General features: G+C 43.0%; 1 protein-coding gene across 1 annotated transcript; it reads left to right on the top strand.

Annotated features, from left to right (window-relative positions):
- The first annotated feature begins 26788 nt into the window (after positions 1 to 26788).
- Positions 26789 to 48177, top strand: clrn1 (clarin 1). Its single transcript, XM_048542450.2, has 3 exons — positions 26789 to 27348; positions 43382 to 43561; positions 45739 to 48177. The coding sequence occupies exons 1-3, from the start codon at positions 27096 to 27098 to the stop codon at positions 46002 to 46004; spliced, it is 699 nt and encodes a 232-aa protein (XP_048398407.1). The 5' UTR covers positions 26789 to 27095; the 3' UTR covers positions 46005 to 48177.
- Positions 48178 to 55800: the final 7623 nt, after the last annotated feature.

Here is a 55800-nt window from a genome sequence, read left to right on the forward strand (position 1 = left end):
TATTTGTGAATTTTTATTGCAATGCAGTTACAAATATTCAGAGGGTGGGGGGGATCTTTGGTGCTTGTGCGGAATACGCAATGTATGAAAAGACATAGGTTCATTTTCACATAAGTTGCATTTTGGAGCAAATTTTCTCATGACTGCCTCTTTTCATGCTGTGTGTATTCTTACAAAACAAGTGGGTCGAATCAGGCCAGTTAACTGTTCCATTTAAACTGGAAATTAAATGTCAGCAGATACACAGGATGACTTAAATTCATCAATAGAGTTCAGGGCTGTTCCTTCTATAAATTACGTGGAATTACTTTCAATTTGGGTCAACTTGACCGATTCTAGAAGCTATCTCTTCAAGGTTTGTTGTACAAAATAGGTTGTGCACAAAGTGTAGCTGAGATAGAAGCTACATTGCTTGTTCCTAGTTCTCATATCAATACTGTTCCAAGCTGGTCAGCAGTTATTTGACTGATAATGACTCATTGTCTGTTTGCTACTCTATTGTTACGTAGAGGCTTCTGGTCTTTGTATGTGACCTCTATTTATAACAACATATCCGCGATTGGGCTTTTACAAAGTGATGGATGAGAGCCAAAAAAGTAGTGTCCTGCACTCCATAATACTAACTTTTGGTTGTGAATGCTTACTTCAGAGATTTGAGCTTATGATCAAGACTGGCATTTTAGTGCAGTAATGAGGGAGTGCCACACTGCCAGAGGTACCTTTCTTCAAACAATATGTTAAGCTGAGACCCTACTGTGCTATATTAAATGGATATAATTTATTCAGTCACAGGGATGAGGGCATGGCTGGCCAAGCAGGATTTATTGCCCATCCCTAATTGCCCAGAGAGCAGTTAACAGTTGACCACATTGCTGTGGGCCTGGAGTCAAATGTAGGCCAGACCAGGTAAGGATGGCAGCTTCCTTCCCCAATGGACATTAGTGAACCAGCTAGGCTTCCCCCCAACAATCAGCAATGGATTTATGGTCATCATTACACTCTTACTTCCAGATATTTATTGAATTCAGATTCCACCATCTGCTGTGGCTGGGATTGGAACCCAGGTCCCCAGAACATTATATGGGTCACTAGATTAACAGTCCAGTGATAATACCAGTTGGCTATTGCCTCCACATCAAGAGTAACCCCCATGGTGATATTTCAAGACTAGGAGGGGAGAGTTCTGTCCAAGGGCCCAGCCAACGATTATCCCTCAGCCAATATCATAAACCAGAATGAAGCTTTGTCGCACTTCCATTTGTGAGAACTTGCTGTACAGAAAAGTAAGTGCAGCAAGTGGTAAAAAAGACAAATGATATGTTGGCCTTCATTGTGAAAGGATTTGAGTACAGAGCAGGAATGTCTTGCTGCATTTGTACAGGGCCTGAGTGAGATACGCCTGGAGTATTTTGGTCTCCTTATCTAAGCAAGGATGCTCTGGCTATGGACAGAGTGCAACTAAGGTTTATCAGACTGACACCGGGGATGACAGGACTGATAAATGAAGAGAGACTGGATCAGTTAGAACTACAGAAAGACAGGGTAGCTCATAGAAATCTATAAAATTCTAACAGGCCAAGATAGGGTAAATGCAGGAAAGATGTTTTAAATGAGGTGGGAGTCCAGTCATTCTAAGTCATGATGTAGGCTTTTAGGACTGAGATGAGGAGAAATTTCTTCGCCTAGAGAGCGATGAGCCCATAGAATTCTCTACCACAGAAATCAATTGAGGCCAAAACATTGAATGTTTTCGAGAAGAAGGTAGACATAGTTCTTTGATCTAAAGGGATCAAAGGGTATGAGGAAAGAACAGCAACAGGGGACTGAGTTGGAAGGTTAGCCACGGTCATATTAAATGAGGCTCGAAGGCTTATGGGACCAATTTCCCTACCCCTGTTGCTATTTTCTACTTCTATAGCTGCTATGTTTCTTATATTACGAATGTGACAATGTCTTAAAAGCATTTCTCTGGGTGTGAAAAGTTGTTGGATGGTGCGAGGTCATGAAAGATGCATAGATGCAATATTTTGTATTGATTGGCACTATGGCAGTGACAAACTTTCAACTTATTTTAGTAAGCAGGCTTACATCAGTACAAAAAGAAAACTCTACACAGCGTTATTTATCTGATGAAAATCATTCAGTCTCCGCCGTAGTTTGGTGGGGGTGGTGGTGTCAAGACACTAGAGACTTTAGCTGAAATTGTACGTGAATGGAAATATTGTCAAGACGAATGGAAAGTTATCTCATACCTTTGGGCATTTGGGCAGCGTTAAAATAAAAACAAGTGTTAGAGCTTCCTGATTGTCACCAGGCAAATACTCTATTTACTGAGCCACACAAATCTAGAAGATAGACAGACTGTCTCTGGAGGCCCAATGAGGTCCTCCAGACTCATTTATGTGGTTAGAGGTAATGAGAACTGCAGATGCTGGAGAATCCAAGATAACAAAGTGTGAAGCTGGATGAACACAGCAGGCCAAGCAGCATCTGATGAAGGGTCTAGGCCCGAAACGTCAGCTTTTGTGCTCCTGAGATGCTGCTTGGCCTGCTGTGTTCATCCAGCTTCACACTTTGTTATTTATGTGGTTAACCGTTTGTGTCAGGAACTATGCAAATAACACTTCTAGTGGTAACAAAGTGTGGAGCTGGATGAACACAGCAGGCCAAGCAGAATCTTAGGAGCACAAAAGCTGATGTTTCAGGCCTAGACCCTTCATCAGAAATTTTCTGAAGAAGAGTCTAGGCCTAAAATGTTAGCTTTCCTGGACCTCTGAACTGCTTGGCCTGTTGTGTTCATTGAGCTCTACACCTTGTTATCTCAGATTCTCCAGCATCTGCAGTTCCTACTATCTCTAAAATAGGTTTATAGATTTGTTCCTTTTGGCCTGCAAGCATCGTCTTTTCTTCAACCTCCATCCTTGACATCCCGCCCCTGTTTTGCAAGAGGCACAGTGCAATTGCTACATTAACTATAAAGCATCTTCGATACTGCTTAAAGACAATGGCTGACAGAAATTGACAAAAACAAATAATTGGCTTTCCTGAAGTTTTAGGAGAATGAATAGCTGCTAACGGGGACAATTAGTGACTAACAATGAGTTGTGTGGCACAGCAGGCCATGTGCTAACAAGGCCTGGTGTGTGGGAGTTGGCTTAAGAACATACGAGAAGGTGCCTCAGGCCTAAAAATTGTTGAACTCAACTTGGAGTCCAGAAGACTGTAGAGTTCCCAAGCAAAAAATAGGATGCTGATCTTCAGCTTTCAGTTTTTATGATGTTCTAGGGGCATTAGTTTGATTCCTACTGGAGAAGATATTGAAATTTGGATGGAAATGTGTAAAGAATTTGGAATGGCGTTTGCCAATTGTTGTTTAAAAAAAAGCGCATCTGATTCATTGATAATAGGAACTGCAGATGCTGGAGAATCTGAGATAACAAGGTGTAGAGCTGGATGAACACAGTAGGCCAAGCAGCAGAAGAGGAGCAGGAAAGCTCATGTTTCAGGCCTAGACCCTTCTTCAGATTTCCTTGTTATCATCTGATTCATTAATGTTTTTTCATAAGTTAACCCTTTAGGGAAGGAAATCGGTCATCCTTGTCTGGTCTGGACTATATGTGACTCCAGAAGCAACGTTGGGTTTGACATTCTCTACAGGAGAAGTAAATGCTGGCTCAGCCAGTGACATTCATATCCCATGAATAAATTCATTTTTTCTAAAAAAATAGTAAACACCGTTGCACCATTTTCACCGCACCCAGTTGACATTGGGAGTTGGGGAGGTGTTGCCAGGAGGTTTACAAAATATGAACCATCTATGATGAGACTTTCAGACACAAGACCTGTTAGTTGTAGGAGTCACGGCATTGCATCTGTGAAGCTGTATACAAGCTGAGTTCATTCAGAGAGGGGAAGAAATCTTCAATGTATAAAAAGCAGCAGCAGCAGTAGTTTGCTTTCTGCTATTCAATCTAGGACAGTTGAAATCCTCAACACATAGAAATATCTAATTGGGACTTTTGATAACATTATATTTTCAAAGGGACTTTGCAGAAAATCCAGAACACTTGTGAAGCCTCAGAAAAGATGTAACCATTGCATAGTTTTCTGACTCCATTTACTAAGCTGTATGGTGATTGTAATACCTTCTCATAATTCAATAAATATTTGTGAGATCCAAAGTAAATTATTTAAAATGGTAAACTGTATGAGGGCTGAAGAAGAAGAAATGACAAACTACCAAACAGAAGCTACTTTTTTTTAGGGAAATGTAACCAAACATAATGTTATTTATTCATTCATCTGCGGTTATTTTCAGTTTAAGAATATAGTACCAAAGGCAAGTTTAAAAGTCCCCTGTGTATCTGTGAATGGAAAGGTTCTAGTAAGCTGTGTTTCAGTTATAAACAGAAATTTGTGTCTAACTGAATCATTAATTGATTGTCAACTTTCATTCAGATGCGGGGAGAGTTGGTTCGACAATGAGTCAGGTTTACATTGTCCTCCAATTAACTCACATATCCCAGTTTCTTTGGAAGTCAGCGCGACCCTTTCAGATGCAAATACGAGGGATAAATAATCTATAAAAATTCAGCCATCTGGCTCATTCATTCAAAGACAAGAATTAAACACAGAACAGTGGATGCCAAAAATCTGGAAAACAGAAATTGCTCGAGAAACTCAGCAAGTCTGGCAGCATCGACAGAGAGAAAACAATATTAATGACTGTGACTTTGGACCTGAAGCATTAACTCTGTTTTCTCTCCAGATCCGTGGAATTTTTCCAGCAATTTCTGTTTTTGTGAAAAAGCATGAAGCCTGGGCTTGTAAACTCTTTGAATAGCTAAATACTGCCTCACCACCAGTCATCTCATCTCACTATCAGTTGTCTCTCTAATGAGAGAGCAGTGCTAAATGCTGGTTTATTAGCTTAGTTGGATGTATCACTGGTTTGTGACGCAGTGATGCCAACAGTGTGAGTTTAGTTCCTACACCTGCTCAGGTTACTGTGAAGGTCTTACTTTCTCAACCTCACCAGATACCGCTCCCAAGTCAGATTGAAGCCATTGCTTTTAATTCCCTGCTGTTAACTCTGTCCCCCTAGTCATTGAGTCTGTCCTTCTCCATACAATCTGACGTGCGATAGGATTAACCTATCTATCCATTGACTTACGTTAGCTCTCCGACCACAAATATCAAACTCCCCTCTCTACGTCTTTGTCACGCCATTTCTCTGTAGTCTTCTCCATCCCTACACTTCTTTGAAACCTCTGTGCTCCTCCAATTGAGGTTTCTTGCTCACCACCAATCTTCTTTGTTCTGTCAATGGAATGTTCCTTTAGCTGCCCGAGCTCTAAGCTCTTGAAATCATTCCCTAAACCTCACTACATTTTGGTTATCACTCAGAGGGTTGTGATTCTTTGGAGTTTTCTTCCTCAAAAGGTGAAAGACACAGAATCTTCAAACATTTTTAAGACAGGAGTAAATAGATTCTTGACAAACAACAGGATGAAAGATTATTGGGGATATACACGAATGTAGAGATGAGTTAAAAGCAGGTTAACCATGACCTTATTGAATGGAGTAGACTCAGAGGGTCAAAAGGCCTAATTTTGTTCCTTGTTCATGCGTTGGTATGTGCCTCCTCTGCACTCTCCTTTAAACCCAACTGCTTGATCAATCTTTTGATCACTTGTTCTAATGTTTCCTCACTGATCAATTTAGCATGGCCAATCTACCTAACCTGCACAGCTTTGGACTGTGGAAGGAAACTGGAGACTGAAATATCACTGGAGCATATTTTACAACATCAAAGAGGCTATGCAAATGCAGGCTGTTGTTGCTGTGGATATCAAATATCCACTGGATTTAATTTTGTAATATGTTGACGTCACAGTTCAAATGGAATCCATCTCCACCGCATTCAAACAAATGAAGATCCTTGTCAACAAATAAAGTGCGAGATTCTGGGTGTGTGGGCAGGAGGGATACAGAGTGAGAGAGGAGGAGGGAGAGTGGGAAGATGAGAACGTTCTTTCTGCAGATGGTAGCACACAGGGAGGACAAGTGCTTCTGGCATAATTTCACACATCTGCTTGTCAGGTCAGCTGGAACTAACTAATGACAACCCCTGGGAGTGATTTAAGCTAGCTGAAGCAAGAAAGCCAACGGTTTTTGATGGTGTAAGTACTGAGATGCTCGTAAAGCAACCCCTACCCCCCACCCAGGCCACTCTCAAACATTATGGTTGTACTTGACCAGAATAGCACAGCACAGCTCTCCTACTTCACTTTCTGGGCTTTCCCACAACCTTTCCCCCTCTTGCCTTTCGCCTCCTCAAGCGCATACCTGAAACAAATAAACTTAATCTGTTTTAAACAAAAAAAAAATTCTTTCTTATGCCATCTGTTAGCACTCACTGCAACAGGAGCTATGGGACAAAGTATGGAGGTTAAACTGAAACTATACAGTTTCCATGCATCTGATCTCCTTCTGTTGCTGAATCAAAGTTATGGAGGAATGGGTGATGCTGGGTAAGTGAAGGAGGGGAAAGGGTATTTCACATGTGCTTCTCAGATCGTTGAGTCATGAGTTAGTAAAGTTCTGAACTTTCTAGTCACACCAGAGCACAGAGAATGACTTCCAGGATGGAAAGGGATACAAAACTGCTCTCACTCTCTAAAAGTGGGTTTCTGATAGACCACCCACACACAGATCACTTGAATACCACTGATATAACAAGGTGTAGAGCTGGATGAACACAGCAGGCCAAGCAGCATCATAGGAGCAGGAAAGCTGACATTTCGAGTCAGATTCTGATAAAGGGTCCTGACTCAAAGTTTTGACTCTTCTGCTCCTCTGATGCACCTGCTGTGTTCCTCCAGCTCCACACTGTATTGACTCTGACTCCAGAATCTGCAGTTCTTGCCCTCTCCTCCAATCCTTGTTATGTGATTAAGGCTTGATTCTTTCAATGATCCAACCTCAGCTGAACTCTGTGGAAGATATTCCCAAACCCAAACATCCCTCTGTAAGATGAAATTTCATAGAATCCCTACAGTGTGGAAATAGGCCATTCAGTCCATCAAGTCCACACCAACCCTCTGAAGAGCATCCCATGCAGACTTACCTCCCTCAACTCTATCCCTGTAAGCTTGCATTTCCCCATGCCTAATCTACCTAACCCACACATCCCTGGATAAAATGGGCAATTTAACATGGTTGACCCACCTAACCTGCATATCTTTGGACTGTGGGAGGAAACACATGCAGACTCAGGAGAACATGCAAACTCCACAGAGACGGTAGCCTAACACTGGAATTGAACCCAGGCCCCTGGCGCTGTGAGACAGCAGTGTTAACCACTAAACCATCATGATGGTGCCCCTCTAGCTTATCGCCACATTTCCCATGGCCAATACACCTAGCCTGCACATCCCTGGACACTTTGCGACAATTTAGCATAGCCAATCCACCTAACGCACTCATTTTTGGAGTGTGGAAGGAAACTGGAGCACCGGTGGAAACCCGCACAGACGTAGGGAGTACACACAAATTCCACACAGGTTGTGACCTGAGGTTGGAATCGAGCCCTGGTCCCTGGCATTGTGAGGCACTAGTGCTAACCATGGAATCACCATGCTGCTCCAGCTTTGTCTTCATTTTAGCTCCTCTCGTGAGAGGATGCCTGAGGTTGAATTTTACATTATGTGGCAAAGTGGGAGAGACAGACAGAGCAGTTAGTTGTCTTCTGTCACTGTCTGAGCCCATTCAGCACCGGATGGCCGACCAGTGGTCATCTGGGGAGAAAGAAGGCAATTATAGAAGCAAAGGAGGATTTTTTTTCCCTCCGTTCCTGTGCCTTTCCCTTTAAAGCTGTCATAAAAGAGCCCCGCGCATTTCTCCTCTGCCACCAGACAAATACAATAGTTGCCAAAACACTGTGGAAAATAGTGATGTTAACAAATTTATCAATTTGTGATTTTAAAATGACTGTCAATTTTGCCTTCCCCATTTGGGAGCTTGGTGTGATAATGTCACATTGCTGACACATTATATCATGTTCAACCAAATGTTTCATTACCACAGGGGGGCAGTGTGCCCTTTTTGGACACACAAAAAATCCAACCTATCCTTTCAGCCAATTTCCCGACTGAGCCCCATCAGAACCTTAAATGTTTCGGTAAGAACACCTCTTATTCCAATGATTATAGACCCAACCGAGCAAACTTTCATCATAAGTCTCATCATCTCAGGAATCATGAGAGTCACCTTCTCCTTCAGACAATACATGGCACTCCCGCGTCATAGAGTTATAGAGATGTACAACATAGAAACAGACCCTTATCCAACTTGTCCACGCCGACCAGATATTCAAAATAAATGTTGTCCCTTTTGCCAGGATTTTGCCCATATCCCTTTAAACCCTTCCTATTCATGTATACATCCAGCTGCCTTTTAAATTTTGTAATTGTACCAGTTTCCACCATTTCTTCTGGCAGCTCATTGCATACATCTACCGTCCCTTAGGTCCCTTACATTCTTTTTAAATCTTTCCCCTCTCACCTTAAATCTATGCCCTCTAGTTCTGGACTTAGGTAATGGCCTTATAATTGCACCAAGACTTCAATATTGTTAGACTCTATTGCACTTGCAATGAAGGCCTAGATTCCACAGTCTGGGGATAAGCTCACCTCAATGAACTTTTCATTGATAATGGGAACTGCAGATGCTGGAGAATCCAAGATAACAAAGTGTGGAGCTGGATGAACACAGCAGGCCCAGCAGCATCTCAGGAGCACAAAAGCTGATGTTTCGGGCCTAGAACCTTCATCAGAGAGGGGGATGGGGTGAGGGTTCTGGAATAAATAGGGAGAGAGGGGGAGGCGGACCGAAGATGGAGAGAAAAGAAGATAGGTGGAGCTTCAGGACATGGCCGAGCAGTTTCAAGGCTGAAGGGATTACAAGAGAGTTGCAGTGGGAGAAAGATTCCCTGAGGTTGGTCTTGAGGGAGGAAGGTAACTTCTTCAGGTTAGGCATCCCTGGAAGAGGCTTCGCAGTGAGGTTAAAATTGTATCAGTGATAATGGGAACTGCAGATGCTGGAGAATCCAAGATAATAAAATGTGAGGCTGGATGAACACAGCAGGCCCAGCAGCATCTCAGGAGCACACTGTCACTTATTAAGAAATCTCACAGACAATCAAATACTGAAACAAAGATTTAAACTTTAGTGCATGTAGCAACCAAAATAAGACCACTCAAATAAGCAAGTTAAGCTTCACGACCTAATTTGACTGTTACCCAATGAACAATGGAATATAGCCAGGATTCAAATGAAATGTGTCCGTCATTGGAAGTGACTAGGGCTCAATCCTTGCACAGTGCTGTTCTTTGAAGTTCCGGTAAGGGTGGAATTCTAGTGTTTGATTATTATGCAGATTTTCATCGTTCAGGTTGTTATCGATGATTCTTTAAGTCCCTGCATCAAAATTACTGCAAGTCTGCAGGTTGCCTTCTTATCAGAAGTAGCTTCTTTGTTCCTGGTTATATTTGGCAGTAACTGTTTGTTTGGAGATACAGCTTCCCTGCGATTAACTCCTTCAGTTCTTCGGTAGAGCAATCCTCCTCCTTGTGGCGATAGAGCATCCAGTTTCTCAAGCAGTTTATTCATGTAACCCTCACTCCTCCTTTTCTTTCGGACGTCGACCAATTGCTTTCAATTCCTAAGTGAGTTTGTCCTTGCCCTTTAATAGTTTATTCCAGACAGAGTTATTGCTGCTTCTTTCGAATATAACAGTTTTATATTTGCTGATTCATTCAATCCATAAAGAAGGGCAATATCCGAAATGTTGACTTCTTTCCTCCATATACTGCCTGGCATGCTGTGTTCTTCCAAACTCCTGTTTGTCTCCCTTGGACTCCGGCATCTGCAGTTTTTTTTCTGTCTTTAGCCATTATTAAAGTTCTGAAGTCTGCAACATCACACACTTAACTTCCTAATTAGTTGGTGTATCCACAGATTAAGTTTTGTAATTTTTAAAGAGTATCAGTCTAAGGGATTTGAGCATCATTGGCTAGGGCAGCATTTATTAAAGCTGTCATGGGATTGGGATGGCCCAGGCAGAACCTAAACTGGGTGTCTGTGGGCTGTTTATTCCTTTCCTAATGCCACCTGTTGCTGAGAACATCTTCTGGCACGTTATTGATGGTCAAGGGTAGATTCATGGGGCAGTAATGGGCTATGTTGGATTTGTCCAGCTTTTTATGTACAGGACAAACCTGGGCGTTCTCCCACATTATTGGCTAGATGCCTTTGCTGTAGTTGTACCTCAACTAGTTGACTAGGGGAGAGATGAGTTCTGAAGAACAAGTCTTCAGCACCATCGCCAGGATATTGGCAGGCTGTGCAGCCTTTGCAGTATCCAGTGCTACCAGCTGTTTCCTGATGTCACGTGGAGGGAATTAAATTGGCTGAAGGCTGGTATCTGTGATGCTGGGGGTCCTCTGGAGGAAGTTGAGATGGATCATCCACTCGGCACTTCTGGCTGAAGGTTTTGCACATGCTTCCATCTTATTATTTGCACTGATGTACTGTGTTCCCCCATCATTGAGGATGGGGATAATTGTGCAGCCTCCTGCTCCAGTGAGTTGTTTAATTATCCACCATATTTCATGATGGGCATGTGGCAGGACTACAGAGCTTAGGTATGATCTGGTGGTCGTGAGATCACTTAACTCTGTCTCTTGCTTGTTGCTTGAGGGTGTTAGGCATACAGTTAGTCCTGTTTGGCAGCTTCACCAGGTTGGCACCTCATTTTCATGTATGCCTGGTGCTGCTTCTGGCATGCCTCTTCCAGCCTTCATTGGACTAGGGTTGGTGGCAATGGTAGAGTGGGAATATGGTATTGAGAATCAGCTATGTTCACAGCAGAGCAGGATTAAGTGGCCTACTCCTGCACTGAATTCCAATGTTTCTATATTTTTGCTGTGGTTTTTATCTTCAATCCCATCATCTGACTCAGACCTCACTTTTGTGCAAAACTCTCTGCTTGTTTCTTTAGTCTAATGTTTTCATTTACCTCTTTAGATAATCTTGGAGTAGCGTGTCCTCCCCGGAAATGTTCTTTATAGCAGGAATGTACTTACTTTGAAACATCCCTTCAAATGTTTGCTTCTCTACTGATCTGACTCCTAGCCTTATGTTCTAGCTCCCTTCCGCTAACTCTACTCTCATGTCCAGAGAATTGCCCTTGCTTAAGTTTAGTTCAGATCTTGAGAGCCACTCACTTTCCTTTCGATGTGGCTATTATCTTAATAGAAACATAGAAGACAGGAGCAGAAGGAGACCATTCAGTATTTCGAGCCTGCTCCACCATTCATCACAATCTTAGCTGATCATCCAACTCAATAGCCTAATCCTAATCACCCCATAACCTATGATTCCATTTGCCCCACTTGCTATATCTGGTTCCCTCTTGAATACATTGAACATTTTGGCAACAACTACTTCCCATGGTAATGAATTCCACAGGCTCACCACTCTTTGGGTGTAGAACTGTCTCCTCATCTCAGTCCTAAATGGTCCACTCCAAATACGCAGACTATGACCCCTGGTTCTGGACACATCCACCATCAGGAACATCCTCCCTGCATCGACACTGTCCAGTCCTGTTAGAATTTTATAAGTCTCTATGAGATCATTCGGCTGAACTCCAGCAAAACAATCCCAACCTAGTAAAACTCTCCTCATACATCAGACCCGCCATCCCTGGAATGAGCCTGGTAAACCTTCATTGCACGCCCTCGAGAGCAAGAGCATCCTTCCTCAGAAAAGGAGAGCAAAACTGCACACAGTATTCTAGGTGTGACCTCACCAAGGCCCTATGCAACAATAACAGCACATCCCTGCTCCTGTACTCAAAACCTCTCGCAATGAAGGCCAACATACCAATTGCCTTCTTTACTGCCTGCTGCACTTCAATTACGTTCTTATCATTACGACTTAGAGGTATCTTTATTCCAAGTTCATAATTAATCCTGGCTTATTGCACAATACAAAGTCTAGTAAAACCTGCTATCCGGTTGGTTCCAGACTCTGTTACTCTGAGAAAGTCTCTCAAAATCATTCTGTGAACTCCTCATCAAGGCAAGTATTGCCAATTTAAGTTTTCCAGTTTATGCAGATAAAAACTATCCAAGATAATAAAGTGTGAAGCTGGATGAATACAGCAGGCCAAGCAGCATCTCAGGAGCACAAAAGCTGACGTTTCGGACCTAGACCCTTCATCAGAGAGGGGAATGGGGAGAGGGAACTGGAATAAATAGGGAGAGAGGGGGAGGCGGACCGAAAATGGAGAGAAAACAAGATAGGTAGAGAGGAGAGTATAGGTGGGGAGGTAGGCAGGGGATAGGTCAGTCCAGGGAAGATGGACAGGTCAAGGAGGCAGGATGAGGTGGCAGGTAGGAAATGGAGGTGCGGCTTAGGGTGGGAGGAAGGGATGGGTGAGAGGGAGAGCAGGTTAGGGAGGCAGAGACAGGCTGGGCTGGTTTTGGGATGCAGTGGGGGGAGGGGAGGAGTTGGGCTGGTTTTGTGATGCAGTGGGGGGAGGGGACGAGCTGGGCTGGTTTTGGGATGCAGTGGGGGAAGGGGAGATTTTGAAGCTTGTGAAGTCCACGTTGATACCATTGGGCTGTAGGGTTCCCAAGCGGAATATGAGTTGCTGTTCCTGCAACCTTCAGGTGGCATCATTGTGGCACTGCAGGAGGCCCATGGTGGACATGTTGTCTGAGGAATGGGAGGGGGAGTTGAAATGGTTCGCGACTGGGAGGTGCAGTTGTGTGTTGCCTACCGAGCGGAGGTGTTCTGCAAAGCGGTCCCCAAGCCTCCGCTTGGTTTCCCCAATGTAGACGAAGCCACACCGGGTGCAGTGGATACAATATACCACATTGGCAGATGTGCAGGTGAACATTTGTTTGATATGGAAGGTCATCCTGGGGCCTGGGATAGGGGTGAGGGAGGAGGTGTGGGGGCAAGTGTAGCACTTCCTGAGATTGCAGGGGAAGGTGCCGGGTGTGGTGGGGTTGGAGGGGAGTGTGGAGCGGACAAGGGAGTCACGGAGAGAATGGTCTCTCCGGAAGGCAGACAAGGGTGGAGATGGAAAAATGGCTTGGGTGATGGGGTCGGATTGTAGATGGCGGAAGTGTTGGAGGATGATACGTTGTATCTGGAGTTTGGTGGGGTGATATGTGAGGACGAGGGGGATCCTCTTTGGGCGGTTGTGGCGGGGGCGGGTTGTGAGGGATGTGTTGCGGGAAATGCGGGAGACGCAGTCAAGGGCGTTCTCGACCACTGCGGGGGGATGTTGCAGCCCTGGAAGAACGTGGACATCTGGCATGTGTGGGAGTGGAATGCCTCATCCTGGGACCAGATGCGGCGGAGGTGGAAGAATTGGGAATAGGGGATGGAATTTTTGCAGGAGGGTGGGTGGGAGGAGGTGTATTCTAGGTAGCTATGGGAGTCAGTGGGCTTGAAATGGACATCAGTTTGTAGGTGGTTACCTGAGATGGAGACTGAGAGGTCCAGGAAAGTGAGGGATGTGTTGGAGATGGCCCAGGTGAACTTGAGGTTGGGGTGGAAGGTGTTGGTAAAGTGGATGAACTGTTCGAGCTCCTCTGGGGAGCAAGAGGCGGCGCCGATACAGTCATCAATGTAACGGAGGAAGAGGTGGGGTTTGGGGACTGTGTAGGTGCGGAAGAGGGACTGTTCCACATAACCTACAAAGAGGCAGGCATAGCTGGGGCCCATGCGGGTGCCCAAGGCCACCCCCTTGGTCTGTAGGAAGTGGGAGGAATCGAAAGAGAAGTTGTTGAGGGTGAGGACGAGTTGGGCTAGGCGGATGAGGGTGTTGGTGGAGGGGGATTGGTCGGGCCTGCGGGACAGGAAGAAGCGGAGGGCCTTGAGGCCATCTGCATGAGGAATACAGGTGTATAGGGACTGGACGTCCATGGTGAAAATGAGGTGTTGGGGGCTGGGGAATTGGAAGTCCTGGAGGAGGTGGAGAGCGTGGGTGGTGTCACAGATGTAGGTGGGGAGTTCCTGGACCAAAGGGGAGAAAATGGAGTCCAGATAGGTAGAGATGAGTTTTGCGGGGCAGGAACAGGCTGAGACAATGGGTCGACCAGAGCAGGCAGGTTTGTGGATTTTGGGAAGGTGATCCTTTGTCACAAACTCCCAAAATTTTGTCTTGTATACTTTGCCCTACATTGCAGCTAATGATCAGGAGCCTGAATGACAATCTTAGACATGACTTATCTCCCCTACTACTCATCATTTCCACCCTAACTGATTCCTGAACTCCTGAGTCAGGTTCATTTCTAACTATTGCACCATTGCCATCTTTGATTAATGGTGTTCCTGCCCCAAACTTGCCTAGTTTCTTGAATTTCATATTCCCCTCAATATTCAAAACTTGTTCCTCTCCTCCTGCGACCAAGTCTTCCTAATGACTATCAGGTCATATTTATTCAATTCAGCATGCAACATCAATTTGTTTATTTCACTATGAGCGTTGTCTGAATCCAGATACAGAGCCTTTAGTTTTCCTTATTTGTTTCTTTGTAACATCGAGTCTCGATTGCTGATTTATTTGTAGGTCTTTTTTTGTCCCTTCCTGTCATTCTCCAACCTTCATTGTCCACATTAGTGTTGCTCTTCTGCTTCAACTCCATCTCTTGACTTGCTACAATGGCTTTATCCAAGTTTGATCCCCCACCTTGTTTGGTTAATGTCTTCTTTGCTTCCCTGGTTGCACAGCTCATGAGAACACAAGTCTCAGCATGGTTCAGGCATATATCGCCCCAATTTTACAGATTCCACTCTCCCTAGTAGTGATGCCAGTGTCCAACAAACAGGAATCCACTTCTCCCATTGACGTTTTTGAAGATACACATTCACTTCTCTAATCTTCCTCATTCTGTGCTATTTTTTATTTGGCTCAAATAGTAAACCAGAGTTTACAGCCTTTGAGATTCTGTTTATCATCAAATTTCTCATACTCCCTCAGGAGAAACACCTTCCTAGACCTACTTATATTTCTGGGCCAAACACGCATCCTCGCTCTCCCACTCACATTCTTCTCCAGCCAGAGCTGATATCCCAAACCCTGGCATCAGGCAGATAACACAGCTGCCTGGACTCATGCTCTGCTACCGAGAACAGTGTTAAATCCCTTTCATTATGCCATTTCCTGCAACGATTACATTCCATCTTACCCCTTTCCTTGAATTGTTTCCCATACCATTGTGCTGTGTTCATGCGAATACAGCCCTCACCCCCATCAGAACAAGATGAAAAATACCTCAAACCTGCCAGACAGTTGCAAAATCTTCTTTGCTCCTGCCCTCTGGGTCCCTTCAACTGCCTCACAGACAATTACACCCTCCTGCAGTTGTCAACTGACCAAATCAGAAGATCCTATCCTAAGGGGTATGACTGTCTCCTGCAATAAAATGTTCAGCTAAATTTCCCTCTTCCTGATGGTTTCTGCAACTCAGCTTAATAACTCTTACAGTCTCAAGCAGCATCCAGGGGCTCCCATTTTCTGCAATTGTGGCACATCACCTGCCCCATCATTTCTAATATGCATTAAAAATTAATAGATGCCAATTAATTAATGTGTCATCCACAACTCCCATAAGTGGCACAGTCCATTAACTTTACAATACTGATGAAACTTACAGTTTCTGACAATATCAGTTATGGATTTACTTGCACCTTGTGCTGCAGGATATTGGAAATAAAGTGCTGTAGGCCAAAAACAGAGTAGCAGAAAGAAGGACCTCCTCTGCACCTTTTATCAAACTTCACATTCAGCACAATTTACCTCTCGCAATAAACCTTACTGAAAGCATCTCTTTTCCAAATGGACTGAACTTCTACTTTGAAGAACTCAACCTCTGTCTCATTCAGAAGTAGCCTGCACATTAACTGTGTTCTTTAAAACCCTTTTCTTATATCCATAAAGCTGTGATGAGTCATTCTCCAGCTTAGCCTTGTGCTCCAGTAATCAACATCTATTCAGGCACCTATTCAGATAATCACTGGACAAATGCCGCTATCAGGCAGCTATCAATTTAACTGTCATTTTAACTCAAAGTTATGCTTAGCTACTTATAGGTTAGAATCTGACGCTTTTCAATTTGAAAAAGAATTACCACTTGAACTCTCACCTCGAAACTAAATCCCAGAGATATTCACTCAAGTACAGTCTTCTTCACACTGACCATACACTCTCACTGACAAAATTCAATGACACTGCTATGGGTGTGTAGTCATGTATAGACCAATGCGAGTCAGGATGGTGGATCTCCTTACCTCTAGAGAGCCAGACGGAGAGTGGGCTCCTAATAATTGATAAATGCTTACCATTAGGCCACCTTTTCATTCTAGTTTCTACTGAATCCAAATTTCACTTTCTGTCATGGTGGGATTTGAACATTAGTCCCTTAAATATTTGGATTACTATGTTAGTAATATTACCAGTATGCCAAAACCTCCCCATTTATAAGGAAACCAGATCCCTCTGCAGTATGACATTGGACAGTTTATTGTCTTTTAAACAATATTCTACCTTTCTATTCTTCCTATTAAAGTGGACAGTCTTGCATTTTCACACATTATATTCTATCGGCCAAATTTTACCCACTCACTTAACCTGTCTTTTTCGTCCTCAGAACTGATGTTCATGCCTCTCTTTGTACTGCTAGCAACTGGCTACAATACAATAAATCTCTTCATCCAAGTTATTAACATGGATCATAATTTCTTGATGTCCTAACACTGATCCCTGTGGCACTCCACTAGGTACAGATCGTTATTAGGAACTGGAATCCTGATAATGTCACTGGGCTAAGAGATAACAAGGTGTAAACCTGGATGAACACAGCAGGCCAAGCAGCATCATAGCAGCAGAAAAGCTGATGTTTCGGGCCTAGACCCTTCATCAGAAAATTTTCTGAAGAAGGGTCTAGGCCCGAAACATCAGCTTTCTTGCTCCTATGATGCTGCTTGGCCTGCTGTGTTCATCCAGCTCTACACCTTGTTATCTCGGATTCTCCAGCATCTGCAGTTCTTACTATCACTGAAACAATGCCACTGGGCTATCTAGAATAGCAGCCCAAATCTCTGGCAACATGTGTTTGAATCTCACCATGGCAGCTGGTGAGGTTAGACTTCAATAAAATCTGGAATATAAAACTAGTTTAACGGTGGCCATGTAACCATTGTCTTGTTTACTGATATTCTTTAGGGAAGGAAATTTTCTGAGTTATGTGTGATTCCAGGCCCACTGCAATGGGATTGATTCCTAGCAATGAGCAGTAAATGTTGGCCTTGCCACGTTCCATAAGCAAATTTTTTAAAAGTTGAAAGTCACACATTTATTCTGACTCTCTATTTCCTGTTACCCAATTTTATTTCTGCACTTGACCCACTGAACATTTTAGCTGTAACTTTTTTTTGGTGACACCTTATCGAATACCTTTTGGAAATCCAAAGACTTGGAAATCCAAAGAACCTTTGTCCAAAAATAAAAACGATCTAATAATTCCCTTTTATCCACCCTGCTTGCTATATTTTCAGGAAGAAAGCTAATGGCATGCTGGCCTTCATAACAACTGGACATGAGTGCAGGAGCAAGGAGGTCCTTCTGCAGCTATACAGGGCCCTGGTGAGACCGCACCTGGAGTATTGTGTGCAGTTTTGGTCTCCCAATTTGAGGAAGGACATTCTGGCTATTGAGGGAGTGCAGCGTAGGTTCACAAGGTCAATTCCCGGAATGGCGGGACTATCATAAGTTGAAAGACTGGAGCGACTGGGCTTGTATACACTTAAGTTTAGAAGGATGAGAGGGGATCTGATTGAGGCGTATAAGATTATTAAGGGATTGGACACTCTGGAGGCAGGAAACATGTTTCCATTGATGGGCGAGTCCAGAACCAGAGGACACAGTTTAAAAATAAGGGGTAGGCCATTTAGAACAGAGTTGAGGAGAAACTTCTTCACCCAGAGAGTGGTGGATATATGGAATGCTCTGCCCCAGAAGGCAGTGGAGGCCAAGTCTCTGGATACTTTCAAGAAAGAGATAGATAGAGCTCTTAAAGATAGTGGAATTAAGGGTTATGGGGATAAGGCAGGAACAGGATACTGATTGTGGATGATCAGCCATGATCATAATGAATGGTGGTGCTGGTTCGAAGGGCCGAATGGCCTACTCCTGCACCTATTGTCTATTGTCTGTTAATACGTTTAGCAAACACAAAATACTGTTCTTCAAACTATGTTGACTCTGCCTGAGAGTTTTATAATTTTCTAAATATCCTGCTACTACATCCTTGATAACAGATTCAGAATTTTCCCCATTAAGCATCGTTAGCATATTAGACTAAATGGGCTCGAGTTTTGCTTTCTGTGTCCCTTCTTTCTGAAATATTATTGTTTTAGTTGTGGCTTACCAACCCATTTTGATCTTCCCAGAATCTGGGGAAATTTGGAAGGTTACAACCAATGCTTACAGGTGACTAGATGTTGAAGGAGATGGCTTGCAGAGATAACGTGTGCATGAGGCAATATCTTTCAAAGTTCTGTTGATTCTGGAAAGGTTCCTGCAGACAGGAATGTAGCAAATGTACCCCCAATATTTAAGAAGTAGGAGAGTGAGAAAATATTAGTTTGATGTCAGTGGTGAGGAAAGTGTTGGAATTTATGACAACCAGACACTTAGAAAATAATTAAATGATTTGACAGTGTCAACATAGATTCATAAAAGTGAAATTATGTTTGACAAACCTGGTAGAGTTTTTTTTAAAAAAGCATGTTACTCGTGACACAAATAAAGGAGAAACAGTGGACATGATGCATTTGATTTTCCGAAGGGGTTTGATAGGCTCCTTCACAGGAGGTTAATAGACATAATTCAAGCTCATGGGATCGGGGATAAATATTACGAATTTGTTAACAGGCAGAAAACAGTGAGTCAGAATAAATTAGAAGGCAGGCTGTTGGTGGTAGGGTATCATAAGAATTACTGCTGAAAATACAACTGTTCACATTATACATAAATAATTCGGTTTTGGGGAAGCAAATGGGATATTTTTAAATGTGCTGAAGACACAGAATTAGACAGGAGTGTAAGTTATGAGAAAGCTGCAAGGAGGTTTCAAAGGAACTTGGCCAGGCTAACTGAATGGGCTAAACATGACAAATGGAATAAAATGTGAATAAATGTGAAGTTATGCACCTTGATTGAAAAAAAGTGGAAAGACAGGAATAATATCCTTAAATGATGAAAGATTGGTAAGTGTTGATGTCCAAAGGGACATGGATGTCCTTGTTTGTGAGTCACTAAAATTAGCAGACAGGTAAAACAAGCAATTAGGAAGGCCATTTTTTGTGTTTTTGTGTGCCGCTTTTGTGCTCCTGAGATGCTGCTGGGCCTGCTGTGTTCATCCAGCCTCACATTTTATTACATTAGGAAGGCCTTGATTGATTATGATTGTTTTAAGTTCCTCCTTCCCTTTCGCCCCTGCTTTTCAACAATTCTTGGGATTTTTGTGTCTTCTAATGTGAAGACAGACAAAAATATTCATTTGAAGGTTCTTCAATGATCTTGTTTCCCACTATTAATTCCCTAGTCTCACTCACTACTGGAACAATGCTCAGTTTTGCCACCCTTTTCTGTCCTTATTTTCTTGCAGAAGCTTTTACTGTCTGTTTTCATGGGCCAAATCTTCTGGTCTCCAAATCTTCTGAGACCAGCTGTATGACTGAAGATGAGGTTGTGGAACTGTTTGGGACGTTTCAACTTCCAATGGACAATAACTATATTCCCTGGAACCCTTTGAGTATATTTCTGCCTCTGAATTAGAGCGGGAGACTTTAGACAGATCTGTGGTACTTACCTGGAAAGCCAGCCAGGAAATGTTAAACAGTTTAATACATAGTCTGATATCTGAGTAATAACACAACTGATCCCTGAATCACCTTCCCAGACTCCTTTGATTATCTTCCTGACCACCAAACTACCTCATCTCCTGATCCAATTAAGCCCTCCAATCTACCTCAATGACTGCTCCCTCATCCTGATTACAATCGCTGACCACACCTTCAGATTCTACCCAGCCTTGCTGATCACACAACTACTACCTGACCAGATTAGCTATTTGACCAAAATGATTAGCTTCCTAACCCAACATGACCTGATGCTCTCATACAGCCATTGGACCGCATCTTATTGGCCACCTGACTAACTCTCCCGATCATCTGACTGGCTCCCGACCCAATTGGATTAACTTCCTTTCAACCATCCAGACCACCTGATTACCCTTGCAACCTGATCTAATCTGGCCTGACTCGCCTCCCAATTTGATTGCTGCTATTGAATACCCAAATATCCCCCAGCCCCATCCTGAGCAAATACCCTCTGACCATCTGACAACCCCTCTGACAAAACTGCCCACTTAACCCATTTCACTCACTTAATTGGAGATGGTGGCTTAGTGAATGGCAGGTCTGATGTGTGAAGAGAGACTGAATCGTTTAGGATTAGACTCACTGGGGTTTTCAAGGAAAGCAGGGATGGGAACTCTCTAGGAACCTATAATGTTCTAATAGGACGACACAGGGTAAACACAGGAAAGGAATTCCCAATCATTTAAGACTGAGATGAGGAGAAATCTCTTCACCCACAGAGTGTTATGCCAGTAGAATTCTCTGCCACAGAAATGGCTGAGGCCACAGCATTGAATGCTTTCAAGAAGCAGTTAGATATAGTTTTTAGAACTAAAGGGTTCAAAGAGTGTGGACAGAAATTGGGAACAGGGTATTGAGCTGGTTGATCAGCAATGAAGCTTGAAGGACCGAATGGCCAATTCCTGCTTCTATTTTCTATGTTACAATATTAAACTAGTAATACGCAGGCCCAGATTAATGTTCTGGCACCTGGGTTCAAATCCCCACTTGGCAGCTGGAAACGAAAACATACCTCAATAACAACCAAGACAACTGTTTTAAAAATAATGGTTGACTAATAAGCTTTCGAGAGGAAAGTCTGCTGTCCTTACCAGGTCTAACCTACACGTGACTCCAAAACAACAGCAATATGATTGGTCTGAGTGGATTGTCCAGCCACTTCAGGGTCAGCTAATTTGCATCTGGAGTCATATGAAGGCCAGACCAGATAAGGATGGTAGATTTTCCCTCCTCAGGGATATCAATGAGCCATTTACTTATTTGGGACAATCAACAATGGTCACCATTCAGTTAGCTCTTAATTCTCGATTTCATTGAATTTAAAGTTCACCATCTGCCATGGTGGGATTCAAACTCATGTCCCCGGAACATTACCTTGTGATTGTGACATTATCACTAGGCCCACCACCAGACCATGTTGCAGAATTTGATAAATGTGAACAAAATGTATTATCTCTATCCTTATAAAGAAAATATAGCATGAAATAAGAACATGAAGAGACTATTTGGCCCATCAAGCCATCAGGCAATACAGGGGGTGCTGCTATAACACATGTTCCAGCAACATGAATTGGCTATAAAGTGACTGACAAAGAGGGGAATACTATTTCTAAAACGCAAGCTTGTGTTGGCTATAACGTGATTCCATCAGTGACATTATTGTTGTTGTTTTCAAAGATGTTTTTAGAAATGACCGCAGAAAAAAAAACAGGGGTCACAGTATGAGGATTCAGAGTAGACCATTTTGGACGGAGATGAGGAGACATTTCTTCACCCAAAGAGTGGTGACCCTGTGGAATTCATTACCACAGGAACTAGTTGATGCCGAAACATTGAATATATTCAAGAGGCGGCAAGAGACAGCATTTGGGGTGAATGATATCAAAGGTTATGAGGAGAAAGCAGGATTAGGCTATTGAGTTGCACAATCAGCCATGATCATGAAGAAGAGCAAAGGACCAAATGGCCTCCTCCTGCTCCTATCTTCTATGTTTCTATGGATTTCAAGATTTTTCTGACCTGGGATAATGCACCAAGCCATCGTCGTACCATTGGTGAGCTTTCTGAAAACATTAAAGTGCTATTTCTACCCCCAAACACAACCTCTCTCCTTCAACCCATGGACCAGGGTGCAACAGCAGATTTTAAAGCTTATTATTAAGATGCACACTTAAGAGGCTGTTTGCAGCCACTGAGGGGAATATGGACAGTGTTCTTCAATTTTGGAAGAGATTTGAAATCAAGAATGCAATTTACATTATTGTGGAGGCCTGAGGTGATGTTAGTAAGGGCTGCTTGCATGCAGTTTCGCAGAAGCTTCCTGCAGATTTTTTCAAGATTTTAAAACCATTGATCTGACAGAGGAGCTCCCAAGAATCAAAGAACATTGTGCTGATCTTGCAAAGCAAGTTCGATTTGAAGAAGTGGAGAGTGAAGTTGTTGAAGAGCTGCTTGAATCCCACTGTGAAAACCTCTCTACAGCTGATCTACAATAACTTGCTGCTGAGGAGTAAGTGGAAGCTGGAGATGGAGAAGATGAAGTCCAGAATGCAGCACCATGAGAGCTTTCCGCTTCTGTTGTGTCTCCTATCCTGAGGGAAATTAAGAAGCAGTTGCAGCTCTTAGAGGACAACGATTACAACACAGAATGCGGCAGGGTAGCAGTTTGTAGAATAAGATCTTATTTGGCACCCTATGAACAGCTTCTTCATGAAAGAAGAAAAAGGGCCAAGCAGCAAAAACTGAATTTTTTTTTAAGCCAAACCCCAAAAAACAGTCAGAAGACAATGAATCACATCCATCCATTTCTGGATTAACTATTTTTTGCCCTCACACTGCAAACACAACTGCACCTGAAGCTGATGATGATGACAACGACCCTCTGCCCCTGCATTAACAACAGAGCTACCTCAAAACCTCCTCTTCCATCAAGTCATGTTGACATTTTTTCAAGGTAAGGCGTTAAATTTACTTTTATTTGATTATTAGATATGAATTAAACATTTATTCAAACTGTGCAATCCTTTGTGTTAGCCTTTTGAATGATTTTTCAGCAATTTTGAATGAGCTTTTTTGGTAGTCAGCCCCCTAAACCCACATTTCCCATAGGGCTGGTTATTTCTATAACACAAGAATGCAACTATTGCATTATAGCAGAACCCCCTGTATGATCATGGTGGATTAATTTCAACTCTACCTTCAGCCATACTTCGTGTGTGTTGATTGCCTGAGAGATGAAAAATCTGTCTACTCAAGCCTTTAATATATTCGGTGATGGCACGTGCAAAATGCTCAGGTGTAGAGAATTCCATAGATTCACAAAACTTTGAGTGAAAAAATATTCACCTCATCTTGGTCCAAAATGAAATATCTTCACCGGTCACATATAAAACTTTGAAGTGTAGATATTAATACATTTCACAAATAAGCCAAATACATTGCTCTATCTGGCTTCAGATAATTTTTTCTATTGTCTCCGACGTTTCCCACTGTCCATCAAAAGCAAGCATTCACTTGTTAATACACTGTACCAGATGCCCTCTATATGACACATGTCTGAAAGGTCTGCTCATTTCTCTAACTCTGGTTGTGTATCACTTGACTGTAAAGATTCATTTATCAAACTTGACAGCTTGCACTTCATTGAGAGGCAATTGGACTGTCCATTAATTACAACCCTGTAGGAGTGACACTGAGCCATGCAAGGTTTTGCTCTTAAAATACATGTTAACCAGTCTTTTTTTTGAGTTCTGCTCACGTCTCACTACGTCGTAATAACCTAATTTCAGGTGAACATTTGCAGTTCAAGAGACCCTTTATAAGATCATTCAGCTCCAGATTTAGACTGATACAGGCTGAGATCAATAGAATGAAAGTCCTTTCTCTTTGCAGAGGTTAAGAATCCTTTTTGAAATTAAGGCTAGAGTGCAGCACACTGCACATTTTATTGAGCCAGTGCAGAGAATCTGACAGAATGAATGGTGAGTAAACTATTGGTAGCATGACAATCAATTTCAGTAAGATGCCGTTTATCTATCCATGTTGCTGACCCTCTCTCATTAATCCAGCAATTTTCCCTATCACAGTGTCAGAAATGCAGGGAAGCAGAAGATTGAGCTTTAAGCTTAAGGCATTGGGTAGAAATGTGTTAGGTGCGCTTTAAAAATAGCCTGTTAGAAAATGCACGCAGTAAAGTCACCATAGTCCCAGAGGTCCAAAGGACTGCTCTCTCATTAGGGAGAGATGACTGATAGTGAGGTTTACCTGAGGATCAGTCGAGGGGTGACACGGAGAAGCATGACCTTCCCGTAACCTGCGGGAATTGCAAATGGAGCCATTTGGCACCTTATCATAGTGTAAATCTGCATAAGAACATAAGAACCAGGAGCAGGAATAGGCGATCTGCCTCACTGAGCCTGCTCCACCATTCAATAAGATCCCGGCTGTTCTTGTCAGGACTCAGCTCCACTTTCCTGCCTGCTCACCATAACCTTTAACAACATTCAACAAGGAAGCCTGAGCTGCTTCACTGGGCAGGGAATTCCACAGATTCACAACCCTTTGGGGAGAAGAAGCTCCTCCTCAAGCATCCTTGAGAGTTTTTTTTATTTCATTCATTCATGGGATGTAGGCATCATTGGCTAGGGCAACATTTATCACCCGTCCCGAATTGCTCAGAGGTTATTGCTATGCTTCTGGAGTCACATGTATGATAGACCTGGTATGAACCTGTGGATAGAAAGTGGAGTCAATGTTTCGGCTCCAGTGACCCTTCTTCAGAGGTTATTTAGGCTATTCAGTGAGTGACTCACCTGATTCCCCTAAGTCCCTCTTATTAACAAGGTGCAAGCATATTTTTAGGATATTTAGCAAGTTATTTAGAATGTTTTAAAGAAGGGTCACAGCGCCTGAGACATTAACTCTGCATTCTCTGCACACATGGTAGGCAGGATGGCGAGGAAGGTGAATAACATGCTTGCCTTCATCGGTCAGAGCATAGAGTATAGGAGTTGAGATGTCACGTTATGGCTGTACAAGACATTGACGAAGCCACTGTGTTCAGTTCTGGTCACCCTTCTATAGGAAGGATGTTGTTAAACTTGAGACAGTTCAGAAAAGATTTACAACAATGTTGCTGGGAACAGAAGGTTTGAGTTAGACTATAAGACCAGAAGACAAAGGAGCAGAAGTTAGGCCATTCAGCCAATCGAGTCTGCTCTGCCATTCAATCATGACTGATAGGTTTCTCAACCCCGTTCTCCCACTTTCTCCCTTTAACGCTTGATCCCCTTGATAATCAAGAACCTATCTGTCTCAGTCTTAAATGTAGTAAATGACCTGGCCTCCCCAACCTTCTGTGGCTGTGAGTTCCATAGATTCACCACTCTCTGGCTGAAGAAGTTTCTCCTTATCTCTGTTTTAAATCTTCCCTTTACTCTAAGGCTGTGCCCTCAGGTCCTGGTCTCTCCTACCAATGGAAGCATCTTCCCAACATCTGCTCTGTTCAGATCATTCAGTATTCTGTAAGTTTCAATTAGAACCCCCCCCTTCTAAACTCCACTAAGTATTGACCCAGAGACCTCAAACATTCCTCATATGTTAAACTTTTCATTTCTAGGACCGTTCTCATGATCCTCCTCCGAACCCACTCCAGGGACAGTACATCTTTCCCAAGATATGAGACCCAAAGCTGCACACAATACTTATAGGGAAAGGCTGAATAGGCTGGGCCTTTTTTCCCCTGGAATGTCAGAGGCTGAGAGGTGACCTTATGGAAATTTGTAAAATCATGAGGGGCATGACTAGGGTAAATATCCAAGGTCTTTTTTTCTAGGGTTGGGGAGTCCAAAACTAAAGAGTATAGATTTAGGGTGAGAGGAGCAAGATTTGAAAAGGAACTGGGGACGGACTTTTCGCACAGAGGGCGGTGTGTGAATGGAAGGAGCTGCCAGAGGAAGTGGCAGAGGCTGGTACAATTATAACATTTAAAGGCTACCTGAAAGGGTATGTGAAGAAGAAGGGTTTAGAGGGAATATAGGCCAAATGGGACTAGGTCAAATTGGGATGTCTGGTTGGACCAGATGAGTTGGACTGAGCGGTCCGTTTTCATGCTGTATGAATCTATGACTCTATGATATTATTAAACTGGAAAGGTTGCAAAAATAGTTTACAGGGTTGTTATCAAGACTGGAAGGCAAGCAGCCTCTTAGGAATGGATAAACACAGCAGGCCAAGCAGCATTAGAGGAGCAAGAAAGCAGATGTTTTGGGTTGAGACCCTTCTTCAGAAATGGGGGGGGGGGGAGGAAGGGGGCTCTGAAATAAATAGAGAAGCAGGGGGAGGCGATGATGGAAGGTGGATAGTGAAGCAGATAGGAGGCTGTTAAGCCTGATGAAACGACGAGGAGGAGGTTGTTGTTGCAGTCAGAGTGTCCATCTTCAGTCCGCCTGGCCCTCTCTCCCTATTTATTTAAGAACCCTCTCCCCATCCCCCTTTTCCGATGAAGGGTCTAGGCCCAAAATGTCAGCTTTTGTGCTCCTAAGATGCTGCTTGGCCTGCTGTGTTCATCCAGCCCCACACTTTGTTAACATTGATGTTCCGGGCGCCATGTGAATGAACACCCTTTTCAAATGTGATAATGGGAACTGCAGATGCTGGAGAATCCAAGATAATAAAATGTGAGGCTGGATGAACACAGCAGGCCCCTTTTCAAATGACTGTGTGGTCCAATCAGACGAAGGACAGGGGCCCAGCCACTGGGAAAAGACGTGGAGAACAAAAGGACCCTTTATCACATTACACAGTGTAACGTGAGACCTGTCTTGTCGCTGGGGAACGGGGCAGGAACGGTTTTGTTAACGTTCAGCTAACTCTTGGAGCATTCATGCTCATATTCGTGTGGAGTTTTTAAACATCTTTTGAAAACCAGTTGAAATGTGGTTCCCCTCGCCGGGTGTAAGGAGAGATCTTGTGCTGTCAATGAATGAATGAATGATTTTGTACAGAGCGTGTCCATTGCTCGGTGCCTGTGCTGACAGTGTCTGGGAGCTCTTCGCCAGGGAGAGGAAATGCCCAGTCTCCAGAAAAAGGTGACTCTGTGCGGAGCTGGCCTGCTGAGTGTAGCCTCTGCTCTGACCGCGGCTCTGGCCCTGAACACTCAGGGCTGGGTGGAAGCTACCGTCCTGTGTCAGACTGGCGCCCAGCTCGTCAACGCCTCCGGCAGCGAGCTGGAAAAGTTCATCGGACTGATCAGCTACGGGCTTTTCCACGGACGGAGACTTCGGGAGTGCGGCTTGGGAGGAAGGAGCCTGCAGATAACGTGTGGGTACACGGAGTTTTTTTCTGTTCTGCCACTGCAATCTCTCAGACCGCAGTGGCTCAGATATCAATTTCAATTGGATTTAGTTACAGATCCCAGTTTGCGTGAAATTAATGTTAAGAGCTTGTGGAATGCAATGGTTAAAGTAAGAATTTTTTAAAATCCTCACTGCCACCTGATAAGAAATTATCTTTGGCCTCAGTTATCAGTACAGCAGATGTAGTCTTATCAAACTATTTAGACACACAAAACTGGTATTGGTTTAAGATAAAAACAAAGTGTGAAGCTGGATGAACACAGCAGGCGAAGCAGCATCTCAGGAGCACAAAAGCTGACGTTTCGGGCATAGACCCTTCATCAGAAAAAGGGTAACAAAGTGTGGAGCTGGATGAACAGGATGGGGAGAGAGGGGGAGGCGGATGGAAGATGGATAGAGGAGAAAATGGGTAGAGAGGAGACAGAAAGTTAAAAGGGTGGGGATGGAGCCAGTAAAGATGAGTGTAGGGAGGAGATAGGTCAGTCTGGGGAAGACGGACAGGTCAAGGGGGCGGGATGAGGTTAGTAGGTAGGAAATGGGGGTGTTGTTTGAGGTGGGAGGCGGGGATAGGTGAGAGGAAGAACAGGTTAAACAGGTGGGGACGAGCTGGGCCAGTTCCACGTAACCTACAAAGAGGCGGGCATAGCTTGGGCCCTTGCGGGTGCCCATGGCCACCCCCTTTGTCTGTAGAAAGTGGGAGGAATCAAAATAGAAGCTGTTGAGGGTGAGGACAAGTTTGGTTTTTCACCTGGCACTTTTCCCTGCAATCGCCCCTGCACCTCAGCCCCATCCCAGGCCCCAAGAAGACTTTCCACATCAAGCAGATGTTCATCTGCACATCTGCTAATGTGGTATACTGTATCCACTTTTCCAGATCTGGCCTCCTCTACATCGGGGAAACCAAGCGGAGGCTTGGGGACCACTTTGCAGAGCACCTACGCTTGGTTCGCAATAAACAACTGCACCTCCCAGTCGTGAACCATTTCAACTCCCCCTCCCATTCCTTAGAAGACATGTCCATCATGGGCCTCCTGCAGTGCCACAATGATACCACCCGAAGGTTGCAGCAACAGCAACTCATATTCCGCTTGGGAACCCTGCAGCCCAATGGCATCAATGTGGACTTCACAAGCTTCAAAATCTCCCACCCCCCTAGTGCATCCCAGAACCAGACCAGCTCGTTTCCCCCCGCAACCTTCCTCTCACCTATTCCCTTGTCCCACCTCAAGCCACACCCCCATTTCCTTCCTACTAACGTCATCCTGCCCCCTTGACCTGTCTGTCCTCCCTGGACTGACCTATCCCCTCCCTATCTCCCCACCTACACTCACTTCTACTGGCTCCATCCCCTCCCCTTTAACTTGTCTATCTCCTCTCCACCTATCTTCTCCTCTATCCATCTTTGATCTGCCTCCCCCTGTCTTCCTATTTATTTCTGAACTCTCCTCCTCCCCCTTTTCTGATGAAGGATCTAGGCCCGAAATGTCAGCTTTTGTGCTCCTGAGATGCTGCTTGGCCTGCTGTGTTCATCCAGCCTCACATTTTGTTATCTTGCTAGAGAAACTCAGCAGGTCTGGCAGCACTTGTGGAGAGAAAGCAGAGTTAAGGTTTGTTTCGGATTTCTGGTACTTGCAGCTCTGTTTTATTTTAGTGTTTACCCATATTGCTCTGTGTCTGACATCATATGTAGGCCCAGCCAGGTGTGAAGACAAGTACTATCTCCCCTATTAATCCAGACCTGTGGCTGTATGAATTGGTTAGTGTCATTATTAAGTTGCTAACCCTTTTGACTTTCTTTAAGCTTCCATGTAAAATTTGATAAGACAGGAATCTGCGACGAAAGGGTTAAATATCCAGGTCTGTTACAGAAACCTGTTTCAGAGACAGTAGGAACTGCAGATGTTGGAGAATCTGAGATAACAATGTGTAGAGCTGGATGAACGCAGCAGGCCAAGCAACATCAGAGGAGCAGGAAGGCTGATGTTTTGGGCCTAGACCCTTCTGCAGACCCTTTTTCTGAAGAAGGGTCTCGACCTGAAATGTCAGCTTTCCTGTCCCTCTGATGCTGCTTGGCCTGCTGTGTTCATCCAGCTTTATACATTGTTATCTCAGATTCTCCAACATCTGCAGTTCCTACAGTCTCTGAAACAGGTTTCTGGCCTCCTAAGCATACAAATAGGTTTTTGGCTGCTACGGTAAACTGTCAGCCAATGGAAAGAAGGGCAGTGGGTTTTTACCCAGTGATCCTTTATGGGAGGGGCTTTCTAGGTGTGTTGAGTGTGTGAGTGGCGGAAAGGTAAGGGTTACCTCCCAGTGTTCCAGTTTCCCCTTCTCAGTACAAAGATGGATTGGCCATGCTAAATGTTCATAGTGTCCAGGGTTATGCAGGCTAAGTGGGTTAACCATGGGAAATGCAGAATTACAGGGATAGGGTAGGGGGAACTGAGTCTGGGTGGGATGCTATTTTGAGGGTCACAGTTGAATTGATGGGCCAAATGGCCTGCTTCTTCACTGTAGGGATTCTGTGAAACTTGAGGGTCTCATCAGCTTCCCAAACATTGGTTCCTGTCTGAGAGGAGGCAGTCGCAATCACTGTGTGGACCTGATGCTAATTGATCTGCGGGAGGCTTGATTGTGAAATTCACGGACAATACAAAAATTGACTGTGTATTCAATAGTAAAGAGGATGGTTGTCAACTGCAGGAAAGCAATGGTATAGTTGAGTGGGTGAAAAAGTGGTAAATGGAATTTGATCCAGAGAAGTGTGGGGTTCTAAATTGAAGCGGCCAAAATCCTACCAAACCATACAGCTGTTTTCTCATTAGAGAAGGATGACTGGTGATGGTTTAACCTGAGGGTCACCACACCTCAGGCAAGGGGAGAAGTTGAAAAGGGGAGTTCTCCATGGTAGCCTCAGGTGGTGCAGAAACTGAACGCACACTGCTCATGTCACTGTGTGTTACAAACCAGTCGTCCAAGTTAACCAACCAAGTTGATACACAGCTGATGAGAAGATGCTGCAAGTGGGGAAGAAAGTGATAGAATTTGAAGTGTCTCTGTCCACAGATCTTTGCAAGTGGCAGGAGAGGCGGCTAAGGTGGTGAAGAATGTATAATGGACGCTTTCCTTCATTGGGTGCAGAACTGAGTGCAAGAGCTGGGTTTAATACTGGAACAATAGAAAATACTGGTTAGGTCTGTACTGTTCAGCTTACCACATTGCAGGAAGGACATAGCTGCTTTAGAGAGGTGACAGAGGACATTGACAAGAATGTTTCAGGGCTTGACGTTGTAGCTATGAGGAAAGATTGAATGATCTGTGTTTGTTTTCCTGAGAACAGAGGAGACTGAGGCATCACTTAATCAAGGCATTCAAAATAATGAGGGGCTGGGATAGTGTACACCCGTTTCACTTAGTGGGGAGGCCAGTCAACAGATGGGAACAGACTTAAAGTGGTTGGTAGAAGGATTAGATGAGTCAAGTAGAAATCCTGTTCATTCAGAGGATGTCAGGTGCCTGAAATTCACTGCCCAGTTTGATGGTCGAGCCTAAAACACTCAGTTCACAGAAAAGGAACCTGAATCTAAGCCTGCAGCACAGTAACTTACAAGGCCACAGCCCAATAGCTGGAAAATAAGATTAGAATGGACAGCCAGTTTATTCAATCAGCACAAACACAATGGGCCGAAGACCCTGTTTCTATGCCACTAATTTTCTGTGGTTCCACGAATTAAGATCTGACCAGTTTTTGCTGGGTGTGACAATGAAAGCAGTTCTGAAATGCCTACTAAAATTGGAATTGTGGGTCCAAGGTGGGGTTTCTGGTGGCAAGGTAACTCTGGGGAGTTTCAGTTGCTCGCCAACTTAGTTGTTAAGGATTACATCTCTTAACTTGCCTCCGTTGCCCATCTCCTCTGTTGCTGCCTGGCCTGCTGTGTTTATCCAGATCTGTATCTTGTTATCTCAGACTCCAGCATCGGCAGTTCCTACTATCTTCCCTAAAATGTAAGCTCTGTTATCGTCACAAAAGCCACTCGCCTACATTTTGCCTCCATTCCTCCATCCCACTGTAATTGCATTCCTGTATCTCTCACCACTCATCCTTGCACCCTATCTGAGTGACTCTATTGCTGAATTTTGAGTGTTTTTTTGTAGTATTGACCTATTCTCTTTTCCCAAAATCTAGAATGGCTTTGGAGAAACACATTACACCAACTTATTCACCCCATGTTCAATGCCTTTAACCAAAGCTCAGGCATCTAGGAAGGATATTAGCAAGTTGGAGAGGGTTCAAAAGAGATTTACAAAGATGTTGCTGGGAATAGAGGGTTTGAGTTTTATGGAGAGGCAGGATAGGACTTTTTTTCACAGGAGTGTAGAAGGTTGAGGGGTAAACTTCCAGAGATTTATAAAATAATGAGGGGTATAGATAAAGTGAATAGTCGGTGTCTTTTCCCTAGGGTAGGGGATTCAAAGACAAGGGAGCACGTTTTTAAGTGAGAGGAGAAAGATTTTAAAAACACAAGGAGCAATTATTTTTACACACAGTGGTTCATGTGTGGAATGAACTTCCAGGGAAAGTGGTGGTTGCATGTACAGTAACAACATTTAAAAGACACTTAGATAAGTATATGAATAAGCAATGTTTAGAGGGATTAGTGCCAAACACAGCCAGGTGAGACTAGTTTAGTTTGGGATTATGACTGAGATGGTCTGTTTCTGTGCTATATGACTGTATACACTTGCAGTTTAGAGTTTTATTTCAACCAACCACATAACATGAAACTTTCTTCCATTCCATCTGACTTTTCTACATAAGATTTAATTTATGTTTGATAAACCTGCTCAGACATGTTGGGACACCCCTCCATTTTGTGAATGCATTTTTGACAGAAATTGAGTGTAGAGATGTGAAGAAAAGGCAGGGGATTAGCACCAGGGAATAAAACTGGTGCTGGCATGCTGGGCTGAATGGCCTCTTTTGGCACTGTAACAATTCTGTGACTCCAGGATGAATCCAGACCTTCTAGCCCAGAGTCAGAAACATCAACACTGTGCCACAGAAGCCCATCATGCGTATTTTCATAATTATTTTTAATCAACTTGTTCAAACATGTAATGGCACACACCTACGGGGCAGGTATGACCCAAACCCAGGCCCTCTGTCCTAAAGGCTCTTTCACAGCCACTGGGCCGCAAGAGCTCCACACATTTTAATCCTCATTTGGCAAAGCTATAAACCAATTTGAGCAAAATTAAAAATGGCCATTATGACACTGTAACTAAGGAATAATTGGTGGATCAAATTAAACCTGGGCCACAAGAGCTGAATTCCAGAACCTAGGTAAGAGTGACTGCCTTTGATATCAAGGGCACATTTGACTGATGCGGCACCAAGGAAATCTAGCAAAGCTGGAATCCAAGGGAATTGGGGAAGAACTAACTATTGGTTGAAGTCATACCTGGCACAAAGCAAAATGGCTGTGTTGTTGGAGGTCTGTCACCTCATCTCTAAAATGCAACTTCAGGAGTTCTTCAGGATACTCAGTGGTCTGAGGCCCAACTATCTTCATCAATAACCTTCCCTCCATCATAGGGTCAAAAGTGGGGCTGTTTGCTGATGATTGCACAATGTTCAGCACCATTTGTGAAGCTTCCAATACTGAAGCAGTCCTTGTTCACCTATTCAGGCTCATAGAATCCCCACAGTGTGGAAACAGGCTCTTCAGCCCAACAAGTCCACACCAACTCTCAGAGCATCCCACCCAGACCCATTCCCCCCATAACCCACCTAATCCACACATCCCTCAACACTGTGGGCATTTTTATTACAGCCAATCCACCCAGCCTGCACATTTTTGGACTGTGGTGGGAAAACCGAGTACCCAGAGGAAACCCACGCGGACACTGGGAGAAAACGCAAACAGCTGCCTATGGCAGGAATTGAATCTGCATCCCTGGTGCTGTGAGGCAGCTGTGCTAACCACTGAGCCACCATGCCATCCCAAGCACAAATGCCAGGCAATGTCTATTTGTAATGAGAGGATCTAAACATCATCCCTGGAACACCATTATCAATATCTTGGGTTGACTGTTGCCCAGAAACTGAACTAAAAGCCTCAAAAATACAGTGGCCACAAGACCACATCACAAGCTCGTTTTCCTGCATTGGATAACTCATCTCATGGGTGAGTTCCCCAAAAATTAATCCGCTATCAGCAAGGCACAAGTCAGGAGTGTAATCAAATACTCCCTACTTGTCTGGATGCAGCTCCAATGATACTCAAGAAGCTTGATATCATTCAGGACAAAGCAGCCCGCTTGATTGGCCCCATGTCCACAAATATCCACTCCCTCCACCACCGACACTCAGTAGCAGCAGTGTGTACCACTCACAAGATGTGCTACAGAAATTTACCAAGATTTCTTAGACAACACCTTTCAGACCCACAGCTGCTGCCATCCAGAAAGGCAAGGGCAGCAGATACATGGGGACGCTATCACCTTCATGTTTCCCTCAAAGCCACTTAAATTCTGACTTGGGAATATATCGTCATTCCTTCAGTGTTGTTAGGCCGAAGTCCTGGAATTCCTTCCCTAAGGGCATTGCGGGTCTACCTACAGCACATAGACTGTTGTGGTTCAAGAAGTGATGTGGAGGTGTTGGTGTTGGACTGGGGTGGGCAAGGTCAGAGATCACATGACGTGGTTCAAGAAGCCAGCTCATCACCACCTTCTCAAGGGCAACTAGGGAAGGGCAATAAATGTTGCCCCAGTCCCATGAATGAATTTAAAAAATTACACTTTTGGCACAAATATTTTACCATAAGTAGTTGATTTGTTCATAACATGTTTGCCCAGTTACCTTGAACTCCGTGGTATTTTAGCTTCCTATTCGCAGAATTAGATATGATCACGCCAGTCAGAAAGCAGCATTGCATCTCCCAGACCGAGACTGAGTTCAAACACAGTTTCCCATTATATCACCTTGCAGTTTATGCTGTTGTTTTTATTTTAATCATTTGAAAAAGTTGCTTTTTAGAATTGTATTTTTACATTGCCACATTGTCTGCAATATAAAAACTATCAGCAACATCAAAGTGAAACATACCTCTCCTTTAGAGAAACATTTCCTTCTAAAAATACTTCATTGAAGGGGGCTAGAGTGAATCCATTAAGTTGCAAGAAGGGTTACAAAAGCATGTTGCAACAAAGTACTTAACTTAGTAAATTGAAGTTACCAGGCTGATTTTAGAATTGCTTTGGAAATGCCAAGCAGATGTTGCAGGTCATCAAAATTCAGATCGCTCTGGAGAAATATTCCCTCAGGAGTGATTAAATGCTGGAGGCAATAAAGACCATTCGGCTTGCAAGCATAGAAACGTGACACAGAATTAGCAGCTCACAGTCAAATCCCACAAGTTAGGTTTACAATGAAGCAAAAACATCCCTGGAAATTTATCGATTGGCTAACTGATGTCTTGAAGGAAATCTGAGGGGTCACTCAATCCGTCTGCAAGTGACCTCTCCAGGTTAGTCAGGTCATGTTGAGCCAGTGGCTGTTGCAGTATAATTTGAAAGACAACAGCAAACATCACATCCGTTAAACCCGTTGTTTTTGTAAGCTCGTCAGTTTAACCTTAAAGCAGAGTTATGAATGGAAACAAATGTGGATTGATGCACCTCTTGTATTATACCCTTCAGGACATTCTGAATTTAACACTGACACATAAGCAAAGAGTATGGTACACTGTATTGCCCATTAAATAGTAACAAAATGGTCAGCAATAAATCTTCTTTCTTAGGTGTTTTACAGGAGGGCTGTTGACCAGAATAACCCTTTAATCTTCTTTACTGACACATAAGCAAGCATGGTGCCTGTCTGGTACACTGTATTGCCCATTAAATAGTAACTAAATAGTAACAAAATGGTCAGCAATAAATCTTCTTTTATTGGTGGTTTACAGGATGGCTGCTGACCAGAATAACCCTTTAATCTTCTTCAAACAGCAGCACAGGATTTTAAGCATCCACGTCAACAAAGTAGACAGATTTGATTCATGTTTCATGCAAAGGAATGGCATTGCAGTATTTCCTTACTATCAAGTGTGCTCAGATTCCGTGCTGAGGCTGGAAGCCACAGTGTTCTGATTCAGCAGCTAAAGAATGACCAAACAAACTGAGCTGGCACCAATTCTGTTTCTCAAGGATCCAAATGCTCCCATTCAAACAATCAGCTGCATTAGATATATGTTTCATAAAAATAGAAAGGGCTGGAGAAACTCAGCAGGTCTGACATCTATGGAGAAAAAAGATGAAAGTTAACATTTCAAGACAGTTCTTCAGGAGTGCAGTACTCTGCTTTTATTGGAAATGTCCTTCTTGTTTTTAGCTCACACATTCAGCGTGGAAAAATACTCCAAAAGATTTAGTATTCTGCAAATAATAATCTGTTGTAAACTCATCTTTTAAAAAAATTGACTTATGACCAATTTAAATTTCCATCAACATTGGCCTCATCATTTCAAGTCAGCGACAGATGAAGCTAGGACTTTGTTATTTAAATTAAACTAATTATGTTCCTTCACATCTCCTTTTGAAACTGCCCTCTCACATTGATCTTATTTCACATTAAGGGAAGATATTTCCCAGGCGTGAACTATTACTCACTTTTAATACATAAATTAATTCTACATCGATGAATCATGAATAACTATTTTGGTTTTTCTGTCATCTTCAAGTTGGAATAATGAAATAATAATAATAAACAATCCTGAATTATTCTTAAAATGAGTGGCTTGCGCAGCCATTTTAGAGCGCAGTTTAGAGGCATCCACATTATGTGGATCTGGAGTCACATGTAGGCCAGACCAGATAAGGAAAGCAGATTCCCTTCCCTAGAGAAACAGATGAGATTTTGCAACAAATCCTGATAATTTCATGTCACCGTCTCTAAAACCAGCTTTTAATTCCAGATCTGGAGCAAAAACAAAAATTGCTGGACAAATTCATAGAGTCATATAGCACAAAAATAGACCTTTCAGTCCAACTCTTCTTACCAGCCATCTATCCTAAACTGATCCAGCCTCATTTGCCAACATTTGGCCTATATCTCTCTAAACCTTCTTATTCATGAGATGCCTTTTAAATGTTGTAATTATACCAGCTTCCACCACCTCCTCTGATGGCTTGTTTCATATATGCACCACCTTCTGCATCTTAAGCCCATGCCACCTTGTTTTGAACTCCCCTATCTTGGGATAAAGAACTTGGCTATTCATCCTATTTAGGCCTCTCATGACTTTATAAAGCTCTATAAGGTAACCCCTCAACCTCTGATGCTCCGGGGAAGAAGGCCGTAGTGTGTCCAGTCTCTCCCGATAGCTCAAAACCTCCAATCGCTGCAACATCCTTGTAACTCTTTTCTCAAGTTTAACAACATGTTTGCTATAGCAGGGAGACCAGAATTGAACACACTATTCTAAAGGTAGTCTCACCAATGTCCTGTATGGCTGCTACATGATGTCGCAACTCCTATACTCAAGCACTGACCAATGAAGGCAAATGTACCGAACGCCTTCTTCATCACCCTGTCGACCTGCAATTCCACTTTCAAGGAGGTATGCACCTGCACCCTTAGGTTCGGCAACACTCCCCAGGGTCCTACCATTAACTGTATAAGTCCTCTCCTGATTTGCCTTACCAAATGCAACACCTCACATTCATCAAAATTAAATTCCATCTGCAGCTTATTGGCCCATCTGATTAATGTCCTGTTATACTCTGAGATAACCTTCTTCACTGTTCATTACATCTCCGATTTTTGTGTCATCTACAAGCTTGCCAACTGTACCTCCTGTATTTACATCCAAATCGTTTATATAAATGACAAAAAAAGCAGTGGACCCAGCACTGCTGGTCACGGGCGTTCAGTCCGAAAAACTCTCTACACTACCCTCTGTCTCCTACCTTCAAGCCAATTTTGTATCCAATTGGTTAACTCCCACTGGATATCACATGACCTAACCTTGCTAAGCAAGGTTCATGCAGAACCTTGTCAAATGCTTTACTGAAGTCCATATAGACAACATCTGCCATTGTGCTTTCATCAATCTTCTTCGTAATCTTTTCAAAAAACTCAATAAGCTAGTTAGACACAAATTTCCTTGCACAAAGCTATGCTGACTACTTCTAATCAATCCTTGCCTTATGCATGTAGATCCTGTCCTGCAAAATCCCCTCCAACAAACTACCCATCACTGACGTAATGCTCACCAGTCTACAATCTCCTGGCTTTTCCTTACCACCTTTCCTCAATAATGGGATCACATTGGACCAGTGTTCCAGACTTCACCAATGGCGATCGATGATACAAATATCTCAGCAAATGTCCAGCAATCTCTTAATGTCCTCGTTTTTCAAGGACCGCAACTTTCCCCGCTCAGTGGTCGAGAACACCCTCGACCATGTCTCCCGCATTTCCTGCAACTCATCCCTCACACCCCCTCATGCAATAACAACCAAAACAGAATCCCCCTTGTCCTCACATACCACCCCACCAATCTCCGGATTCTCTGACACTTCCACCATCTGCAATCTGACCCCACTACCAAAGACATTTTTCCCTCCCCACCCTTATCTGTTTTCCAGAGGGAGCACTCTCTCCGTTACTCCCTTGTCTGCTCCACACTGCACCCCCCAGTCCCACTGTACCTGGCACATTTCCCTGCAACCGCCCCTACACCTCACTTCCATTCCAGGCCCCAAGAAGACTTTCCACATCAAGCAGATGTTCACCTGCACATCTGCTAATGTTGTATATTGCATCCACTTTTCCAGATGGGGCCTCCTCTACATCAGGGAAACTAAGCAGAGGCTTGGGGACTGCTTTGCAGAGCACCTGCGTTCGGTTCGCACTGAACTCCCAGTCGCAAACCATTTCAACTCCCCCTCCCATTCCTTAGACGACATGTTCATCCTGGGCCTCCTGCAGTGCCGCAACGATGCTACCTGAAGGTTGCAGGAACAGCAACTCATATTTCGCTTGGGAACCCTGCAGTCCAATGGTATCAATGTGGAATTCACAAGCTTCAAAACCTCCCCTCCCCCCACTGCATGCCAAAACCAGCCCAGCTCATCCTCGCCTCCCTAACCTGTTCTTCCTCTCACCTATCCCCTCCTCCCACTTCAAGCCGTACCCCCATTTCCTTCCTACTAACCTCACCCCGCCCCCTTGACCTGTCCGTCCTCCCTGGACCAACCTATTCTTTCCCTAACTTCCCACCGACATTCACCTTTATTGGCTCCAACCCCGCCTCTTTGACCGGTCTGTCTCCTCTCCACCTACCTTCTTCCTTATCCATGTTCTATCTGCCTCCCCCTCTCTCCCTATTTATTTCAGAATCTCCTTCCCCTCCCCCATTTCTGAAGAAGGGTCTAGCCCTGAAACGTCAGCTTTCCTGCTCCTCTGAAGCTGCTTGGTCTGCTGTGTTCATCCAGCTCTAAGCCTTGTTATCTTAGATTCTCCACCATCTGCAGTTCCTACTATCTCCTACTATCCAGCAATCTCTTGCCTGGTTTCCCACAAAGCTGTGGGATACACCTGATTGGGTCCCTGGATTTATACGCCTTGATGCATTTTAAGACATTCAGCACCTCCTCTTCTGTAATATGCACACCTTTCAATACATCACGGTTTATTTCCCCAAGGTCCCTAGCTTCCATATCCTTCTCCACAGTAAATACTGACGCAAAATATTCATTTAGTATCTCACCTACATCCTGTGGGTCCACACATAGACAGTCTTGTTGGTCTTTAAGGGGCCTTACTCTCTCCATTGTTACTCTTCTGCCTTTAATGTATTTTTATAATCTCTTTGGACTTGCCTTAACCCTATTTGCCAAATATATTTCATGTCCCCTTTTTGCTCTCCTGATTTCCCTCTCAAGTATGCTCCTTCTGCTCTTATATTATTCTAGGGATTCACTCAATCCCAGCCGTCTATACCTGCCATATGCCTCCTTTTTCTTGACCAGAACCTCAATTTTTCTAGCCGTCTAGCATTCCCTAAACCTACCTGCCTTTCTATTTGCACTAACAGGAAAATACTGTCTGTGAATTCTCACTCTTTCATTTGTGAAGGCCTCCCACTTTCCAACCATCCCTTTGCCTGTTCATAGTCTCTCCAAATCAACTTTTGAAAGTTTTTGCCTAATACTGTCAAAATTGGCCAAAATCTAATTTATACCGTTAACTTTTAGATCAGGTGTATCCTTTTCCATAGCAAGTGTACGAGAATTATGACCCTCTACTACCGTAACCAAGTTGACCCAGGAAGGGAAAAAAGAATGATAGCAGCAAACTACCCAACCACAACTCATGCACCAATAATCTCCAATCCCTAACAAATAATTAAACAGTTCCTTTTTAAAGGAGTTAATGACTTTTACTTTGCTTTCTGTGGTTCCTGTTCCACCCACTAGTTTGTGGCCTCGTCTTTCACAGACAAGGCATTGCCACACTGCACTTTAGGCTGAGCCGACCATTAAAATATGTTCAACATTTTCTCGTTGCTTCATCAATTCAATTTAATTTTCGTACAAACTGTTTTATAACAAGTTGACACTCTTCAACAATTAGCAACAACTGTTAGCACAGAGGGCTTGATAAACAGTGCATTGTGCACTTGTGCAAGTTTTTGTTGAAGGAATATTATTTGTGAAAAATTTTGTGATGGTCACAATCTCCAGTCTACTGCTATTCCTCATTTGTGTATTATGCATGCTACTAGTTCACTGTGAAATTATAACATTTATCTTATTTTGGTCCAAAATGGAGACTTCAGGTAAAGCATTAAGGAATTAAAACTTCTTTCCCGTAAATGAATAGAATTGAAGTATAGTTGGCAGTTTGACTTTTACCTGCTTTATTTTTCAGCATTCCTAATCTGCCCGGTAACTCCCACTTGGTGCTCATCAGCACATTTAAATTCAAGCCAATTGTTCTTTGCCAAATGACATTTGATAAAACTGACATGGTTTGTGAACAACGATAAGGCAAGTTAATTTAAAAAAGTAAATAAGGAAGGGCAGTTTATTCCTGACTGACAGTTTGTTTGACACACTGCAAAAACAGGTGAAGTCAATGTAATCCTCAAGCAACACTATTCTAGTGGCCTGTTTACAAAAGAGCTGTCACAAAGGTGTACTTAAGTGAATTAATGACAAATGAAAGTTGCGTTGAATAGGAGAAACTAAATAAGCTAATAGGACTGAATGCAATAGAAAGTAATCTTTTTGAAACTTTTAGAAGGTGGTTGCTTCCAAATGGTGACTGAACCACATGCAATAAAACTGCTGCGAATAATAATTTTCATCACTTTTTTAAAGAACTAAGTTTCTAACTTTCACAAATAATAAAGGAAATTGTATGAAGTAATTTAAACCCTGGTGATGGTATGAAATGGGAGCTATCAAATTGGTTGCTTGTTAAACACTCCAACTGTGTTCGATTCTGTTCCATTTATTTCAATAGAAAGTAAATGTGGGTCTTGTATGCAGCAAGCAACCAATTCCATTGCATCCAACATATTCCTGTGTCCAAGGTTAGTAACCCCCTCAGTATATAATTACTTGAACTTCGAATCATAGAGTCGTTCCACTGCAGAAATAGGTAATTCTGTTTGCAAGGTCCTTGGTAGCTCTCTCCAATTGCAGCTAAAAGAATCGCAAAATTGTTATGGTGTAGAAGAAGGCTGTTCAGCCCATTGTTTCTACACCAGTAAAAATCTAGTTCCTTCTTTTTGCCCTGAATCTCTGCCAATTTTCTTCCCTCCATCTAGTTGTTTGCCTCAAAAATTCATCAAAAGGTGATGAAATTTTGTTTTACTGAGCTCGTAGTCGAAACTAAATGATTTGAGAATTAGTGTTATCAACAATTGCTGCCCACCCATCCCCAATTACCACCACCGCCATTGAAGATCCAGCTTGATTCCCTTCAGCCCATGATGACCAATTGCTTCCCCACAGGAAAACAAAGAATGAACACTGTAGGGTCTGCCCATTGCTAACTAATGATTTGGCGTTTTGTGGATTGTATCAATGGTTATGAGCTCAGTCGATCCCACAGCAAGTTTTGGAAGGTTCCGGATCCCAATACTGGAGTGAATTCCGGGTCCCAGTCCCATGCCCAACTATGTTGGTTCTGTGATGTCATTTTTGAATATACATCAGGAACAAAAACAAAGTTGCTGGAAAAACTCAGCAGGTCTGGCAGCCTCTGTGGAGGAGAAAACAGTGTTAACGTTTCGGGTCCGGTGACTCTTCCTCAGCTCTGAGGAAGGGTCACCGGACCTGAAACGTTAACTCTGTTTTTACCTTCACAGATGCTGCCAGACCTGCTGAGTTTTTCCAGCAACTTTGTTTTTGTTCCTGATTTACAGCATCCGCAGTTCTTTTGGTTTTTATTTGAATATACATCACCTCATTGGCCAGGAAGCAAGCTCAGTGCCCTGTTTAGAGGCCTTGCCAAAGAGATTGTGAGAAAGTGGGAATGTCACTGGCCTAATAATCCAAAAGCCCAGCCTAATGGTCCAGGGACATGTGTTCAAATCTCACCACAGAAGCTGATGGAATTTAAAATCCATGTATCAATCCGGAATTGAAAGTCTATCTCGGTGATGATGACGACTATTCCCAATTGTTGTTAAGACCCAAAGGGTTGCCACCATCTCCTGTTGAATGCATTTACAACGCAAGCACACACATAAACAAAGCCCTTGCTGCAGAGTTACACAATCTAATTGAGGTTACGGATTATTAATTCCGCTCTATGCATGTCACATATTCAATGGCCGTGTAGGAACCTGATTCTGTCTGACAGCAGCTCTGTGCAAGCGAAAAGGAGCAATGTTGCCCTTGCGGTGCAGGGTAACAAACTGTGAGCTGCTAAAATATTGGCTGGAAATTAAATAATTTCACCTGTCTGTCATTGTTGATATCATATAAGATCTTGACAACCTATGGATCAGAAGTAATCTCAGTATAAAATTTCAGTGACAAGAAAAGCAGCTGGAGTCTATCATACTGAAAGCATTTAGAAGGGATATTCATTCACCCTGTTGTTTTTCTTTTCAGTATAAAATAAATCATATGTGCGTGTGAATGACAATCCCTATTAATGACAATTTGTGTTTTAAAAATAGTTGCTATTACATGTTAAAACAACTACTCTACAATTAAAATTGGGTTATTCCTGATGCCCAGCTGCCTTCCTTGTTCCTTTTCCTAACCTCCATAAAAATGCATTCAATGGATTATCAGTTCTCTAGCTTCAACTTGGTCATTGCTTAATCCTTGAGGTGTCAGGGAAAAGCACAATTTGTCCCAATATTTACCAGAGGCAGGATTTGTCAATGCATGGAGGAGTTCTTGTCTGAATGCTCTGAAGTTTTAATTCACGAAAATGTTTAAATGAGAATTTCACCTTCTGGATTAGTCAAATGCCTCTGTGTCCCAGCCTTGTCAAAATGAAAAGTGGACAGGACAAAAGTGGATTGCATGGGGTTTGTGGTATTTAATATTTGGCTGATATTAGTATCCGCCTATCATTATAGAGTGGGATGCTGTGTAACTCGGAGGGGAACTTGAAGTGGGTCACATTCCCATATGCCTGTTAGCCCTGTCCTTCTAGGTGGTAGAGGTTATGGGTTTAGAAAGTGTTGTCAAAGGAGCTTAGAGCAAATGATTGTGTTGCATCTTGTATATGGGACAACTGCAGCCATTGTACAGTGGTGTTGAATGTTGAAGGTGGTGCCAATCAAGCAGGTTGCTTTGTTGTTGAGCTCCTCAAATGATGTTGGAGCCGCAATTATCCAGGCAAGCAGAAGTTGAAATTGGAAAAATGAAAGAAAAACCTTGTCATGCAAATGCCTCAGCACAATCTGCAAACAACAGTCCAGGACAGTCATGTCTTAACAATTGCTATTTCTATTTTTCAGTTTTTCCAACACTCTTGGATGTGATACCTGCAGGTCTTCATGTTGCTGTAATACTATTTTCTGCTGTGGTCATTGTATTTGCCTTGGTGGCAGCTGGATTCTTTATGTTCAATGCATTTGGAAGACCATATGAGACCCTCCATGGTCCGAATGGCTTGTTCCTCTGGAATACCATCGCCTGTAAGTATTGTAGGGATTTGCAAGGAATTGCTCTTTTTCACCAAAGTGAGATCACTGGAAAGATGAAGTTGGAATAATGGTGAGAGTGTTGTTTCTTTGTCTTGGCTCAGATTGAGTTAATTTAAAAAAAAATTCCCAGTCTTAAAATTGAATATGCTTATATAATGCTACACAGCAAGCTCCCACAGGTATCAATAAATGATCAGATAATTAGGACACCAGTTTTTCTCTCAATATTGCCACAGGATCACTTACCCTTAGCATAGATCATGTTAAGGGAAAGTGTAGAGTTAATGGCAGGACCTTGAACAGCATTGATGTGCAGAGGGATGGTCCTAGTCCATAGCTTCCTGAAAGTGGCCACACAAGTAGATAGTGTGGTTAAAGAAGGCATATGGCATGCTTGCCTTTATTGGTCGAGGTACTGAGTGCAAGAATCAGGAAGTGATGTTGCTGGTTTATACAGTTGCTTAGGTCGCACTTAAGAGTATTGCATTCAGTTCTGGTTGCCATATTATAGGAAGGATGTGGAGACTTTGGAATGGGTGCAGAAGAGATTTGCCAGGATATTGCCCGGATTAGAGGGTAAGAACCATAAGGAGAGGCTGGGCAGACTAGGGTTGTGTTCTCTAGAGCAGTTAATAGAATTATGAGAGGCATACAAAGGGTTGACAGTCAGAATCTTTTTCCCAGATTCCCAGAGTTTGTGTACAAGATGACGAGAGGCATAGATAGAGTGGATGGTCAGAGACTTTCCCACAGCAGAAATGACTATTACGAGATGGCATAATTTTAAGGTGATTGGAAGAAGGTATAGGAGAGATGTCAGAATAAGGTTCTTCACACAGAGAGTGGTGGGCATGTGGAATGCGCTGCCGGCAGTGGTAGTGGAGTCAGACACTTTAGAGACATTTAAGCAATTCTTGTATAGGCATCTGGAGGGTAGTAAAATGTAGGGTATGCAAGTTAGTTTGATTTTAGTAGGATAACATCGTGGACCAAAGGGCCTGTACAGCACTGTGCTGCTCTATATTCTATGTTCTTTGAAATGTCTAATGTTACAGGACTTGCATTTAAGGTAAGAGGGGAAAGTTCAAAGGAGTTGTGAGGGGCCAGTTTTTTACATAGAGAATGGTAGGAGTTTGGAACACACTGCCATTAGTGGTGGTGGAGGCAAATATGGTAGGGATGTTTAAGGGATTTTTACATTAGCACATAAATAAGCAAGCAATGGAAGGATATGGACCATGGGCAGGCAGAAAGGATTAGTTTAAGTTAGTGTCCATGTTCACACAGGATTGTGGGCTGAATGGCCTGTTTCTGTGCTATACTATTCTATGTTCTGGGTCTTGGTTCAATGTACTTTCAAAAAAGTTTTCAGTTTCACCTGTGACAGTGCAGCACGCTCTGACGCACCATGCTGAAGTGTCAGCCACTCATGGTCAGATTTCTGCTTCAGGAATTGCCCCAACAAAACTATCTGGCTCACCCATGAGAATGTAGCCACTGAGCCATGGCTTACAGCAAATTTGTCGAAATGAGCTTTGTGGCTGCTACAATGCTGGAATTAGAATAAACCTTGAGATAAACAGATGCCAGCTAAAGTCTCAGACCCACAAAATTGAAGCAGGACAAAGCAGCAAATAAATGCAAGCCTGATACAGTATAGGGTACATTAGCTAGGTTATTGGACTAGTATTGAAAGCAAACATAAATTAGTGTTGGAGATGGTCTACAGAAGGTTCACTAGGCTGATACCAGATACTGGGAGACTGATTCATAAGGAGAAAATATTGGTCCTGAGCTCATTGCAATATAGAAGAATGAGAGGTGAACTTATTGAAACATACAAGACTTGACAGGGATGAGGAGAAATTTCTTTTCTCAGAGGGTAAAGAATCTGTGAAATTCTTTACCACACAGGACTGTTGAGATTGGGTCATTAAATATACTCAAGGCTGTGACAGATATTTTTAATGGTAAAAGAATCAAGGGTATGGGGGGGGAGGGCAGGAAAGTAGAGTTGAGGATTCCCAGATCAGCCATGACCTTATTAAAAGGCGGAGCAGGGTCGATGGGCCAAATGGTCTACTTCTGCTCCAGTGTTGTATGGTCTTGTAGTGAAGTTGCATGGACTGATGGTTGGGGCCAGGAATTCAAATTTTTCTTTCCATCAGGTTCCTGCGGTTTTATGGTAATGATACTGTTTACATCCGAAGTAAAAATTCATCGCTTGTCTGAGAAGATTTCAAACTACAAAGAGTCAAACTTTGTCTTCAAGACGCAGACTGAAGTTTTTGGGTATTCCTTCTGGCTTCTCCTTGTTTGCACAACGATGCATTTTATCAACATACTGCTCATCAGATTAGCTGGAATTCAATTCCCTTTCTTCAAATCAAAACATGCAGATTCAAGTGATGGGGGGGCTGACCTTATGTACTAAACGTGTTAGCCCTGACAAACACACAACTTACAAGTCAACATGTGACTACCTTTCCTCAAAAATTGTATTGAGACTCTTCGAATGTAATGTCCAAGAATTCAAAATCCTGCACGTGGATCATACACTGCATTGCTTCATTGATATCAACGTTTTGCCCACCTACATAATACAAGATTTGAGTGAATAACATGTCGGGAGGCTGAAATTACAATCATGGCAATATTGGTGGGCCTTTGAGGAATAACTCCACCTCGACAAGTAAACAGAATTTATGACCGAAGAGTTAACCACCTGTTGCACCTTGGAATCAGAGACCCTGAACGGTTTCAGAAGTAAATTAGATTGACACTTGGTGGAAATAAAATTAACGAACTGCAGCAACAGAACAGGAGGATGGGACTGATAGAATTGCTGTATGTGGATTTGAGGGGCCACTCCTGGCCTGTAATGACTGCATAATGTTACCACCTCTGAATTATTATGGTGCACCATTAGCAACAAACGTGTTGACATGTTCTGATGGAAAATGTATATCCCTTAGAATAAGGAATGCACCAAATTTATTTTCAGTGTCTACATGCAATGAGCATCTAACAGACAAGAAGATCTTCATATAAATAAATGCATAGCAACAGGTGTAGGCCTTTCAACCCCTCTGCCCTGCTCTGCCATTCAATTAGACTGTCTTCCAAAACCCATTCATTACACTTGACGGCCTTCCCAACAAAAAAAATGTTTTTAAGTTTTAATTAACCACTCATATATAGCGATAATTTCAGATTTCTACTACTGTTAGTGTAGAAAAGTCTATTTCTAATTTTGTGCCTAAATGGCCTCTCTGTAACTTTAATATTTTGTCCATTCACTCTTCAGACAATATTAATATTGCAAGAAACAGTTTCAAGCTCCATAATTTTTTTTACAAAGAATTAATTTTCTCTGAAGCATTTTAATAGTTTATTTCAATTATTTGAAGGCATCAGTGTTAAAGGAGCAACTTACTATTCCAAATTGATTTAGAAAATTTATACAGAGCTAAGTTTTCTCAGTTTCTATTCCATAGTTCTAAAGAAAGGTCATTGGACATTGTTTTCTCTCCACACATGCTGCCAGATTTGTTGAGTTTTTCCAGCAACTTCTGCCTCTGTTTATTTTATTCCTTCCATAGTCTCTTGCCCTTGGCTTGTATTTGGTGTGACTAGTACTTTAATTTATTTCTGATGTACAGTTAACAATTATTCTACAGCCATTAATGGTGGTTAATGATAATGTTCTGCTTTTGGCGTCTGGTGGAGCTAGAGTTGACTGTGGTCATTAAACACACAGTCCCACATTGTGGCCAGTAAGGTTGACTGGGAAACTATTTGAAAATGGTGAAATAGTCTTGATTTCTGGCTTTCTACCCCATTCCCAGAGTTGTTTGGAACTCAGCCAACCATTCATAATGATCACAGCTATTACAACATCATTGCAACTGTAAAAGCCTTAAATTGACAAACAGATAGTATCCTCACTATTGCAAGCAAGTTACTCATTAGTCAATGGAGATAATAGGGTCTTTGAGATTTTGTATCGAGATGTGGAGACTTTTTCACATTCAGAGCTATCTGTCTATTTAACTCACAGTACTAAATGTGACAAGCAGAGTTTACTAACACTTTTTAAATATATTTTTGAATACGTTGTAGCAGTTTCTGCAATGAAAGTGTACTGTAAATCAATTCATCACTTGCAAAATTTTGGTCAAAGGAATTGTCAATTTTTAACTTTACAGGATATCACTTTATGATGGATGACTGCATTAAAAGCACAACTACTTTACAAACCAGTGTTTGTTATGCTGTGAAAATGTTTCATGTTTTATTTCAGCATATTGCTGACACCTCAGAAGATTTTCACAAAAAAAGTGGTCATAAATTCTGCAGGTGTAAGTTTTTTTTAAGGGACTTTAAAAACACACACTAGCATGTGGCTCAATTTTCCCCTTCATTGGGGGATGAAAATCTGTCCCCTTGTGTACATGGATAAATTTGTTGTTGTTTTTTCAGTTTCAATGAATTGATTTGTTATTTTTCCCCTGGTCTGTTATTATGACTTAGCCCAAAACATTCAAGAACAACTTATTTCAGCAGAGGACTGGTTGCACATTTTGATTGCCGTTTTAAAGATGTTATTAAAGGATTAGCTGTCTTTGACGAGATTAATGAAATAAATGGTTGTTTTTACAACGCATCAACCACTTGAATGAATTTAGTGTTTTCGGAATTGTTTTGAAGAGTGTGTTTTTTCAGTGTGATACTCAAAAAAAAATGTGAATTTCAAGAAGGCCTTGATCTCTGCCCATCATAGATATAGGGTGAGTGGCTGTGGAGTGGTATTGGGGGCATGAGGGTACAGGGAACATGGATTCTGGCATGAAGGTGCATGGGGCTTTGGGTGACATGAGGAATCATGGAGGAAGCATGAGGGGATATGGATGAATGGGTTCGGGTCCTGAGGTTCCTCCTCAAATTGAGTCAATGTCCTATTAAAAGGAACAAAAACAGAAGCAGCTCAAAAAGCTCAGCAGGTCTGGCAGCATCTGTGAAGAAAGAAAAGCCCATTTCGGGTTCAGTGACCCTTCCTCAGAACTGATGGTAGCTGGGAAAATGTCTGTTTTTATGGCGGAAATAGGGAGGGGATGGGATAGGGAGTAAACGATAGCACAGAGCCTGAAGAGAGAGAAAAGCAGTTGGATAGATAAGGAAGTTAGTAATGTTCTGGCTGATCTGACATCTGAGCCAGATCGTTATCAACTCCTTTGTCTATCCAAGTATTCTCTCTATTCGGGTTCTATCCTTTATCCTATTGTTTACTCCCTATCCCATCCCCCTCCCTATTTCCTGCATATAAACTGACGTTTTCCTAGCTATCATCAGTTCTGAGGAAGGGTCACCGGACCCAAAACATTAACTCTGACATTTTCTTCACAGATGCTGCCAGACCTGCTGAACTTTTCCAGGAACTTCAGTTTTTGTTCCTGATTTACAGCGTCTGCAGTTCTTTCAGTTTTTCCCTCATTAAAGGAAGTGGCCATTGTATCCTACCAACTTTGTCATCTGCCTACCTCCATTCCTGAACTCAGGCTTGCCTCTAGAGGGATGTGAAATTGACTCCATTCTACCCCTCATCTCTCCAGGTGGCTTTCTTGGGCTGGAAAGCTTTGCGGCTCAAATTCCTTGCCTCCTTCCTGAGAGCATGCTGCACATCAACACATTGTTTGTCCTTCAGAGTTCTACTCTCTGGTGTGCGATATGATGCCAACCATCTCATTTCAACAGTTCTGTGCTCCATAACTTGTACAATCTTCATAATGCCCACTCTTACCCAAGCTGCATAGTTGCAATAGGTTCCAGGTCCAGCAACAGCTCGATACAAAACTCTCATTTTTTTGTTTTTAAATTCTTTCATTGCCTCACCTGTTCCCATCTCTGGAACATCCTCCAGCCCTACAACACACCCACAGCAATCCCTCTGTACTCATCCAATTCTAGCCTGATGCACAATGCCTAATATTCTTCAATTGAGGTCTTCAGCTGCATAGGTCACAAACACAGGAATTCTCTCCCTAATCTTTGCCATTTCCCAACTTCTCTCCCTTGGTTGCAGGTTTAGACCTTGCTGTTTGAGCTTGGTGTCTACAATTGGTTGACAACGTTCATACGAAGATCCTTGATGCTCTATTAAACATACCATATAAACGCATGTCATTATTGCTGCAAGTGTATTGTTTCTGATCAAGGACCTGCCTATGAATTGAGCTTTATCAGTCATTCTCAAAATGTAGGTCAGCAACAAGATTTCTGAGTACCCCATTTCCAGGGTGGCAGTACTGTTCCCTGAGTAGAGATTGGTTCCAATGGGTTGATATTCATGAACAACTCAAAGAATGAGGGGGGATTTAATTGAGATGTACAAAATCCTAACAGAGTTGTACAGTCTAGATAAAAACCCAAAAAACTGTGGATGCTGTAAATCAGGAACACAAACAAAGTTGCAGGACAGGCTGAGCAGGCCTGGCAGCATCTGTGAAGGAAAGAACAAAGCTAATGCTTTGGATCTGGTGACCCTTCCTCAGAGCTGGAGCGCTCAGAACAGTTTATGAGGAAGGGCCACCGGATACGAAGCAGTAACTCTGTTTTTTCCTTCATAGATGCTGCCAGACCTGCTGAGCTTTTCCAGAAACTTTGTTTTTGTACAGTCTAGATGCAGGGAAGATGTCTCGTTTCTAGAGCCAGGGGTCACAGTCTCAGATTATGGGATAGGCCATTTAGGACTGAGATGAGAAAGTATCCTTCACTTAAAGTGTAGTACAGTTCTCTACCACAGAAGGCTGTGAAGGCCAAGTTGCTGAATATATTGAAGAAAGAGACTTTATTAAAAAGGTTTTTAAAGGGTAAAAGTGAGAACTTGTCAAGGATCTAGGTCAGTATGGTGGCTCAGTGGTTAACATTGATGCCTCAGAGCACCAGGGACCTGATTTCAATTCCTTGGGTGGCTCTATGGAGTTTGCACATTCTCTGTGTCTCTATGGGTTTCCTCCCACAGTCCAACAGTGTGCAAGTTCAGTGGTTGGGCCTTAGGGAATGTAGGGTACAGGAATAGGGTAGGGAGTGAGTCTGGTTGGGATGCTTTTTGGATGATTGGTGTGGACTTTGTAGGCTGACTATAGGGATTCTATTGACATGGAGAATCAGGCATGATCATATTGAATAGTGGAACAAGCTTGAAGGGCTGAATGGCCTACTCCTGTTCTCTAGTTTAGAAATATTACGAGAGCAAGTACAGGAGGGCACAGTGATGGTTAAGAAAGGAAGGAAAAGTAAACACTAGGAGGTGGACATATTGCAGCACTGACTGCCGCTACCATGAAGGTCCCACTTTCTCTAACACACCCCTCGCCTGAGGTTTAACCACCAGTCATCACCCTTCTGATCTGAAAGCAGCCCTATGGTTCGGTAAAAGTCTAGCGACTTCTCGTATTGCAGCTGTTGCACTCTGTACATAATAAGATTAGCCAAGTTTTGGAAGGTACAGGGAAAGGTTCCTTCAGGCTATTAATCACAAAGTGTAAAGCTTTAGCAGTGACATGCCAAATTAATCAATTCACAATATTAACATGACAAATAGAAATTAACAAGCATAAATAATGCAGGCATACCAGCAGAACCACCCAGAATGCGGGTTACCATGGTGCTACATTGCATTCTGCCTTAATGGTTTTACATCAGAGTGGCATGTACATGGATATGGTTTAGGCAAAGGTTTTGAGTATTATCTGACCATGGATTAATGCATCATTCAATACATCATTGAGAACATATTGTTAGAATCAAACTTCTGGTGAAAGGGTTATGAACTCACCAACATTAATCAAAATAAGGTTCAAAGTCTGCGCAAAATTAACAATATATTTTGAGAAATCTTGCCTCAGTCAAACGAGGTAAATTGCAGCTATCCAGCTCTTGCCGGATGTTTAAGAGTCACAGGACGCATTTAGTTCCACTCTGCTTTGATCCCCTAGCTTTAAGATAAGGGGCAGCAGATTTAAAATAGAGATCATATGATCCCTGCAGTGCAGAAGCAGGCCATTCAGCCCATCAATTCCACCCCAGTAACCCCACATTTTCCATGGTTAGTCCACCTAACCCACACACCCCTGAACACTATGAGCAATTTAGCGTGGCCAATCCACCTAACCTGCACATCTTTGGACTGTGGGAGGAAACCAGAGTATCCAGGCATGGAGATAATGTGCAAACTCCACACAGAAGGTCACCTGAGGGTGGAATCGAACCCGGGTCCCTAGTTCTCTGAAGCTCCAGTGCTAGCCGTTGACCTACAGTGTTGCCCTGATAAGGAGGAATTACTTCACCAAGGATTGTGAATTTGTGGAATTCACCATCCCTGAGTGCAGTGGATGCGAGGACATTGCGTAAATTTAAGGAAGAGGTAGATTTTTAATTAGTAACAGTTTGAATAGTAATGGAAAGTGGGGTTGAAGCAGTAATATGATCAGCCATATTATATGAAAAGGCATAGCAGGCTTGAGGGGCTGAATGGCCTATTCCTGCTCCTAGCTCTTATGTTAGAATCATAGATCAAGTTCTTATATTCCTGCTCTTTCCTTCTTGTCCTGTGACAAAATAATGACAGCAAAGTTGACAAATCTGAATTTTTGTTAAGATTAACACACTAATATCTATTACATCAGGTCTGGGCAACAAAGGCTGGTCAATGAATAGAGGCCTGGCCAGAAACAGCTACTACACAAAAATGATTTTTAAAAATAACACCAAGCAGAGAATGAGATCATTCCAATGCCTGAATGAGTTGCTGAAATCTAGTGTTACAGAGCTGAGGTATCATTAATAGTCTGACTCGCACAAACACAGGATGAGTCATTATCAATTTTAACTGTTAAATCAGCTCCGTCATATTGTTAGCCTTTATAGCGCGACATCTCATTGTGTCACTCTTATCGTGTCATAGGTAGCATCAAAAATCTTTACAAACATGGATTTCTTTGATAGCACAGTCAAGGTTGTTGTACAGTCAAACGCAAAAGCCCGTTTGTGAGACGTGAGCATTATTGGTAAGACCAGCATTCATTACCAATTCCTTATTGCCCTTGAAATGATGGCAATGAGATGCCTTCTAAAATGTAGCTGAGGGGCTTGCAAGGCCCATTTCAGAGGACAGTGAAGAGTTAACCACATTGTTGTGGGGGCCTGGACTCCGATATAGATCAGACCAGGAAAGAGCGCTTTATCTCAAGAGGATTGGAATATAAAAGCAGCGATGTGCTTCTGAGACTTTATAAAGCTCTAGTTAGGCCCCTTTTAGAATACCATGTCCAATTTTGGGCCCCACACCTCAGGAAGGTCATACTGGCGCTGGAGCGTGTCCAGCGGAGATTCACACGGATGATCCCTGGTATGGTAAGTTTAACGTACAATGAATGGCTAAGGATCCTGGGATTGTATTCATTGGAGTTTAGAAGGTTGAGGGGAGATCTAATAGAAACTTACAAGATAATGTATGGCTTAGAAAGGGTGGACGCTGGGAAGTTGTTCCTGTTAGGTATGGAGGCTAGGACCTGTGGGCACAGTCATAGAATTAGAGGGGGTAAATTTAAAACGGAAATGAGACATTTCTTCAGCCAGAGAGTGGTGGGCCTGTGGAATTCATTGCCACGGAGTGCAGTGGAGGCTGGGACGTTAAATGCCTTCAAGGCACAGATCGCTACTTTCTTGATCTCACAAGGAATCAAGGGCTCGGGGAGCGTGCAGGGAAGTGGAGTTGAAATGTCCATCAGCCATGATTTAAATGGCGAAGTGGCCTTGATGGGCCAAATGGCCTTACTTCCACTCCTATAGCTTATGGTCTTATTGAATGACAGAGTTTCTTCAACAAAATGGTAGATTTAATTTTATCATAATTAAGAATGGTTTTATGGTCACCATTACTGGTGACCAGATTTATTTAATTCATTGGATTATGCTTTCCCTGCTGTTGTGAATCGGATATCTCAGTTGGCTGGAGGGCAGGCTTGCAATACAAAGTCGTAGCAAAACAGCATGGGCTCTATTCCTGTACTAACTGAAGTTATCACAAAGGATTCTCCTTCTCAATGTGCCTGAGGTCAGACCACCACCAGTCGTTTCAGTCTAGCGACAGAACATCCTTCTGGTCTGGTGGGACCATGGCAACTTCATCATTTATTTCCTCTGATGGACCTGGATAACTTGAACTTTGGAATGGATTGCTGGTTAAATACGGTTAAACACAGGAAAATCCTGCAAATAGTCATCTGATCTTCAAAGCTGGATTGCCACTGAAAAAAGACACACTTTGTCAAAAGCTTTTAATTTTGTGCACATCCAGAATATTTTACATTAGCAATCCATGGGGACCAACTGCGTTTAGACTGAATGAGAAAAGAGGACTGATTTGTGGATCTGGATGAACACAGCAGGCCAAGCAGCATCTCAGGAGCACAAAAGCTGACGTTTCGGGCCTAGACCCTTCATCAGAGAGGGGGATGGGGGGAGGGAACTGGAATAAATAGGGAGAGAGGGGGAGGCGGACCGAAGATGGAGAGTAAAGAAGATAGGTGGAGAAGGTGTGGGTGGGGAGGTAGGGAGGGGATGGGTCAGTCCAGGGAAGACGGACAGGTCAAGGAGGTGGGATGAGGTTAGTAGGTAGCTGGGGGTGCGGCTTGGGGTGGGAGGAAGGGATGGGTGAGAGGAAGAACAGGTTAGGGAGGCGGAGACAGGTTGGACTGGTTTTGGGATGCAGTGAGTGGAGTGGAGGAGCTGGGCTGGTTGTGTGGTGCAGTGGGGGGAGGGGACGAACTGGGCTGGTTTAGGGATGCAGTTGGGGAAGGGGAGATTTTGAAACTGGTGAAGTCCACATTGATACCATTAGGCTGCAGGGTTCCCAGGCGGAATATGAGTTGCTGTTCCTGCAACATTCGGGTGGCATCATTGTGGCAGTGCAGGAGGCCCATGATGGACATGTCATCTAAAGAATGGGAGGGGGAGTGGAAATGGTTTGCGATTGGGAGGTGCAGTAGTTTGTTGCGAACTGAGCGGAGGTGTTCTGCAAAGCGGTCTCCAAGCCTCCGCTTGGTTTCCCCAATGTAGAAATGTTAGATCGTTTTTGACCGGATCAGATTTGATGGATCGAAGGGCCTTTCCCTGAGCTGTAGATCCGTGACTCTTCATACTGAGGAAGAGCAGGACAGTTCTGCCTGGTGTTCTGGGCTAATAGTTTCTCGCCAGTGAATATCACAAAATATTTTAACAGTTTAGAGGCTTCAGGATAGGAAAGGAACAACTGAAAGAGAAGCAGAGACATGTTTCGAAATGAGCTGTAATTTTTTGACTGGCCATGTGATGGCAACTGTGATCCAACTCTGGAAGTGAACACATCTTTTGGTTGAAGGACAATTGTTTTGATTGCTGAACGATTCACAGGTTGTCCTTTTCGTACCGTGATTGTAATGGGAGGGCTTTTATTCTGGTCTTAATGTCATTTCACATAATGTGCCCCTTCTACTGTTTATTTATGACTTAACAAATGCAAATGATAGAATCATACAGTGCAGAGCAAGCCCTTCAGCCCATCAAATCTCTAATGCCAAGTAGGTAAACTCTTCATTTAAGTTTAAAGTGATTAAACCATCACTCTCTTTAAAGGGGACACTCACCCATACCCTCCCCTTTCACTTTATTTTTCACGTCAGCAATGCCCTATTGGGCTTCACTTGTTACCAGTGCTCTGGCCACTTGGTCGTTTTTCTGGTGGTGGAAATATTGAATGAAGTCATTTTGCACATTGTGTTTTCACTGAGTCTCCTACAGTTACACACACACACACGCAACAGGGGGGCTGTGGGGAAAAATAAGGGCTATTGCTGCACTTGTCCTGATGAACAGCACTCGTGTGGTGCTAACAAAAAATATACATAAACAGGGGATTTAGGATCTCCTCAGCTCAGGCTCTGAGCTGGCTGGTTACAGTCAGTGTACTGTGCACAAGCCAATAAAGGGTGACTGGTGACAGGATACCGGCCTCTGTGCAGTTACTTTAAAAGAAAAATGAGGGCACTCCATCGTAATGTCAAGTATCCTTTATGTTACTTCGTAGTGAGGCCCCAGTGGTGGAAGTTGTGTTGTGCAGGGGTCCTGGCTCTGATACTTGTCATTGGTAGTTCAAAATCTCCCATTCCACAAATGCAGTCGTCATAGAA

This window comes from Stegostoma tigrinum, chromosome 14, assembly GCF_030684315.1.
Source record: "Stegostoma tigrinum isolate sSteTig4 chromosome 14, sSteTig4.hap1, whole genome shotgun sequence".
Taxonomy (NCBI): Eukaryota; Metazoa; Chordata; class Chondrichthyes; order Orectolobiformes; family Stegostomatidae; genus Stegostoma; species Stegostoma tigrinum.

Coding starts and splice junctions, on each gene's coding strand:
- clrn1 (XM_048542450.2), top strand. CDS start 27,096: ATGCCCAGTCTCCAGAAAAAGGTGACTCTGTGCGGAGCTGGCCTGCTG. Junction 27,349..43,381: donor AAGGAGCCTGCAGATAACGT/GTGGGTACACGG, acceptor TCTATTTTTCAG/TTTTTCCAACACTCTTGGAT. Junction 43,562..45,738: donor CCTCTGGAATACCATCGCCT/GTAAGTATTGTA, acceptor TCTTTCCATCAG/GTTCCTGCGGTTTTATGGTA.